General features: G+C 36.8%; 5 protein-coding genes across 10 annotated transcripts in view; 3 read left to right on the forward strand and 2 right to left on the reverse strand.

Moving 5' to 3' along the window:
• LOC143909282 (uncharacterized) overlaps positions 1-1,010 on the forward strand; it is a 464,755-nt gene extending 463,745 nt beyond the window's left edge. For both annotated transcript variants that reach the window (XM_077427196.1, XM_077427195.1), the window contains exon 12: positions 652-1,010. In XM_077427196.1, coding sequence (XP_077283322.1) covers positions 652-727 — 76 coding nt within the window. In that variant the 3' untranslated portion in view covers positions 728-1,010. The remainder of the gene's footprint in view (positions 1-651) is intronic.
• A 4,326-nt stretch (positions 1,011-5,336) lies between these two features.
• On the reverse strand, positions 5,337-16,969 carry LOC143909278 (uncharacterized). Of its 4 annotated transcripts, XM_077427187.1 has the most exons (27): positions 16,820-16,969; positions 16,617-16,736; positions 13,587-13,745; positions 13,248-13,505; positions 13,017-13,172; positions 12,786-12,941; positions 12,555-12,710; positions 12,324-12,479; positions 12,093-12,248; positions 11,862-12,017; positions 11,631-11,786; positions 11,396-11,551; positions 11,161-11,316; positions 10,931-11,083; positions 10,606-10,755; positions 10,328-10,477; positions 10,052-10,201; positions 9,780-9,929; positions 9,508-9,657; positions 9,232-9,381; positions 8,960-9,109; positions 8,688-8,837; positions 8,416-8,565; positions 8,140-8,289; positions 7,932-8,063; positions 7,711-7,845; positions 5,337-6,021 (listed from the first exon to the last, which is right to left on the reverse strand). In XM_077427187.1, exons 2-27 carry the CDS (start codon positions 16,696-16,698, stop codon positions 5,882-5,884), a joined length of 3,963 nt encoding a protein of 1,320 aa, XP_077283313.1. In that variant the 5' UTR covers positions 16,699-16,736; positions 16,820-16,969; the 3' UTR covers positions 5,337-5,881. The 4 variants fall into 4 exon arrangements, with proteins under 4 accessions (XP_077283313.1, XP_077283315.1, XP_077283314.1 ...); XM_077427189.1 differs by lacking the exon at positions 12,093-12,248 and having other exon boundaries at positions 5,467-6,021; positions 16,820-16,868; XM_077427188.1 differs by lacking the exon at positions 9,508-9,657 and having other exon boundaries at positions 5,467-6,021; positions 16,820-16,867.
• Positions 16,970-32,772: 15,803 nt separating this feature from the next.
• On the forward strand, positions 32,773-46,084 carry LOC143909283 (KH domain-containing, RNA-binding, signal transduction-associated protein 2-like). Its single transcript, XM_077427198.1, has 9 exons — positions 32,773-33,043; positions 38,156-38,280; positions 38,368-38,477; positions 39,551-39,683; positions 39,825-39,979; positions 40,080-40,205; positions 41,950-42,176; positions 42,256-42,411; positions 43,611-46,084. The coding sequence occupies exons 1-8, from the start codon at positions 32,773-32,775 to the stop codon at positions 42,402-42,404; spliced, it is 1,296 nt and encodes a 431-aa protein (XP_077283324.1). The 3' UTR covers positions 42,405-42,411; positions 43,611-46,084.
• A 2,867-nt stretch (positions 46,085-48,951) lies between these two features.
• robl (dynein light chain roadblock) lies at positions 48,952-50,685 on the reverse strand. The gene is made up of 4 exons (XM_077426867.1): positions 50,629-50,685; positions 50,483-50,561; positions 50,304-50,404; positions 48,952-50,217 (listed from the first exon to the last, which is right to left on the reverse strand). Exons 1-4 carry the CDS (start codon positions 50,629-50,631, stop codon positions 50,107-50,109), a joined length of 294 nt encoding a protein of 97 aa, XP_077282993.1. The 5' UTR covers positions 50,632-50,685; the 3' UTR covers positions 48,952-50,106.
• Positions 50,686-51,600: 915 nt separating this feature from the next.
• On the forward strand, positions 51,601-60,703 carry CtsK1 (C1 family peptidase 26-29-p). 2 transcript variants are annotated; one of them, XM_077427193.1, is made up of 15 exons: positions 51,622-51,657; positions 53,391-53,472; positions 53,939-54,145; positions 55,043-55,142; positions 55,504-55,733; positions 55,804-55,942; positions 56,017-56,132; positions 57,361-57,475; positions 57,570-57,650; positions 57,723-57,943; positions 58,021-58,147; positions 58,718-58,826; positions 59,953-60,042; positions 60,130-60,227; positions 60,298-60,703. In XM_077427193.1, the coding sequence occupies exons 3-15, from the start codon at positions 54,091-54,093 to the stop codon at positions 60,482-60,484; spliced, it is 1,668 nt and encodes a 555-aa protein (XP_077283319.1). In that variant the 5' UTR covers positions 51,622-51,657; positions 53,391-53,472; positions 53,939-54,090; the 3' UTR covers positions 60,485-60,703. The 2 variants fall into 2 exon arrangements, with proteins under 2 accessions (XP_077283318.1, XP_077283319.1); XM_077427192.1 differs by lacking the exon at positions 53,391-53,472 and having other exon boundaries at positions 51,601-51,657.
• The last annotated feature ends 245 nt before the right edge of the window (positions 60,704-60,948 follow it).

Here is a 60,948-nt window from a genome sequence, read left to right on the forward strand (position 1 = left end):
TACGCTACAGTATGATGGACTTTTCGGTTGCCAGATGTTCCGTTATAGAGATTTTAATGACTTTGTGACTAGTGCTTTGTGACCAGTAATCACCACATCTATTTTACAAACTAATAAATATCCATTGAATAATATATAGATTTATATCGATGCGGTGCAAACGATCGACAAGCGCCAGACAGACTGAAGCACAGATTAACGACACGTGTACCTTATACGTGCGCACTGCTCGCACTTACACTAAGCGAAATCTACCCGAAGTCCCAACATACACCTACCCTATATACGTTCTGTGCTTCTGATACTTTAGTTCCGAATTTTGCCTTATTAAACTCGCCAGAAAGATCCAACTCAATTTTAATAATCACCATTTTAATAATTGCATCTGTGCACATCGAAAGGTTACTCGTCATCTGATGTGCAATCTATCATTCGTGAAGTCGAGAATTGCGTTTAAAGCAGCCATCCAGTTAATCTGTGGTTCAGTCTGTCTGGCGCTTGTCGATCGTTTGCACCAAACCCATTTATGTATATGTATGTATGTTTATTTGATGCAAAATAAATAAGAAAAAATTATTTATACTAGGAATAATATTATTTAAAATTATATTGTAAACAGTATTAAATGTGATTTTATTAATATTTTTTCAGACAAGCAACGACGCTCGTACCGCTGCTGCGAGAAGACTACGTGACCGGTGTCGGTGTCAATATAAATTTAGCATAAATTTATACGGAGAGAAGATTATCGAGACAGTGTGATTGATATTCAATGCCAAGAAATTTATTTATATTCGACATTACTTTCATCTACGTGTTTATATAAGTCATTTTAAGTTGAGTTTTCAATAGTGATCGCTTTGTATGTTAGCAAAAACAAGAAAAAAGATCTAATGCATGTTCTTAAGCGGTTCGTTTCAAGTTTCGTCTTTTGTCTTTTGTGTACGTATAGATGAAAATTAAAAAATAAATAAATAATAACGTCAATGACTTTGTGACAACATCCATGCAAAAATCTCTTATATTTTCACATGAGTACAAATATTTTTTATACGGTCACTCTTAACTATGGTAAGAATCGGATCTGTTTCAAATCTATTGAGTGTGGTGAAAATTTTTAGATTTATTCCCATGCCAAGAGTATTTCCGTTCCTGCTCAACTACCAACATTCTACCATTAATATATTATTATATTAATTATTTCATGTGTAGATCCTGATTGAATAGAAGCCGTTCATTTTCCTTTGCCTCTCAACCATAGTCACTATATCTCAATATACTATACTTACAGACAGTAAACTGCACTAATGTATTGCTATTTGTATATCACATCCAATTCTTGCAATACATCGACGTATACACCCAGTATTTCAAGCAGGTGTATCTGTTTTTAAAAATCAATAGATAAATATGAACTTTGTTAGTGCATTATAGATACTTTATACATCTAAGATGATCTCATCTGATGTAAGATACTGCTTGTTTGGAATTTCTGTGTATACTCGGTGCCGTCTACGATTAAAGTATGCGTGTGGATGAGTGTAGTAAAATTTGTGATTGTTGAAAGTAAAACTCCTTTAAATGGTAAGCTCTATATTATAGGAATATGTCAATTCAATTTTTAATAATAAATAAATTAATCACTAGTTGGCTAAGTCATCAAAAGATATTATGTGAATGAAATAATATTAAAATTAAAAAAATAAACAGAATCTCACTGTACTAAATATAAAATTTTAATATTGAAATTATAATAATAATAATCCGTTTTTAATTTAAATATTTTTATCGATATAATCTAAAAATAAATAATAAAAAATTGCGTTTACACTATGCATCCGGTGTATATTTCGGTTTTTCATTCCAAATTGACCCTTTTTCATTTCAAATTAAGCCTTTTTTCATTTCAAATTGACCCCTTTTCAATGTCAAGGGTCAATTTTAATTGAAAAAGGGTCAATTTGGAATGAAAAACCTGTATATTCCTCTCATCAATTTGTATATAGTACACTATGTAGCTCCGTGTAAACGCAAATAAAATTTCAAACATTGCCTCTATCTAGGTATGTTTCCCTGTTGATGGCATAATTAAACAGATCTTTGTGTTATACATGTACATAGAATTGGTGGAAACAATCAAATGTTTGGTATCTTGGAAATTAATACTTAAACTGAAAAATAAATATTCAAAAGCAAACATCACAAAGTCATTTTTTCAAAAAGATAATCCAATTATACTACATCTTTTTGGAATCATACCATTCCATAAGATCAAAATATCCTTTCGAATATTCCTAAACAATCTAGATTATACAAGATTATGCTAAGAAGGTGGTCCACAATGTAATTAATCTTTAAAAAATGACTCTGTGGTACAACTCTCTATCATATGTAGTTTGCTTAAATTTAGTTAATTCATATTAACTATCCAGTTCAAGTGTTAAACTTTCAAATTATTGTTTTCACCTCTGCCTGTTTGTGCAAATGTCTCCGGTGGAAAGAAACATCTAGCAATGTAAATTAAGCTTTCAATTTTCAATTTGAAAATGTCTCTAATGCTCACTTCCTATAAACTGATTGAATAATAACGTTGCATTGACATTTTTCTTATATTATATTACATTCATAGCACCATCGACGTTGTTGTCGTCCTACGAGCAAATTGTTTCAATCCTGTAGAAGCAATGCTCTCAAGATACTATGCTATATTTATATTAAATGACGTGAAGATTTGATTTATATTATTATGTTGCTTTTTAGACACACCCAGTGTTGGTCCGTCAGTCGCGACTTAAATTTTATAGCCGTCGTTGAAATGATTCTATATAACATGTGTAAATACAGAGTCTATTATTATTAATATTATATACATATTATATATATGACGTATGTATGTGTATAAAAATATCTGTTTTTTGGGAATTATTTATATTTTTTTAAAAGCGTTGAAACCGATCGCCAAAAACATGGCGGGACCAAATACATCATGTTTTTGAATGATACCACCATCTCGTTTGAATTTGTGTAGTAGATATTATATAAATGGATATATATATATATATATATATATATATATATATATATATATATATATATATATATATATATATATATATATATATATATATATATATATATATATATCAATAATAAATATTCTACATAATTTATTAATGATTGTATGCCGACATTTTTAATTCCATTTTCATTCATTTCTAACCATCGGTGCTTCATATTGTATAGCGAATTAATGTCAAATGTGAACCCCATTTAAAAACATTAGCATTTCCATTGATCAAACGTCTTTGAGTGTGTTTTCAATGGCTTTTTGAATACATTTCAATTTCAAAATCGATGTCGATGACACCCTCTTACGAACGGCGATGTTAAAATAAATAGCTTAATACAATTTATGAATGTGAAGCATGTTGAAGCCCCTTTCAGTTACATATTATCATGTGTGTTTATGAGAAATTTGAATCTCAAGCTATGCAAAATGTTTTAGTCGAATAATAATACTTAAATGAAATGTTAAACCCTCGTGCCAAACAAAAACCCTAAAGGCTAGCAGCGTAAGCTAATAGAACATCATAGTGTATAAATTTTGTCTAGATAGATAATATAAATTAGATTTGATTTGTATACTTATAATATGTGCACACTAATACTATATATAAATGTTTAAATTATTTTCGACCGGCTTCTGACGCTCTTAGAGTATTCCGATATCTCCCACTTGCTCCTAAAAATGCAATTATAATTTGTTTCCCGTTTTAAAAGGTTGTATCCACTATTTTAGTAAATGTCGTAAAATAACAATAGATGAATTAAATGTGTAATGAAAGCATGTTATCATTTCCTCGTAGATTCTGCTTCTTATAGTCGTCAGCGCCATTGTTTATATAAGTTTTGTAATAATCCCAATGTAAATTTACGCATATTAATAAATTCGCACTAAATAGCATTGGATGGTTTTTAAAATAAACAACATATTTGTAATCCAACATTGGACAATTAATTACCATTAAATATCAATAGAATTGTCACTATTTTTATCATTTCAATATCGAACTCTCATCATTCAAATCCAGAGATGAGATTTGAACTCCAAATATGTTTTCCTAAGAATGAAATATAGTCTTGACATAATTACATATGTACATATAAAACCAAATGTCACTTAATTGGTTCACATGACTACATATTATATTATAAAAATTAATAATACATAATATGATAAATCTTTTGAATTAATTCGATGAACCAATATTGTGTAAAATTTATTCAAAACTATCATTTAATAAATAAAAATTATATGTATATATATATATATATATATATATATATATATATATATATATATATATATATATATATATATATATATATATATATATATATATATATTGTAAATTGATTTAAAGTCAATTGTGTTACTTATTCATATTTTATAAACTTTGTTTAATTTGTTATTATATTTATATAATATAATATGTTATACACATTAAATAATATTAATATTTTAATAATAATAGTAATATTCCAATTACATACATATATGATGTATACAACTTATTTTTTTGGGACTTTGCACAAAACATTTAATAAAGATTTCATAAAATTTTATTTGCAAAACATAAGATCATAAAATACGGGTTTGGTGCATCCGCTCTAAAATCGCCAGACAAACGAACGACAGATTAACAGAACGGCAGCTTTAAACGTAATTCTCGTTTTCTCGAATGATTGATTGCACATCAGATGACGAGTAACCTTTCGATGTGCACAGATGGAATTATTAAAATTTAGTTGGATCTTTCTGGCGAGTTTAATAAGGCAAGGTTCGGAACTTATCGAATCTTGCCTTATTAAACTCGTCTGAAAGATCCAACTCAATTTTAATAATCACCAGTTTAATAATTGCATCTGTGCACATCGAAAGGTAACCCGTCATCTGATGTGCAATCTATCATTCGAGAAGACGAGAATTGCATTTAAAGAAGCCGTCCGTTAATCTGTCGTTCAATTCGTCTGGCGATTTGAGAGCGGATGCATCGCATCCATAAAATACATACACAATTCAATTCCGATTGTAAACATTTTTAAATACATCTCAAAGGAGTATATGTATGTATTTGAAAAATTATAGTTTTCAAATCTTTAATTTACATATGTTTTTATTAATTTCATTGATTAAACTGTTTTTATCAATCGTTAAATATGTGCGTGTCGAATATTTTAATAGATAAAAAATTATTACTTGCACTTATTTATGTAACATTTTTTATATATATAAAACTGAAATTTATTGAGAGGATTTATATAAAGATTTTTATGAAAAATTTAAATATTTAATTAAAAAAAAAATTTGTATCACAGTTCCATAGTTGAATTATTAAAAGAAATGATTATATTGAACATTTTACATAATTGAAAAAAGTTTGATTTAATTAAAGAATTGTTTTTAAAATATGCATACATTATGTACGCCACTTTATTACATGCACAAATTGTAAGATGCACTCTCTACAGGTTGAATAAAATATATATGTATATTATATTTATGTATGATAACGAATGTGTAAACAAAAAAAACAATTAACGAATATGCATGTTTTCCTTGGTGTGACTAAAACGCAATTTCTATTTATACAATACATAAACGTATGTATATATACATATAAATTTATTTGAAATAACTTTTTGGTGTTTTATTTTTTATTTAAGTTTAAAATTTAAGACAAAGCATTTCATTACAGCCATCAAAAAGTGAACAAGAATGGCATCAGAATTCTAACTACACAATACATCAACATATATAATGTATTTTAAATAAATTTTTGATACATATTACATTTTACATACACACAGTATGATTAATTTAAGATTTTTCGCATGATTTCTCGTCGGATTCGTCTCGGCAGTCTATTTTTCCATCACATTTATTATCTTGAGGAATACACCTAGTTTTGTCACACTGGAACTCTTGACTGGAGCACGAGCGCTCACCTGTCGCCCAACCTTAAAAGTTATAAGAAATGTTGGCTTTATTTCATTTCATTGTTACACATGTATATATGTATATATTATTTAGGCGTGAGATCACAGTGTTATAATTGATAAAATTAATACATAGTACAATTGTATAATAAAACTAACAATTGAACTTTATATTATTACTAGTGTTGTGCCCGATGAAATATCATCGCATGGGCTATGGTTAAAGACACGTATTTTGGGCATCTATTTTTGTCAATTTTAGCATTTTCATTTTGCATTTTAGCGTTTTAGGGCATTAAAAATTTTAGAATCTATTTTTATGAAAAGTTTAATTTTAAATAATAAAAAATTTCGATTAATTTTAATAAAATTTATATACATATATACAATTTAAAGGCAACACAACAATTAAAAAATAATGGAAAAATTCAAAAATGTTTTGGAATTAAAATTACAATGAAATAAAACATGAATATAAAAATACAAAGACAAAAAATATGAATATAAAAATATAATACCAATTAAAATTTATTAAAACTCAACATGGAGCATATTTCTACAGATTCTTTTTTGAGATTTGTGCGACGATCGGTAACAATTATATTGTATTTACTAAAATACCTTTCAGCATCCACAGTTTTGTCTACTTTTTTTAGTAATAGACAAAAGCAGTTGCTTGGTTTCGACAGGAAAAATACCGTCTATGGTAAACTGCAAGTTCTGTTTTATCCCCTCAATTTCTTCACATAATAAATGGCCAAACGGATAGGAAAACCCTTCTAAATTGTCTATTGATTTTATAAATTTTATGCAAATTTTGTACGTTTTGTTGGCATTGTTTTAGCTGTGACGTACATATGTATGTTGAATCGAAACGATTAATATAGTACATTGAGTGTTATCTTACACAGACACACATAATAGTGATATTATGTATGTATATATATGATATTCAAGTAATAATGAACTAAAGTACCATTATGGGCACACAAGGCCACCAATCGTGCTTTTGTTTGGATTTTTCAGCCAAAGTGAATAACTATTAGGTTTCTATATTTCTGTGGTTCTTTTTAGCTTTGACTTTTATAAGTTTAATAGCCCAAAATTATTTCAGTTATTCAGGCAGATGAATGTTGGGATAAAAACAAAACATTGACCTCAGACTACTACCTCTTCAAAAAACTTTATAAGGGCGAAAACACATTGAGATGAACGGAACGGCACGTGGTCTTGGATGCGATCAAGAAAGGTCGTTCCCAGTTAATTGTTAATTCGTACGATCTTATTATTTGCCGTTATCAATCACTGTCAAGCTTCTATTATCAATACAAGGACAAAATACCACCGAAAACACTCCAGGGGGTGATTTCGGGACGGTGTGTCTTGAATATGTGCTAGGCGTGCCGCATTTTTTTCGCATGTTTAAAACTATCTAAAAAAACACGTGCCGTGTTCTTGTCTGTGTGATTTCGCCCTTAATTATAGTCATTTTTTATAAATATCGCAGAATATCATACATCATAGTATTTGAATATCATACAGAATTAGATTTAAAATTAAGAACTTATTACGACAGTGACATCGGAACCAATATAGAATTTATAAGAAAAATATTTATCATAGATTTGTGTTTGATATTTAAAAAGGCATGAGATGTTTCAGATTTTAATATCTAAAAGTGTGCTCATTAATATTTGTCATTAATTTCACCTGAAATAGGACAGCCGGTCTCATCAGACATATCCAAACAGTCGACAAAGTTATCGCAGAGCCATGTTTTTGCAATGCATATTGTACTGTTGTCGCAAGAGTGTTGATCTTCAGTACAATTCACCTGAACGGAACCTTGAATTTAATAAAATAGTATTACAAACAATCAAGAATTATCAATAACTGTTGACAGAAATAATTCTACTGAGGTTAGAACTGACCAGGGCAGTTGACTTCGTCTGACATGTCCAAACAATCGGCAAAAGTATCACATTTCCACCATAGAGGTATACAACGCGAGCCATCTAGGCAGGCAAATTGTTGACTGGTACATCTTAGTGGGGCAACAGTTGCTGCAACGTAAAGATTTATGTATAATAATCAAATGCTCGATCGCAAAATATTGTATTTGTTTCCAGAGATACTTACAAGTCGAAAGTAAATCGCAATTTGTTTCGTCAGATGAATCTTGACAATCGTCGTGGCTGTCGCATACCCATGTTAAGGAGATGCATCGAGAATTGTCACGACATCTAAACTGATCTGATGAACAATTTAGCAGAGGTCGAGATGTAGTTGCTAAAAATGAAATTGTTTAGTTTAAATTTAAAAAAAATATATGCAACCAAAATGTACTGCATCATCATATGTACGGATGCAGTACATTTTTCATCATCATATGTATGTATGTATGTAGATAGTTACTTGATGTGGTGGTAGTACAGTTAGCTTCATCAGATGAATCTTGACAATCATTGTCTCCGTCACATATCCAACTCTGAGGGATACAACGAGAATTGTCCAAACATTTAAACTCACCAACTGTACAATTTAGCAGAGGTCGAGTTGTAGTTGCTAAAAATTAAATTGTTTAGTTTAAATCTTAAAATAATATATGCAACCAAAATGTACTACATCATTATATGTATGGATGCAGTACATTTTGCATCATCATATGTATGTATGTAGATAGTTACTTGATGTGGTTGTAGTACAGTTAGCTTCATCAGATGAATCTTGACAATCATTGTCCCTATCACAGACCCATCTCAATGGGATGCAACGAGAATTATCAAGACATCTAAATTCGTCTGCTGTACAATTAAGTAGAGGCCGAGGTGTGGTTGCTAAAAATTAAATTGTTTAAATTTAAATTTAAAATACTATGTGCAACAAAAATGTATTGCATCATCATATGTACGGATGCAGTACATTTTGCATCATCATATGTATGTATTTATATAATTACTTGATGTAGTGATAGTGCAGTTAGCTTCATCAGATGAATCTTGACAATCATTGTCCCTATCACAGACCCAACTCAATGGGATACAACGAGAATTATCTAGACATCTAAATTGATCTGCTGTACAATTCAGCAGAGGTCGAGGTGTAGTTGCTAAAAATTAAAGTGTTTAGTTTAAATTTTAAAATAATATATGCAACCAAAATGTACTACATCATCATATGTATGGATGGAGTACATTTTGCATCATCATATGTATCTATGTAGATAGTTACTTGATGTGGTGGTAGTGCAATTAGCTTCATCAGATGAATCTTGACAATCATTGTCTCCGTCACATATCCAACTCTGAGGGATACAACGAGAATTGTCCAAACATCTAAACTCACCAACTGTACAATTTAGCAGAGGTCGAGTTGTAGTTGCTAAAAATTAAATTGTTTAGTTTAAATTTTAAAATAATATATGCAACCAAAATGTACTACATCATCATATGTATGGATGCAGTACATTTTGCATCATCATATGTAGGTATGTATGTAGATAGTTACTTGATGTGGTTGTAGTGCAGTTAGCTTCATCAGATGAATCTTGACAATCATTGTCCCTATCACAGACCCAACTCAATGGGATACAACGAGAATTATCTAGACATCTAAATTGATCTGCTGTACAATTCAGCAGAGGTCGAGGTGTAGTTGCTAAAAATTGAAGTGTTTAGTTTAAATTTTAAAATAATATATGCAACAAAAATGTATTGCATCATCATATGTACGGATGCAGTACATTTTGCATCATCATATGTATGTATTTATATAGTTACTTGATGTAGTGATAGTGCAGTTAGCTTCATCAGATGAATCTTGACAATCATTGTCTCCGTCACATATCCAACTCTGAGGGATACAACGAGAATTGTCCAAACATCTAAACTCACCAACTGTACAATTTAGCAGAGGTCGAGTTGTAGTTGCTAAAAATTAAATTGTTTAGTTTAAATTTTAAAATAATATATGCAACCAAAATGTACTACATCATCATATGTACGGATGCAGTACATTTTGCATCATCATATGTATGTATTTATATAGTTACTTGATGTAGTGATAGTGCAGTTAGCTTCATCAGATGAATCTTGACAATCATTGTCCCTATCACAGACCCAACTCAATGGGATGCAACGAGAATTATCAAGACATCTAAATTCATCTGCTGTACAATTCAGTAGAGGCCGAGGTGTAGTTGCTAAAAATTAAATTGTTTAGTTTAAAATTTAAAATACTATGTGCAACAAAAATGTACTGCATCATCATATATATGTACGGATGCAGTACATTTTGCATCATCATATGTATGTATGTAGATAGTTACTTGATGTGGTGGTAGTGCAATTAGCTTCATCAGATGAATCTTGACAGTCATTGCCTCCGTCACATATCCAACTCTGTGGGATACAACGAGAATTGTCCAAACATCTAAATTCATCTGCTGTACAATTCAGAAGAGGCCGGGGTGTAGTTGCTAAAAATTAAATTGTTTAGTTTAAATTTTAAAATACTATGTGCAACAAAAATGTACTGCATCATCATATATATATGGATACAGTACATTTTGCATCATCATATGTATGTATGTATGTAGATAGTTACTTGATGTAGTGATAGTGCAGTTAGCTTCATCAGATGAATCTTGACAATCATTATCCCTATCACAGACCCATCTCAATGGGATGCAACGAGAATTATCAAGACATCTAAATTCGTTTGCTGTACAATTCAGAAGAGGCCTAGGTGTAGTTGCTAAAATGAAATTGTTAAGTTTAAAATTTAAAATACTATATGCCACAAAAAAGTCTTCTGAATTGTAATAGAATGTGAAACGTAAAGGAGGTTTGTAAAAATGCACTGCATCATCATATGTACGGATGCAGTACATTTTGCACCATCATATGAATGTATGTATGTATATAGTTACTTGATGTAATGATAGTGCAGTTAGATTCATCAGATGAATCTTGACAATCATTATCTCTATCACAGACCCACCTCAATGGGATACAACGAGAATTGTCTAGACATCTAAATTGATCTGCTGTACAATTTAGCATAGGTCGAGGTGTAGTGGTAGCTAAAATAATGCTTATGATTTTTTAACAGACAACAAATGTTTGACCGATGGATTAATTCATGAAATGTTCTACTTACTAGTGGTTGTAGTATAAGTACAATTTACTTCATCAGATAAATCACTACAGTCATTATCCCTATCACAGACCCATCTAATCGGGATGCAACGAGAATTATCAAGGCATCTGAATTGATCAGATGTACAATTCAATAATGGTGCTGGTGTAGTAGTAGCTAAAATAATGATAAGGCTTGATCAGTTTTAAAATTAAAGTCATTATGTAGATTGTAACTCTTGAAATATTGTACTTACTAGTCGTTGTTGTATACGTGCAATTTACTTCATCAGAAGAATCTCTACAGTCATTATCCCTATCACAGACCCATCTAATCGGGATGCAACGAGAATTATCAAGGCATCTGAATTGATCCTCTGTACAATTCAATCGTGGTGCTGGGGTAGTGGTAGCTAAAGTAATGATTAGGCTTGGTCAGTTTTGAAATCCTAGTCATTATCAAGATTGTAACTCTTGAAATGTTGTACTTACTAGTCGTTGTTGTATATGTGCAATTTACTTCATCAGAAGAATCTCTACAGTCATTATCCCTATCACAGACCCATCGAATCGGGATGCAACGAGAATTATCAAGGCATCTAAATTGATCAGATGTACAATTCAATATTGGTGCTGGTGTAGTAGTAGCTAAAATAATGATAAGGCTCAGTCAGTTTTTAAATTCTAGTCATTAGATTGGAACTCTTGAAATTTCGTACTTACTAGTTGTTGTTGTATATGTGCAATTAACTTCATCGGAAGAATCTGGACAGTCATTATCCCTATCACAGACCCATCTAATCGGGATGCAACGAGAATTATCAAGGCATCTGAATTGATCCTCTGTACAATTCAATAGTGGTGCTGGGGTAGTGGTAGCTAAAGTAATTATTAGGCTTGGTCAGTTTTAAAATCCTATTCATTAGATTGGAACTCTTAAAATGTTGTACTTACTAGTCGTTGTTGTATACGTGCAATTAACTTCATCAGAAGAATCTCGACAGTCATTATCCCTATCACAGACCCATCTAATCGGGATGCAACGAGAATTATCAAGGCATCTGAATTGATCCTCTGTACAATTCAATAGTGGTGCTGGGGTAGTGGTAGCTAAAGTAATGATTAGGCTTGGTCAGTTTTGAAATCCTATTCATTAGATTGGAACTCTTGAAATGTTGTACTTACTAGTTGTTGTTGTATATGTGCAATTTACTTCATCAGAAGAATCTCGACAGTCATTATCCCTATCACAGACCCATCTAATCGGGATGCAACGAGAATTATCAAGGCATCTGAATTGATCCTCTGTACAATTCAATAGTGGTGCTGGGGTAGTGGTAGCTAAAGTATTGATTAGGCTTGGTCAGTTTTGAAATCCTAGTCATTAGATTGGAACTCTTGAAATGTTGTACTTACTAGTCGTTGTTGTATACGTGCAATTAACTTCATCAGAAGAATCTCGACAGTCATTATCCCTATCACAGACCCATCTAATCGGGATGCAACGAGAATTATCAAGGCATCTGAATTGATCCTCTGTACAATTCAATAGTGGTGCTGGGGTAGTGGTAGCTAAAGTAATGATTAGGCTTGGTCAGTTTTGAAATCCTATTCATTAGATTGGAACTCTTGAAATGTTGTACTTACTAGTCGTTGTTGTATATGTGCAATTTACTTCATCAGAAGAATCTCGACAGTCATTATCCCTATCACAGACCCATCTAATCGGGATGCAACGAGAATTATCAAGGCATCTGAATTGATCCTCTGTACAATTCAATAGTGGTGCTGGGGTAGTGGTAGCTAAAGTATTGATTAGGCTTGGTCAGTTTTGAAATCCTAGTCATTAGATTGGAACTCTTGAAATGTTGTACTTACTAGTCGTTGTTGTATACGTGCAATTAACTTCATCAGAAGAATCTCGACAGTCATTATCCCTATCACAGACCCATCTAATCGGGATGCAACGAGAATTATCAAGGCATCTGAATTGATCCTCTGTACAATTCAATAGTGGTGCTGGGGTAGTGGTAGCTAAAGTAATGATTAGGCTTGGTCAGTTTTAAAATCCTATTCATTAGATTGGAACTTTTGAAATGTTGTACTTACTAGTGATTGTGCAATTAGCTTCATCAGATGAATCTAGACAATCATTGTCTCTATCACACACCCATCCAATCGGGATGCAACCGGAATTGTCGAGACATTGAAATTGGCCTTCTGTACAATTACAATTGACTTCGTCAGACCCGTCAGCACAATCATTTTGTCCGTTGCAAACCCAAGTCTTTAGAATACATTGAGAGTTGTTGAGACATCCGAAATGATCTGCTGAACAGTTCAACGGTGGTCCTGTCGTAGATGTTGCTGAAATTGAAATCTCAGATGTAAATCTAAATGGTTCTCGTTCAATTTTATTCAAATGATCAAGATGTTAAAGTCAGTTACGTGTTGGTGGCTCTGAGCAGTCATCTTCATCAGAGTGGTCATCGCAATCAGTATACCCATCACAAACCCACACAAGTGAAATGCAATATGAATTGTCCGAGCATTTGAACTCGTGCACTGAACAATTCAACGGAGTGGCAAATACTTGTACTATTCCGCCTGTGTATCAAATGTTAATTAAGCTCATTAAATAGCAGACTCTTTTCAGAAGATGCTTACAAATTATTTTTGAATTCCCTTATAGACTCAGTAGGAACTTCTCATAAAAAACATGTCAATATAATACTTACTTACTTTTGATTTACCTAAAAAATTATTTTAAGAAAAAAATTAAGATTTATGAACATCGATTGAACTTTAACTTCAATAAGGACTCTCTTCAACTTCGTCTTTGATACCATTCGAGTACTTACTTGGAAAATGCTAGTTGAGTAGGTTTTAATTGTTATTAAATGCACACTTGATAATCGAAAAACAATATTCAAGTGTTTAATTCCGAAAACCACTTCACTCGATTAATAGGGAACACATTTTTCTTCAAACTATACATTGTGTTGATGTCAACCAAATGGTATCAAGTCGATTTCGATCTTAGAAAATAGATCTTATTATTTGTGTTGATATGTAAGTACATTTTTTACTACAACGAACAATTTATGTATTTTTAAGGTACTTCTATTTCAAATATATAAAAAAATAGCCTTGTAAAAAAAAGTTTTTTAAAAATAAACCTGTTTTTTAGTTTTGTATATATAATAGTAAGATATACAAATTATTATTTTGAATAAAAATACCAATAATTTTATTTTACTACCGCCATCTATGTATAAAACTAAAGACTACATAATCGTCACCCAGATTTCAAATTTCCAAACTTCAAACCCGTCTTAAACGATATTTTATCTCTATCGTAATGGCGGAGGATCCATTTACTTATATTGATGACTAAAATGAGCAATATGGCAAAGTATGAAAATGATCGGATAAGAGGAAATTTTTTTCCTGAATTGTAATCGTAAGTGAAACGTAAAGGAGGTTTGTAATAATACTGATCTTTTAATTCTGATTTTTACTACCTCTTTTCAGCTTGCTTTAGATTTTTTCTTCTGACAATATTTGGGTTCTTATCATTATACTTATTCTTATTATCCTTACTATACTTATCCTTATTATACAAATCTTCGTTTAAAAAATCAATATTTCTCTTAAATATAATTGACGTAGCGTGGGTCTTAAAAACAAGCTCTAAAATGCTTATTCATATGTCGTGATGTGTTAAATAAAATGTTAAGCTAATATTATTTAACTGGAAAACACATATTAAAAGACCGACAATGCAAGCCGTGAGAGCAAAAGTCAAAAGATAAGAGCAATTTTGTCCAAAAATGAATAATCATCTTTAGTATTCGTTTTATAGGCTCCGGGGGGGGCCTAGCACTTTTGAAAAAAAAAAAACACTTTTATTGAATTATTATAGTTTTTCTACACTAATCCAAATACTAAAAGTTGAGTCTTTCTGGAGATAAAAAAGCGTTTGTTATTTACCAAATGCATCACATTTCTGCAATTATTATCACATTGCTCCATATTTGCAACTATTTGAAAGAACCTATTTATAGCTGAAATTTCAGCAGCTGGCCTTGAAATGACTTATGCAATGTTTGTGCAATTCTTATTTTATAAATGACGTGTGCAATTCTTATTTTATGAAATAGACTATTATTATTTTAACTTACTATTATTATTAAAAAAAACAGACAATAATTAAAATCAATAGAGTAGTTTATGCGCGCACGTACGTTTTTCCGAAAATGCATTTCCCATGGGTTTCATCTTCACTCAGTAACCGACAGAAAGTTTTTGATAAACAGTTGAAAATCGTTGATATAAATCAGTCAAATTTATACAAAATACTATTATAATAATATTATTTCTGTAAATTGAGTCAATCATAGGGTAAGATTTAACAGCGCTTTGAAAAAAACAACTTTGCTACTAAGAACAAATCATTTTCACATATTTTATGTGTAATGAAGGGAGGGAGTTGGTTTGAAACCAGGCTCAGTATATTTGTATATACATATTAAACCCCTAGCAGAATTAGTAAATAATTATTTATATTTAGGTCAAATAAAGACATGTCCGGTAGTAAAGAAGAAGAAATAAAGAAACGCATGAAATTAGGGTGGGGTCATTGATGTATAATACACTAGATCCGCCCTCACGTGTTATACTGGTCTCCCTTTTGGCGCATGCACAGTTTCTCTTGGTAGGTAGGTAGGTACCGCTGCGTCGTAGGGAAAAAAACCCAACTTCCCCGCTATTTAAACCCCCCGCACCCCTCAGTTAGTAAAGACAAGATCTCCGACCAAAATCACACGTCAGGGCCCATCTATGTGTATTATACATCAATGGGTGGGATGCATTTCGACGAATGAATGCGGTTTTTGTTTTTAAATCAAAAATGTCACTGCCTGAAGAAAAAGATTTTCGATCAATGTATTTTGCCAGAGATAACGTATAGATGTGAAACTTAGACAGTGGACGCCAAGTTGCTACACAAAGTCCAATGCACTCTAAAAAGTATGGAACGTTGTATGCTTAACATAACGAGGAAAGACAGAAAATGGAATACGTGTTTGAGAAGTATGACAAGAGTAGTGGATATAGTGAGGAGATTGAAATGGCAATGGGTGGATCACGTGGCCAGAAGAATGGAAAGTTGGATAAAAGAAATACTAGAACGGTACCCGAGAGAATACAAAGGGGAAAAAGGAAGACCGCAGGGTAGATGGGTAGATGAAATAAGGAAAATGTATGGGGTAAGATGGATGAGAGTTGCGCAAAACGGACAACTGGAAGCGTGTTGGAGAGACCTTCATCCAGCAGTGGATGGTGAAAGGCTGGAGATGATGATGATGATGATTATACCCCTAACTTCGGAAAAGCTCAATTGTCGCGAAGAAATTTCGAACGAGTAATTTTTACATTAATATAAAAAATATATGTTTTAAAATAAAATAAGCTCACCATTGAGTTTCGCACCATCAGCGAACTGCTCTCGTATTGAAATTACGCAAAACACCACTAAAAGGATTTTCACAAAAGTCATTTTTAAAATTAGCACATTCCAAGCACATCCAAGAATATCTACAAAAACAATTTAGAAAATATACATTTAATCCGTTTACAAATTAATTAAAACAACAGCTTATGATCTTATCCTTTTGTACCTGTATGTACCTTCTTGTCCCAGTGCTAATTTGGTTATGAACTATCCGTGTTTTATCATTTAAAGAAATAATCATTAGTAATGTCTTCATTTAATTTATTATCATCAAACTCTCGAGATAACTAAAGTGTATCATAAATTTTTCAAAATGAGCGTATGCTTTGTGTATTGTTTGCAACGAATTTTCGTGGAAGAATAAATATGAGCCGCATAAAACTATGAAATATTCAAAAGTGTGAATAATAACTTCAAGTGCTTCTCAAATTGCAACTAGCACTTTGACAAGATAAAAGTTTGTTTGATTGTTTGACTACAATACGAATCGATCAGTACTTTTATAAATATATTATATTAATTCATGATATGAGCCGTTATATGTATTTTTCAGTTTCAGTAAAACTATTTCTGTTTGACTTACATAATTCACATATTGCTATCACTTATTTTAATGCGATACGTCCAGAATCTCGGAAAAGCAGAATGAGGACGAAAACACACTGAGTGGGACGTGGGACGTGTTTTTATTAAATACTTTTAAACATGTGAAAATTATGCAGCACCTCTAGCCCTTATATATGGTACACAGTCCCGAAAATCACCCCCTGGAGTGTTTTGGGTGATATTTTATACTTGTATTTATCCTTGCTTGACAGTGATTCTCATATTTGAAGAAACTTGTCGGTTGACTTGCCAAACATATGCATTCTGCACGTGCATGTAACCAGTAGAATAGACTAGTAGTTAGCATATGATCCTTTGAACAATGTGGTCTCGGGTTCAAATCCCACTAGTTTCTGCTGACCAGACCTTGGATTTGTGACTACAGGTCGATCTTTTCCATATCAGAGTTTGCCAATTTATCTTATTTTCATTGAAACAGTTCCAACAAATTGGCGACCTTACCCATTTTCTCGCAAACCTAGAGTTTTCAGCAATCTCGAATTTCGCTGAATTATTTAAAAAATGCTGCAAATTTACAAATTTGACCTTAGATGTATCTGTGGATGTTAATTGATTTGTATATACTTGTATCAAATGTACAATTTTCTGACCAGAAAGGCGCATTGGAGCTACCTGTTAGGCCTTCTTGGTATAAATTAAAATAAATAAATAAAATACCCGAATTCGGATTGGGGAACACCCATTGCTTACGGCCACAGCGGAATGCTGAAGCAAAAAAAAAGAAGGACGTGACGTCCCATACTACTCAGTGTGTTTTTGGCCTAAACGTATTACAGGCCATTAGTATTTTTAAATATACATATTTTTTTGTAATTTTTTGCGAGATATTTATTGAAATTAAAAAAAAAGTGGACTTATTCTACTTTTAATTATAACGGCTCATATGGTGAATGAGCATTTAAAAAAATGCTAATTTTGAGAGACTGTGTATTTTGCGCAAGTAGCTACATAAATCAGATGTCTCAGCAACGAAGCAAATATTTACACATTACGATAATATATACTAGATATATATTTGCGAGCGAATGCGATTCCGTTTCATTTAAACATTCAAATGTAATAAAAGTACTCATCAACAAGAAATTATCAACTCAAAGTGCAATCATTTCTGGGAAGTATGAACAAAAGTGGCAGACGATCTATCTTGCGAAATGTATGTTCTGTAAATACTTATTTATTCATTTTAATCTTTAATCATTTGTCATTTTCAGTGTGAAATTCAAATGGCACAAAAACTTGATTTAGTTTTGCATAACAGAACCAGCTTATAAAGTTGAATTTTTGATGCCATCGGATGTTACCAATCTATGACTTTATGTATGAATATTTGAGGAATATTAGAAGTATCAAAGACAAAGTTCGATAATGACGTACAAATACACGGGTGCGCCCCGTTCTACCAACTCGCGGTATCTCAAGACTCGTTTTCTCAACTTTACGTCTGCTTAAGCAGGAGTTTATATATTGTATACACAAATGTTTTTTGTATACATGTATGTAATATTTTTAATATACGAGACATATTGCGATCATTCATACATTTTAAGCTATTAAGCACCTTTAAAATATAAAAAAATATATATTTAAAAGTAAATTCTTACTGTATTTTATTAATAGTTAATGTTTATATCGTAAAATAAGTACATTACTATGTGAAATATTTTCGTATACGTGTTTTGAATATATAACAACTCAACGACGAAAAAGTTTGGAAAACGAGTCTTGATATATTGCAAGGTATTGGTGGAACAAGGTAGACCCCAAATACACACACACATGAAAAGGTTCTTGATAAAGATTTGAGTGCTAATGTATGGAAACTCAAACATTTTGAACTTTTAGTGAGACAAAAGCGCAATTTTTGGCTGTCAGATTTTGTTCATATTTTTTCTATTAATTAATATTGCTATAAAGTTTATAACTACAGAATATTAAGAAGATCCAAAAAACTTTAAGTGCCAAAATAAAATAATTAAATATGGTTATTAAAAAAAAAACTACTTCCGGTTTAGATATTCTAACTAAAACCTTATCAACTTTAAGCTAGTACATAAAGAATACAAATATAAATTTTCAGCGTGTTGCTTTAAGTAGTGTGAATATCTTGGTATGGCCTAAGTACCTGCTTATAAAAGACAGGTCGCTCACTGCATCTTCCTCGACGCGTTTGTTTACCTATTGTTATAGTCAAGTACTAGATATGCAGTCCCACGGTCTCAGCATGCAGTCCCACGCTTTCGCGCTGTCAGTTCTGAGAACTCTAGCAAGAAGTGGCTGGATGCCGTTACCGACCACTAAGTTCAATCGGGGGTCTCCATTATTAGCCGACAGCACTTAAGCCTGGAGATAGTCCTCGAAAACCAATTATATCGGCGGCTCCTTTAAGCAGATGCTACACATAGACACATACTAACAGGCATATATTTTCTAAACGTGATCAGTGATCGATTCTGAGTTCAAATCAGTCAAAATCTCGAGGTTGAATTTTTGCATGATACATATGTATGTACTTCGTACATACATATGTAGGTATTTACATATACATACATATGAGGTTTGTATATAATTTTACTAAAGAGACAATACTTTAATAATATCGTATAAATTATATAATATTGTAACGTACGCCCCCGCAGCCGAAGGAGTGGGGGGAAACTACCCCCGCCCTCGGATGCTGGGGAGTGGGAGAAAGTACCGCTACTTTCTCAGCTATAAAAGAAGCGCCCTTTCCTTCGGAAGTCGAGTCGGACCACAGCTTTCTCTGAGAACTGTCGTTTCCTTTAGACTCCCATCTCTGCTGGTCTTTCCCTGTTCAGTCAAAGCCACCCACTTCACCCCACGTTACACTGGTGTCAGAAGTGTTTGACCTGAGCCGCAAAAGGAATACACCACGCAAAGATGCCCCCAAAAAGGAGACAGGCATCTCCTCACCAGTTGGACGATCCATCACGTGTGGAACGTCTGGAGGAGCAGATGGCGCGACTCGTCGCGCTTCTCGAGAGGGACACCACAACACGCACGCCAGCGATTCCGGCAAGCCCTTCAACGAGGGTCCCAGCGGTTCCGGCGAGCACACTGAGTCCCTCGTCATCAGTATGCAGAAACGACGCTACTCCACGACCTGTCACCGACCCCATGCTAGGAAGCACCATCCACAAGCAACCGACCGAGCTTCCTGTTTTCGACGGAACGGGCGACGTAGAACGATTCATCCGCGAATTTGAAATCGTGTCACGAGCCCTACGCTGCGAACCGACGGCAAACTCACTCATTCTCGCTCTACGAGGTCAAGCGAGAATATTCCTCATCGACGAAGTACCGAAAGAAGCGTACGAAGCGTACGAGGAGCTGAGGGAGAGGCTGGTGAAGCGCTTCAAATCTTCGCCACACCCGTACGACGCATTCCGTGACCTAATTTCCCCGTCGATCCGCAACAACGACGACATAGAAGCTCGGTTCGCGGACATCCGTCGAAAAAGGATGGAGGCCTTTCCAGAGCCTATCCCGTTGGACGTCCTGGACAAGATACTCCTCATATTGTCGTTTCACGACGAGGATATCCGCGCTGCCGTCTTCACCGCAGATCCGAAGACCCCACTGCAGGAGCTGTTACGGCTCGCAAAACACGCGAGGGATGCGAAACGGCTGAGGAGTCAAGGGAGGGGGGCGGCCAACAGACCAGCCCAAGACCACCAGCCTCACTTCAATACCGCAGCTCGAAACGCCAGCAGACCTCCCTGGCAAGCGGAGGGCCGTAACGGCAACAGACCGCCCTGGCAAGGGCAAAGGAACTGCCGAAACTGCGGAAGCCCACAATGTCGCGGGCGGAACTGTCCGAAGGTACGGGCAGTCGAGAACGCCTCCGACGAGGAAGAGGTGCGATCCCAGTCGGGAAAAGAATAATGGTCAGTTCCACACGGGCAGGACTGATCATCGAAAATGAAGAAAAGCCCGTCCCAGTGTTAGGGAGCGTCGGCGACTCACCTTTCGTATTGGACACCGAAGGCGAGATCGGAGGAGTACCATGTAGGGTACTGTTGGATACCGGGGCAAGCGTCTCCGTTATCTCCAGCAAACTGTTCGCCAAAATTCCCCGCGAACATAGAAAAAGGGTGAACGACAAAAGGGAAAGAATACGAGTCGCAGACGGTCGACACGTAGCGATCTACGTATGGGCCGAGACTACGTTGGCAATTAAAGGCACACAAGCGAGATGGAAATTTGCCGTCACTGATTTCTCCTCAGAGGTCATCATGGGGATGGATCTCCTGCGCCACCTCAATACGATCGTCGAACTGGGAGGAACCACGACAAGGGTCACTTTCCGGAACGAAATTGCGCCCCATCGACCAGTAAGTTCAGTCCATTCGTGTCAGGAAATAAAAAGACACGAACTGAACGGAAAGCGACAAGACGACCTGCCCCGCCAACTGGACGCTGCTATCATCGACCTACCACCTGGAAAACGGTCGACGATCGTCAACTCCCTCCTCCAGCATCGACAAGCCTTCGCCCAAAGCGAACGGGACTTAAGCCAAGTCCATAAAGGGAGCCATCGAATAAATAGCGGCGACGCCGCCCCCATCAAACAGGCCCATCGCAGAATACCGCTGCACAAGAAGACAGAGGTACGGTCCCTCATCAACGACTTGCTGACAAGACAAATCATCGAACCAGCAGCCGGTCCCTGGGCCTCCCCCATCGTATTGGTCACGAAAAAGACCGGCGAGTTGCGCCTCTGCGTTGACTATCGTCGGTTAAACGCCGTGACAACGAAAGATTCGTTCCCGATGCCACGAATGGACGACGTTCTGGACAGACTCGCGGGTGCCAAATTTTTCTCGACGTTGGACCTGCAGAGTGGTTTTTGGCAAGTCCCAGTCGAAGAGAAAGACCGACCAAAAACCGCCTTTACCACTGAATTTGGTCTGTTCCAATTCCGTGTCATGCCTTTCGGCCTCTGCAACGCGCCTGCCACATTCTCCCGGCTAATGGAAGACATTCTCGGCGACCTGACCGGATCAACCTTGGTATATCTCGACGACATCATCATATATAGTCCGACCCCAGAGGCCCACTTGGAACACATCCAGACGGTCCTCAAACGCCTACTTGCGGTCGGACTCAAAATAAATACGCGGAAGTGCCAGCTGTTTAGGAATGAGGTCTGCTTCCTTGGCCATAAAATCAGCTCCCACGGCGTCTGCACGGATCCAGAGAAGACAAAAGCCGTGAGAGAGTGGCCCACCCCCAAATCGAAGGCACAACTCCGCAGCTTCTTAGGCCTCTGCACCTATTACCGGAGGTTTGTGCAAGGGTTTGCGCAAACGGCGAAACCACTGCATCGTCTCACGGAGGAGAAAACAGTCTTCACGTGGGACCAAGACTGTGAGCATGCCTTCAATGCCCTCAAAAACGCTCTGACAAATGCGGAAACAATGGCATTCCCCCGACCCGAGGGAATCTATATTCTGGACGCGGATGCCAGTCAACATGCCATCGGAGCCGTGCTCTCCCAAGTTCAAGACGGCGAGGAGAAGGTGATCGGGTACTATAGTCGCACCTTGAAGGCACCGGAACGGAACTACTGCGTCACCCGGAAAGAGCTGCTCGCCATCGTCGACGCAGTAGAGCACTTCCACCACTACCTGTACGGAAGCCCCTTCACACTCCGAACCGATCACGCCGCACTGACGTGGCTCCGCAGCTTCAGAAAACCTGAAGGTCAATGGGCCCGCTGGTTGCAACGACTGGGACAGTACCACATGGACGTACAGCATCGAGCAGGGAAGAAACACGGCAACGCCGACGCCCTCTCTAGACGTCCATGTGACCCAGACTGCCCGAAATGCGCGAAAATAGAGAGTGAGCAAATAGCACCCGAAGCCAAACTCGTCACTCTAGGGAACCCACAAAGTCCCCAGGCCACCGACTCCACAATCTCACGCTTCATCGCATGGAAAGAGTCCGGGAGACGACCACTGTGGGAAGAAGTTTCGGCAGAAGAACCCGAAGTTCGGATTCTATGGGCCCAGTGGGACGCACTAACTGTCGACCAGGGTCAGCTCTTCCGGCGATGGGAAAGCCCAAACGGCGAGCGTCAGATCCTGCAATTGGTCATTCCCGAGAGCCACACAAATGAAATCCTATGGGAGATGCACAGTTCCCCGACTGGCGGACACTTCGGCGTCAATAAAACGCTAAAGAATGTCCGCCGCCGATACTACTGGCCAACATGCCGCCCCGACGTTATAAAATGGTGCGAAAAATGCCCCAGGTGTGCAGCGCAAAACGGACCACATACGAGGAACAGGGCGGCCATGCGGCAATACGTGTCAGGGGCACCGATGGACCGAATGGCGATCGACATATTGGGACCGCTACCGGTTACCAATAGGGGGAACCGTTACGTGCTAGTGGCCGCTGATTACTTCACAAAGTGGCCAGAAGCCATTCCCTTACCGGACCAAGAGGCGGAAACGGTAGCGGAAGCCCTAGTAACCCATGTCTTCGCCAAACTGGGCACACCTCGAGAACTGCACTCCGATCAAGGCCGTAATTTTGAAGCCCGAGTCTTTGCCGAAACGCTAGATAAATTGGGCATCTGCAAAACTCGGACGACCCCTTACCACCCTCAGTCGGACGGGATGATCGAGAGGTTAAACCGCACTCTACTGGGATACCTCCGGAAATTCCTGTCCTACTACGACGAGGAGGCAGAACGAGACTGGGACACGATGCTGTCCCCGTTCCTCATGGCTTACCGCTCAACCCCACACGACGCGACAGGAGAGTCGCCAGCCCTGATGATGTTCGGCAGGGAAATGCGCCTTCCGCCCCAACTTATCTACGGCGGACCCCCGGACAGTATACCCGAGCAATCAGCCCACAAATACGTCCAAAATCTCATAGAAGGGATGGCGGAAACGCACAAATTCGCTCGGAAACACCTCCAGAAGACGCATAAAAGAATGAAAGCGGCTTACGACGGGAGGATCTGGGAACCACGATACGAAGAGGGCGATCGCGTTTGGTTGCACAACCCAGCCAAGAAGCCCGGTCGCACCCTTAAACTCCAATCCCCTTGGGAAGGTCCGTTCCGGATTATTAAGAGGATCAGCGACGTTGTCTATCGGATCCGCCGGGAAACAGGGAACTCCCGGTATCTGGTGGTACACGTCAACAGATTAGCGCGATACCTCGCAACACCGGATCCGATCTAAAATTAAAACCCCGTATTGTATTTCCTTGTATTTGTTTATTTATTGTATTTCCTTGTATTTGTTTGTATATGCTTTTGTACATTAATAAATCGCTCGAGACGACCGATCCTGAAGGAGAGGGCAGTGTAACGTACGCCCCCGCAGCCGAAGGAGTGGGGGGAAACTACCCCCGCCCTCGGATGCTGGGGAGTGGGAGAAAGTACCGCTACTTTCTCAGCTATAAAAGAAGCGCCCTTTCCTTCGGAAGTCGAGTCGGACCACAGCTTTCTCTGAGAACTGTCGTTTCCTTTAGACTCCCATCTCTGCTGGTCTTTCCCTGTTCAGTCAAAGCCACCCACTTCACCCCACGTTACAATATAAATAAATATATAAATTTTGAACCATTATGAATTCTTTATGTGTTCATGAAACGATATAAATAGATTGTTTACAATTATACATATATTATACATATATGAAACGTATATGCATATGTACACGTTGAAACAACACGAGTAATTATTTATAGCGCATATTCGCAGTTTCTTAACACATAGGATACCACGGGCTATTGCTAAAGAAACAGGCGTGCGGCGGGGAGAATTTGCGCTAATCTTTGCATAAAACTGTAACTGTTTAAAATGTCATATCTCTTTTACCAGTAAACGTATAAAAGTGAAATTTGAAATGCAGTTTCGTATGGACTATCTTAAAATTTCGTAATTGTAAAATCAGTAAAAGTCAAACTGTGAGTCGCGTACTAATAAAATAAATAATTAAAATGTGTATAAATATGGCAAATATACATATTTTATAAATAAACAAAAAAAATCTAGCAGCAGTGAACCTTTGTGTAACAAAAACAACAAATGTCGTTATTTGAAACCTATAAATACAATGCAGTCAGATGCAATTCCATATGCGCTTTGGAATTGCCGACATCCAACAAGGTTAATCCTCTTTCGTCATAAATAACAATATCAGTGAGAGAATTTTAGGACATCGGCAAAATCTAAGAGGAACATAAAACAGATGTGAGAAAAAAAAAAGGTCCCCCCAAAATGTGTTTATTACCTAGTGCAGTGGTTAGTAACCAGGAGTCAAGTGTAGGCAATAAATTACCGAAGAAATATAAAAGGGCACATAGTAAACAATGGTGATATTTTCTTCAGAACATGAATATAAAAAAAATCAAACATATTTATTCAACTAAAAACACAAAAAAAGCACTCACCCAGCAAACTGCACCCCTTATGTAGATATTCACATTTGATTGATTGGTAGATATTTACACAATATTTATTTAAAAGTTTCCTTTATATTATAATATATTATCGATAAACTCACTTTATGTATATTTTAATTATTTACACACACACACGTTATTTAAACACAATATGAAATTCGTACACTAATGAAATTTTATATCTAATATTTTTTTTTTGTATGGTAGTCTTGATAACACTTTCCAACATGTAGTGGAATTTTACATTGTTTACACATAAAAGCACTCAGTTTACGAATTTTTAGTTTTGCACACACTCGACAATTACGTCTCACTAATTTATTCGTTTTTTCATTAGTTATTTTCACTAATTCATGATCTTTTATGAAACCACGTAGTCTTTCGTTCGGATCAATGCTGGGAGTCCTCGTCATGACAGAAGTTGAAGGTATATTGGAATGTGTGTCTGATGTACCTGGTGTATTGGAAATGTTACTCTGAAGCCATGCCTCTGCGACTTTCAGCATAAACTCTTGGAATTTCCAATTCGTCCCATTCAACTTTTTGTGGATATGATAAGCGTTCAAAATTCCGCAATGCATCAGATACATTGCGGCTTTCTTCGTCCACTTGATGGTTTTCCGTGAAACGGGGTTGTACGATAGGTACTGATCCGCGAGATCGACTCCACCCATAAATTTATTATAGTCCATGATGCTGATTGGCTTCTTGATGGGTTGATTTGTTTTCCTGTCGATTTTGCCAGTTTCTACAATTTGCGCCTGATGGATGGTTGAAATAATTCTGACGTCTCGTTTTTTGTTTGTCTTCCAAATTTGAATCAATATATCCCCCTTTCTTCGATGTATTGATTCATGAATTTGTAAGCGGGCGTTTTTCAAAATTTGCGGTAAGCCACGATTTTTTCTAATAGTTCCGCATATTCTTGTTTTAGCTCCCAATAAATTGGTAGCTAAATTAACGCTATTGTAATAATTATCAGCGTAGACATTGTACCATTTATTTAAGTACGGAGATAACAAATCGGTGATAGTGTTATTCAAAGAAGTACCTACACCCGAATACAATTTGAAATTACAAATATAGCCACTTTTTGCTTCACATATCATCCTATTTAGAATCCCGTACTTAACGATCTTCATAGGGTTATACACCTTGCATTTGAGGCGCCCCCTCCACGGTATCATGCCTTCGTCCAAAGACAGGTTTTGCGTCGGTGTGTACGTCTCTTGAAACTTTTTCGTGAAGTAGTCTATTATGTTTTGAATTTTAATTAGGCGATTTGGACTGCCGGTCGGAATCTTCTCATTGTCAGAAAAGTGGAGATACCTTAAAATCTGCTGAAATCTATTTCTGCTCATCGTCTTTCGAAAATATGGAGTTTCGATAAGAGGATTGGTGCTCCAATAGTCGCTGATGGAATTTTTTCTGACAATAGCCATTATCAGAACTAATCCGAACCATTTTTTTAGCTCGGGAACGAGAACATCTCTCCATTTTCGCGAGTGTGTGGAAGTTGGATATTTGATATTATTTTTGGCATAATATCGGTTTGTCTCCTCGGCTATAATACCAAATAAATCATCTCCAATGAAGAGTGAAGTCACGTCTCCCACGTTAGATGGATTATCAGGAAAAATGTTCAATCCTGGTAGTCCTTCAAAGCTGTTGAGATTTCTAGGAGGATCAAATTCGGACCAATCCAATGTCACATCAGGGATACCTTCTTCTGAAGAATTTTCAGATTCTGACTGGTTGACACGTGGTTCTGAAGTTTCTGACTCAGAATCTCCACTTTCTTGGACATAAGCCTCATCGATGTCTTCTTCACCTTCGCTAGGAGGTTGAGAAAGTTGGTCTTCGAAAGTCTCGTCAAAAAATGAATCTTCTCTCTCAGCCATTTTATAACGATAACACAAAACAGAAAACACGAAATTTCACAATAAAATCAGAGTTTTATAAAATAGTCACAAAAACACAAAATCCATTTATAACAATAACACAACAGAAAACACGAAATTTCACAATATAATCCAAAAGAGTTTCACAAAAACACAAAATCCAAAAAATAGAATCCAAAAAGCATCGAAAATCAAAATAGTCAAAGATATCAAATAGAACACGAAATCTAAAAAATAACGCGTATATTTATCGATAAACGTTTCCTCGTCACGGTCAGAAAAGGACTGAAATGATCTCGACCTTTCTGAAAATATAGCACCCTTATTTTTTTCTACCTATATCTTTTCTACGAATTAGTAAATATGTCAATAGAAAAAAAATCTGTTATGCATATGTGAACATATGTGAGCTTTCGCTGGTTTCGAACCTCTGAAAAGGTCGATGACGATCTGTTCTATTATTTTTACAAGCCTCCTATACGCTTTAGTTAAATAAAATAAAATTTGAGACATCTTCGGCATAACCAAAGAAATATTTTGTAAATTTAAAGAAATATTTGGTACATTTGCTATAGTCCAGTTTCTAACCTTCTGGATTTTTCAGTATCGACTATTTTTAAATTATTTTAGTTAAATATCACCAACGACATCTTTTACTAAGTTTTTGAATATCTCAAAATTTTCTTTATTCTATCACATCTTCTGTCATTCGGTTAAATTGGGAAATAATTCATACCCTTTTAAGCCCGCTTTTAAGGCCAACAAAGTTGATTCATAAAGCCCTCAGCGTGAGACTACTACCCATCCAAAAACAAAAATGAATATTTCCATATCACGAATGGTGGATATTGAGGAGGAGACATGATCTTAATTTGGGGCAGATCTTAAAATTAAAATTTTAAAAAATCGTAGCTACTAAAAAGATGCAAATGGCCTCTGCGAACAACGTGATTGTCACAAAATAAAATACATCATATGAACCCATGCGCTTTTGATGCAGCTTAATTGCGCTTCAGTACGTAACGAATAGTGTAATTAATTTCTTGGGATGATGACTTATCAAATCGAGATGAATTCTATGAAATAGTCCTTTTAGACGCCTCTCACTAATAAGGGGATGTTGCCGATATTGTTGTTTACGTTTATCTTTTGATTTTAAGCGCAACAACAAAGCCAAAAACGCGGCAAAAAGCGCGTTGTATGTACGCTGCCGTCGGGCGCTTCTCGGCGCTCAACGCCGCGTGTGTACTAGCTGTTAGGGTGAACACCACTGTATGTACATATGTTTAATTTGTACACATTTGTACCGATGCGGTGCAAACGATCGACAAGCGCCAGACAGGCTGAACCACAGATTAACGACACGTGTACCTTATGCGTGCGCACTGCTCGCACTTACACTAAGCGAAATCTACCCGAAGTCCCGACATACCTACCCTGTATACGTTATGTGCTTCTGATACTTTGGTTCCGAATTTTGCCTTATTAAACTCGCCAGAAAGATCCAACTCAATTTTAATAATTACCATTTTAATAATTGCACCTGTGCGCCCGCAGCGCACCCAGCGCCCCCAATGCCTTCGGCACCCCGGGGCCTTCGCCCCCCAGCACCGCCGACGCCTTTGGCGCCCCCAGCGCCCCCGATGCCTTCGGCACCCCGGGGCCTGAAAAAACTGGGAAACTGAAAAAATGAAAAAAATTAAAAAAAATTAAAAAACTGAAAAAATTAAAAAAAAGGAAAAAAATGAAAAAAATGAAAAAATTAAAAAAAAAAAAGAAAAATGAAAAATATGAAAAAAAAAAATTTGTTCCCCATACTGGTTGACGGTTGATCGTCCGTCACATATATGTATTTTTTTTTTATTTTACATATATACCAGGAAGGCCTTACAGGTAAATCCCAATGCGCCTTCCTGGCCAATTACAAATACAAATGCAGCATTTTTTTTATTATAAGTCGTTGAATTGCGAGACACTGAAAAAACTCGCAAATTAACGAGACATCTATGAATTGTACATAAATTTTTATTGTACATCCATCAAATTTCAAATAGTGGTGACATAGTAGGTAGGAAGGATTTTTAGCCAATTTTTTTTTTCCGGGAACCGTTTTAACAATGAAATCAGAGAAAATTGGTAAACTCTGATAGGAAACGATCAACCTGGAGTTACAAATCCAGGTCTGACCAACAGCATACTCTGAAAAATTAATTTTCATTCAGGGATAGAACCCGGCACCTTCTTGACGGTAAGCAGAAGCTTAACGTCCGAGCTATGCTGCTGGCTATACAAATATATATACAAATATACAAATATATTTAGCGACAGTCCGTTTTTATATATATAATAATATATAATTGTGGCGGCTCGCTTATACGACATGGTCGAGTTTGGTTGCCTTCCTGCGAGTGGGGACCAACCCGGCTGGGTTCGGACAGCTGCTACTCACTCTGTCTTCAGCTGTCATATAATAAACACGTGCATTAACATGCCAGTCGTCTCATTCGTTCATCCTCCATACTGGTGACCCCCGACATCGAGCCACGCAGCCTCGATCAATTTCAACATGCCGCTCATCCCTGCCTCGCCGAGTCAGGCGGGAGAAGCTACCCGCCGCGCCCCCATCGCCATCAACAGAGCGCGTCGCGGCCCGCGGGTGACAATAAACGAGCAGACACGCCTACCTACCTACCTACCTACCTACCGACGTCCAGCCACAACGTCGACGACAGGTGCTTTTAAAAAATGGGGGAGCGAATGAGACGACGATCGTGACAGCTGGATGTGGAGTCATGCGCGATCCACTACACATAGAACGGTCATCCAGCACCACAAGACATACACCACCTCAGCACCATCATCATCATCATCATCATCAAGGCCCCGTCCGTCTCCACGAGCGTCGTCACGCCGAGACGGGCGGTAGCGCTACAACACCTCCACGAGCCACAACGACTCACAGTCCAGCTCGGAGTATCATCAACCACATCGATGCCCCTGCCGCCCCCGCCGCCCCACCAACCGACATCAGCCTCGGAAGAGCGGCGCCGCCGCAGCATCGCATCGCGCGACCATCGGACCACCCACCGTCCTGCTCGCGACGTCACCGCCCTCGAATCTACCGACCATTCAGGGCGGTACACCTATGTACACAGCGGATGACCCACGTCAACATAATTTTTTTCTCCCCACTCAATAATTTTTTTCCTTTTTTGTGTAACAATAACTTTTTTTCTTTTGTAAAATTTGTTTCTTTGTAATTTTGGTATCGCTGATGCTGGGGGGGGAGTGATGTGGCGGCTCGCTTATACGACATGGTCGAGTTTGGTTGCCTTCCTGCGAGTGGGGACCAACCCGGCTGGGTTCGGACAGCTGCTACTCACTCTGTCTTCAGCTGTCATATAATAAACACGTGCATTAACATGCCAGTCGTCTCATTCGTTCATCCTCCATATAATATATAATATATAACACTAGTGTTGGACCCGTTGATTTCAACGGGTGGTTTCGAAAAGGAATTGAAACTCGAATAAAAATAAAGTTAAAGATATTGAATCGACTGGTTTCGGAAAGAAATTGATGCACGAATTACGAAGTGATTACGAATTACGAACTACGTTTTGTGCATCGCCGACCTCCTGACGCCTTTGCCCCCGATGCCTCCGTCGCTCCGGGGCCTTCGGCCCCAGCGCCGCCGACGCCTCCGGCGCCCCCGACGCCTTTGGCACCCCGGGGGCTTCGCCCCCAGCGCCGCCGACGCCTCCGGCGCCCCCAGCACCCCCGATGCCTTCGGCACCCCGGGGGCTTCGCCCCCAGCGCCGCCGACGCCTCCGGCGCCCCCAGCCCCCCCGATGCCTTCGGCACCCCGGGGGCTTCGCCCCCAGCGTCCCCGATGCCTTCGGCATCCCGTGGGCTTCGCCCCCAGCGCCGCCGACGCCTCCGGCGCCCCCAGCGCCCCGATGCCTTTGGCACCCCGGGGGCTTCGCCCCCAGCGCCGCCAGCGCCCCCGGCAATGAAAAAACTGAAAAAATGAAAAAAATGAAAAAAATGAAAAACTGAAAAAATGAAAAAAATGAAAAAACTGAAAAAATGAAAAAAATGAAAAAACTGAAAAAATGAAAAAAATGAAAAAAATGAAAAAACTGAAAAAATGAAAAAAATGAAAAAACTGAAAAAATGAAAAAAATGAAAAAACTGAAAAAATGAAAAAAATTAAAAAACTGAAAAATATGAAAAAAAAAAAAAATTTGTTCCCCATACTGGTTGATGGTTGATCGTCCGTCACATACAAATATACAAATATACAAATATATTTAGCGACAGTCCGTTTTTATATATAGTATAATAATAATAATATATATATATATATATATATATATATATATATATATATATATATATATATATATATATATATATATATATATATATATATATATATATATATATATATATATATATATATATATATATATATATATTTGTACATATATTTGTGACGGACGATCAACTATTAACCAGTATGGGGAACCATCTTTCTTTCCGAAACCAGTCGGTTCAATATCTTTAACTTTATTTTTATTCGAGTTTCAATTCCTTTTCGAAACCACCCGTTGAAATCAACGGGCCCAACACTAGTCATAAATAAAGCACGTGCATCAACATGCCAGTCGTCTCATTCGTTCATCCCCCATACGTCCATCCAGTTAACCTGTGGTTCAGTCTGTCTGGCGCTTGTCGATCGTTTGCACCAAACCCCATTTATACATATGGTAGGCGCGGCCCCAAGCTCGAGACGAAACAACTTCTCCCCATTCAAGACGCCCTCTCCCTATTCCCATGTAACTAAAAGCAAATGCAAACGAAGGTCTGCAAGTGAAAGCTTCCAGACTTTTTTATAAAATAGCCGAGCGTTTCATAACGATGACGACGTCTTTCTGAAGTGCATACGCCCAAAAAAATACATATTGCAAGGAGTGCGCGGCGAGTGAGTGAGTGAGTGAGTGAGTGAGTGAGTGCGTGGTTGGCGCCCCTGACGTCTCGGCGTCCCAGCCGGCGCTTCGCTCGTCAGTGCGGTCGAGATCTTCGGCCGGCGTTGACGCGTACTAGTGGGGCTCCGTTTCGCACCGGATCCGTCGAAACGATGGCGGACAAGTACGACAAGAACGGCTACGGCTCGGGAGACTTCAAGCGGGACCCGGCGGGCGGAGCGGCCGACGACGCGCTCGACGGGGACGCGGAGGAGGGGGGCGCGGGTGGGGGCGCGGGTGGGGGGGGCGCAGGCGGCGGCGCGGGGCGCGAGGGCGGAGCGGCGCTGGCGGAGCGCGCGGGCGACTACATGCGCGACCTCCTCCAGGAGAAGCTGACGCTCGACCACGCCAAGTTCCCCATCTGCGTGCGCCTCATCGACCAAGGTAACCACTCACACTCTCACACCTCCAATCTTCTTGCTCACCCAAACCCACACCTTCCTCGCGCACATAACCTCACACGCCGGCTCGCTCCCGGCCGCACGCCATTATAGCCCTTATGCAGTACGCCGCAAGGTCTAATATGGCGTGCGCGCTCCGGCCACCTTTGTTCAACCGATTCTTCCTCTAGTAAACAATTGTCTCTCTCTTTCTCTCTCTGATTGACGTTTCAATGCTTTACCTGTCATCGTATGTGAATGATTCTCCGGTCTGATTATAATCATGTCTAGCCCTTTGGCTGCTACGAGGTTTTTCAATGTCCAAGCGAAAAATGCTAACATTTGTAATTATTTTGAAAAAAAATAAATATAATATTTTTTTTACATACTTACTTCGCCGAACGCTCGTAATTTTTATAATACTTTATATACATTTTTAAGAAGCAGTTGTGGACTCGTGCTCTTTCTTTCTGTCTTGATTTTACATGCGTGCTTGCGAAAGAGATACCTACATATATACACTAAATAAGTTTTGACGATTGTTTTCCGACGCTCTATTTTTTTCAACAATCTATTTTTAGATATCGATGTATTCTTACAACATGCGATATATTCGAAACAGGTAGCGGTCTTTCTCTCTTTCTTTCTTGGTTTTAATTGTGTACGTGTGAGCGAGACACACAAGGATGCGAAGTTTCTAATAATCAAATAATTTTTCAACATGTATCATAAACATTTTGTATGCATTTCAGTTGCATTTGATTGATTGCACGAATTCGTGACGTCTCGTGACCTATATAATTGAAAGCGGATTTCTAATGTTTTTTGCCTTTTATTTTAACTCTGCAAAATGATATCGGACAGTGAAAGTGATGAAAGCGAAATAATAGCTCCTCGCCGAGGAACTCGACAAATCAGCAGCTCTACTGATTCTGAAAATGAATTTATCGACAATAATCAATTCCCAAGTAATAACTCCTTATATGACATTGACAACGAACCCGAAATTTACTTTGATGATGAACCCGAAATTGAAGAGCTTTTATTTAAAAAATTGATAAATATTTATAAAGCATGATTGAAAAATAAATATAAATACGTATATAAAAAAAATGTTTCGTGCCACTGATGCGCTGGCGACTCAAAGAAAGTATTGAAATACGACAATTAATGACGACAACAACGATCGTCGTAGCAATCTTCGCCTATTTCAAAACAACGACTTATCGTTGTTGTAGCAGTCAAAGGGTTAAAAAGGACGATATACTATCGATGCCATTTTCAATTCATTCATACGCGTGTTTCGTATGAATGAATTGAAATAACATTGTCTCATTCAGTACGAAACGTCAATTTATTTAACAAAAGCTATTTCTAATGTGCAACCCGAAAATAGTTCGTCACACGTACATAATTTGTATGCCACTAATTTTTCATTTTCAGATTCATAGACTACTACATACTTGTTTATTTATGTTGTTAGGAAAATGACAAAAAATAATTAGTAGAAGATGAACCATTAAAAAAAAATTCACATATAGGTGAAAATAAAAGAAAAATTTAAACATTAAAAATAACAATAAAATAGTGGTAAGATAATGTTGCGTGGGGGTGGGTGGAGGATCCAAGTAAAAGGCCAAAATCGTTTCACAGCATTTATTGGTGATTAAGGAGATACACACACTGGCAGTGCTCCGTCCAGAATGTCTTAATATCGCCTAAGTACCGCCTTATAATAAATAGGTCGCTCAGGGCATGTACCCGGGGATATGTATTCCCACGACACTCAGTCCCACGCTATCGGTCACTTCTGAGAAGGGGCCAATTCGGTGGCCATTGTTTAGCCTACTTGCACTTAGTCTGGAGATAATCCTTGTAACCAGTTATTTATTTTTATTCTAAACAGACCATTGTGGCATAACAGGAATTCCTAAAGCGCCACAATGGTCAAAAAATATAACACAAAATAACAATTAAACATAAATTAATACATACCGAAAATAATATACTCATCAATTATACATAAAAAAAATACATTTGAACATAAACATAAATACATCCATACATAAACATAAAAAATAGCATTTAATAATAACAGATAGAGTAAAAATATCAAATAAAAAAATATAGCTAAGGAATGCCTTGCACCTACAGCCAGTTTCAATAAATATGTAAGAAACAACTACAAATACAAAACATCCCTGTAAGGCCCAAATGGAAGAGAGTTAATCCAAATTTCACTCATAAATCACAATCAATCATGAAAACAATGATGAGCGCAGACTACCAGATAAATGGGTTAGAGTAATTTCCGACAATTTACGCTCACTAAGGTGGAAAATATCACATTCAGTCTCGGCAGCAACGATTTCATTGAGTCGAATAGCTCTTGGAATAGGAGCCATTCGAAAAAGGACTGTGCGGGCAGGAGGGACAGCCATCAAATGATGATGTCTACCACGCACATAGTGATTTGGGACATAAAGTCCCAACTGCTCCAGCAACAACGGGCTTGATGTATTACCACGTAGAGCAGGAGAACGAAACGAATTAATGAGAAGTTTCTCCGAAGTTCAAGGGAATTATACCCAAGCATGCCCAAAAGGAAAGGAGTGGGGTAGAGATATGGGTAATGCCCATATTCTTTCCTATATAGGAAACAAAGAAATGCTTTTTGCACTTTCTCAATCATCAGAGAGTAATTTGCTTCATGCAGATTCCACACAATCGCATTATACTCTAGTTATAACGGTCACGTAGTCTCTGGGATGCTACTCGGCCTAATCCGATTGCACTTACTCGGCGGTGTACGTAACAATGATAACCCTCCCTCATCAAATTGGGGTGTATGCATGTGCCCATTTTCCGTAATAACTATGTGGTTTTCAAAGCTATACACCCTATATTTCTCGTATTCCTAGAATGAACTACAAGAAGTTTATTTTAATATATTTTGTATGATTTAGAAAAGGGTTACGTCGTAAAAATACAATTAAACATTTCTACGTTCCAAAGTATGATTTAAAGACAGTAGCGATAAGTCATGTTTTTGACTGTTCGCTTGCATATTCTTGTTGATCGATGAATCTATGCGAGAGAAAGAGACGGCTATATTTTCGCAAGCTATTGTTTTCGTCGCTTTTGGCGCGTGGCTATTGAGTCATGCGGTCACCTGTTGGCCTTACCTATGTGCGTTTGCTAGTATTGATGGTTGTCGTTATTTTTTAATACAAAAATAGTCAAAAACATTCTATAGGACTAAGACTTTTTTATGTTCATGTATAAAATGATCAATAAGCTATATATTGAACCGATTTGTATTGAGAAAAACTGTATTTTGATTAAAAAAAATACTGGGTTCTTACTTGACCCCGGTTAGGAACACTCGTTCGATCTCGACGCTCCGTCTTAAAAGGATAATTTTAATAATAACAAAAATAATAACCTAGATTATAGTTATAACAACAAAAAACTAATGATAATAATTAGATTCAAATTAAGCATATCTAATATACATATAATTTCGAAAGAGACTTTGTATGTTTGTAAGTATTTTTAATTGGAAACATCGAAAACAAAACAAAGTTTCTATGACGACGATTCGATATTGTTTTTTTTTTTTCGATTCAAATAAATTAAATAAAAAAAAAAAATCGCCGTGTTTAAGCTGTTTATATTACAAATACTGAGCGAAGCCGGGTAAAACAACTAATGAGTAATAAATTAAGTAAGATAATTAGAAAAAAACACAAAAATAATAATATAATACAAAATTCACAATCCCAATGATCAATTATCAACAAACAAATTCCCGCAATCACTCTAGTTTTATTAACGCGATATTTGTACCAACGATTCCATGGGCCTGAAAAACGCCAATAGGCGTTGTATTTTGAGTATGTACAAAGTAAACAAGAATACTACCCACTGAGCCTTTCCAAGTAGCATTGAAAATAAATGCATTAAACATGGGTCGTTCAACATACAAAGTTCAGACTACAATACCTCACAGATTAATTATAAATCTGTAAAAAAAAAAAAGTTTAAAAATCATTGCCTAAAATTTCACGGGAAGACTTCATTAAAATAATCCAAAGAACCAGCAGGAAAACTGAAAAACTTAATCAGACTACAGCCATAGTACCCTAAAGATATTCAAATTAAACGTTTGTTGTATTGAATCCTAATTAAACTTAACCCTTTGAATGCTAACCAACGCCAATCGACGTTTTTCTAACGAGTCCAAGGGCCTGAAAAACGTCAATAGGCGTTGTATTTTGAGCATGTACAAAGTAAACAAGAATACTACCCACTAATCTTTTCCAGGTAGCATTGAAAAAAAATGCATTGAACATGGGTCGTGTAATCCGTGTCATTCATTTGTCAACGTTTATAAAGATTCGTTTACACAATAGCAGAATTACCCGATGGAAATCGCTAACTGCCGAGTATTTTAGATTGTGGCTTGGCATTTAAATTGTGAGCAACAATGAAGAAGATGAAACTAGTTTTGGAAGAATACATTCATTAGTATACTCTTTTTGATTATTTTATATTGTTGCAAGATATAGTAGAGTCTAAAAACACACCTTTATCCGCGGCGGTAGTGATCTAGGATTTGTTTGGATTAGCCACATTTTTTATACCTGCTTTCTATTGGAAATGTTGGCGAAATTTTCAGCGCGGCCGGCTTTCGACAGAAAAGACGTCAGCACTCAAAAGGTTTAACGGAAATGCTAAGTAAAATGAATTGGAAGCCAAACGTTACGCTTTGTAGTTTTGTATAAATAAATATTGCATACTTTGACTTCTTAGATGTTATGTGTGGCTTACGCTGTTTTACCCACTATAAATACCGAGCGGCGAAAGTTCAAGAACCCGGTTTCTATTTAGAATAAAAATCTCGTTAAGTAATAGACGCTTTTGCATTATTTATTAGACGGCAGGAAATGCCGAACGGACCCCGGCCAAAAATAACTGCCACTGATCGAGCGCAAAAAGCACTCAAAGACGTCTGACGTTAAAAGCTCGTTCGACAACTTGGCAAATGCTCGTTAGGTTAATTTGGCAAAAGTGTCGTAAACGGAAGCGACTCACGTCTCCGATTGTGTTTCAGAAGTGTCTCGGGTGCAGACGCTGGGACGAGTGCCGACGCGGGACATGCGATACGTGGACATCTACCGAGAGAAGCCCATCAAAGTGTCGGTGAAGGTGCGAGTCCCCGTCCGAGAGCATCCCAAGGTATATTTGTATACAACTTTTATCATATATATATATATATTATATATCCTACTTCTGATTTTCACTTGGATTTCAATCGGATTTCAGTTCAACTTTGTTGGAAAGCTCCTCGGCCCGAAGGGTATATCCATGAAAAGGTTGCAGGAAGAGACCATGTGCAAAATGGCCGTGTTGGGACGAGGCTCCATGAAGGATAGGTGTGTATTTAGCTTTTTTGTTTATTATTGTTGCGTAGGGGTGGGTGGAGAATCCAAGTAAAAGGCCAAAGTCGTGTCACAGCATTTATTGGTGATTAAGGAGATGCTCCGTCCAGAATGTCTTGATATCGCCGTTAAGTACCGCCTTATAACGGATCGGTCGCTCCTGGGCATATTCGACGTCCGGTTACTTCCCTATTGTTTAGGCATGTACCCGGATATGTATTCCCGCGACACTCAGTCCCACGGTATCGGTCACTTCTGAGAAAGGGCCAATTCGGTGGCCATTGTTTAGTCTACGTGCACTTAGTCTGGAGATAATCCTTGAAACCAATTATAACTAGACTAACCAATCTTTACTAAGTTTGACCCACTGAATTCATCTCAATATATATATATTTTTTTTTTTATCTAAACGTAGAAAGACTTTCGTTTAGTTTCCGTGAGCGTATACCAGAAGCGTTGGTGCAAGCGAGATGGCAAGTCCGCCATCTCGTAAAGATTGGTTAGTCTCTGCTCTGGTAACTCTAAAACGTGATGTTTTGTTGCTCAGTGTTATTATTTCATTCGGTCAGTACGAAACGCACATGACGCCACCTTGCGGTTGTTTTTGTAAAGCTCAACAGGTTCAGCTTACAGCATATCAGAATATGCTTAAGTGTATCCGAATTGAACGACAGATTAACGGACGGCTGCTTTAAATGCAATTCTCATCTTCTCGAATGATGATGATTGCACATCAGATGATGGGTAACCTTTCGATGGGCACAGATGCAATTATTAAAATTGAGTTGGATCTTTCAGGCGAGTTTAATATAAGGCAAGGTTCGATAAGTTCATTATTAAACTCGCCAGAAAGATGCAACTCAATTTAATAATTGCATCTGTGCACATCGAAAGGTTACTCGTCATCTGATGTGCAATCTATCATTCGAGTAAACGAGAATTACGTTTAAAGCTGCCGTTCTGTTAATCTGGCGATTTTAGAGCGGATGCACCAAACCCAACACACTGTCATGGCTGCCATTCGACTTTTGAAGAATTGTTTTGTAATAAATCAATTTTTTTTTCAGACAAAAAGAAGAAGAATTGCGACAAGCATTAGATCCAAAATATGCTCACTTATCTGACGACCTTCACGTGGAGATAAGCGCTTTGGGACCGCCTGCCGAAGCCCACGCTCGCATCGCCTTCGCCCTCGCCGAGGTAACTACACACCGTATTCTTCAAAATTTAACATCGAATTGTATAAGCAAGCCAACTCTTGTCCAATTCACGAATTAACTCGTCGCACTGTTACATTTCGCGTTATGTTTTGCTTATTTCACACGTGATTGATTTGCGTAGGTGCGCAAGTATCTGATACCGGACAACAACGACCTGATCAGCCAGGAGCAGATACGCGAGATGATGGACATGTGCGGGCCGCAGTCTTCGCCGCCGGTGGAGCCCACGGCGACCAGAGGACGCGGCCGCGGTATATTCCGACCTCCCGTCTCACGGTTCGTCCCCTTGGCTATATGAACTCTCCACGTTTACCGTCAACACGTTTATGTTTACTTATTGTCATTATTGGTTTGATTGTTGCCTTATTGCATGTAGAGGTGGAGTGGTCCGCGGTGTGCCCCCGACTAGAAGTCCGCTTCCCACACCGCGTGTCATGCCTGCTAAGACAAAGATTATGAGTATACTCGATCGTGCTCGTGCGGCCATGGAAGAGACATACGGGTAAAAAAAAAAAATATGAGATGTTCAACGATGTTATAATTTAATAGCCGTTGAATGGACGATAGGGATGATTGAAGAACGACTATTTTTGGAAATTTAAATTTTTTTTGTAAGAAATAGTTGTGCTTTCGATCAGCAATGCGGTAATATATTTGAGATCGGTTCATTCATTAAATAAGGTTTGTAAAAATCTTTTTTCTTTTTATTATATATGTGTTTATGCGGGTGTGCAAGTTGTTTTCTAAGCATTGTATGTAAATGATGATGGATGGATATTTTTAATATATACATATCTCATATTTATATTCTACGCAAATTTACCCTTTCAGGTAGGGCAGGGCGCACACACACACCAACTATGCATTTGTCCCGATAGATTTCATGCGTCTGTATTTTTATTACTAGCTTGGTGGTTGCATTAATGCTAACCGAGAGGTTGACCTCGATTGAAAACAATTTGTTCAGAGTATTATCTGTAGTGCTGCTGGTCAGACTTGGATGTTTGTGACTGCAGGTCGATCGTTTCCTATCGGAGTTTGCCAATTTATCTGATTTCTTTGTTGGAAACGGTTCCTCGTAAAATTGGCAAAACCGTCTCCCACCCACCACTATTTGAACGCGATTTCGGAATTTATATATGTACAAGTTTAATACCATAAATGTCACTTGGGGGGGGGGGGGGGGGTAACCTGATAACGGCACCTTGGAAAAATATAAAATTGGTTCCATCTCAGCTATGCTGCCTTTCCCAAGTATAATAAATAAAGGGTACCATTTATCGGACCGGAAAAATAGCCCTATTAGGTGTTTATCACGACATTATGTGCGAATGTCCATCTCTAAAACATATCGCCCGGCAAATAAAAAGAGTGCCCCTCTCTAAAATAGCTTGCACGAAAGATTCGGTGTTCGCTCGGCAAATCAAACGTCAAATGGGTTTCCAGTCACAAAAATAAATACCGACCCTAACTTAAATGAATAGGGCCAACCCTAACTTTACTTAACCTAACCTAACCCTTAAAAAAATAAGTGTTGGCTGCTAAGATATTGCGATTAAATACTATGAAAATGTAACTGTTTATGATTTCGTCTTGACAACCCATTTGACGTTTGATTTGCCAGACGAACGCCGATTCTGTCGTGCGAGTTATTTTAGAGATGTTAATTTGACATTTGTCGTGTAATTTATTTTACAGCCGTAATTTGATTACATTCCTAGTTCATTATTGTAAATTGGACTCGAGCCATATACATTTAATGGTCATAAATTGGCATATAATAAACATATCAGAATCAGCTTACGCTTTGAGTCCAATTTACTGCATGTTTTCACTAAAGATTGAGCATGATCAAACCAAGCCATCTTCTGTGATGTTAAAAACATACGATAAATCAAAGTCAAACTGCCAGTTGATGCCAACCCTAAGTTGAAATATATATGTAATAACTCAAACCAGCTGGAGACTACATCATCAGCAATCAGCTGTAGAATTTGTCGGGTTTTATTTTAATATATATATATATATATATATATATATATATATATATATATATATATATATATATATATATATATATATATATATTGTACTCATCCAATAAACCGTGTCAAACTCGAAGGGGTGAAGAAAGTGTTGCTGATCTCCAAAAATCGTCTACAACGTTCGATCATCCCTACCGTGTTCTATATGATACATTTGACAATAGCTTCGGTGCGATTACTATCCGTCGCTTCTGTCCGCAGGTACGAAGAGGACTACAAGCCGGTGTCGGGCGTGCGCCGAGGAGTCGAAGAGGAGCCGTTCCACCACTCGCACTACTCCGTCGCCTACGAAGAGTCCCCGTCGTCGCTCCACCACCACCACGACCCCTACTACGACGGACCCCCGTCCGGCTCCAGCACCGTCACCGACTCCTACCACTACGTACCCTCGTCTCGGCACCACGCACCTCCAGAACACGAATATGGTGGTGCGCACTCTATGCATGAACACCCGTGGCCGACCCGCGTGCGAATTTCGATTGTAACGTTCGGCCTTTGAATTTGCAGGCAGCACCACGTCCTCGCATCATCATCACCGATCTTATAAGGGGATATCGGCGACTCGTAGCGATTCGCATTCGGGTATTCGCCGAGCTACGTCGGCGTCTAGAGAAGCTCGCTACCGCTCTAGTCCGTATCCTCGTCCCACTAAGTAGTAGTCAGGTATTGTTTTTTCACTGTTTATATATATATATATAGATGTATATGTTTTTTTATAGGGCAAACATCCTGGTGAACATTTAACAGTTGTGTTCTTGTTCGTTAGTATGATTGCTCATTTGCATACGTACATACATGGGTGCTACTTTAGTATGTGGTCTACCTAACAACCTAATCTAAATGAATAGGGCCAACCCTTTTTTTTTCTGTGATAGGGGAAAACCTTGCATAGCCCCCCGACCCAAATCCCAAAGGGAGTGTGAGATTCTTGCTCTCTTTCAAATGCTGCCGGACCTGCATTTAGGCATTACCAGACAGCAACTGGCCTTGAGCAATGCGCTCGCACAGGAGACAGCAGAGACCCATCTCAGGTCTCGGTGCTCTTATCGAGTCCTACGACTCGGAAGTGGGCCCCTGGCGTCTCCTTTCTCTTTCGGACTGCAACTTCTCCCCGATCACGGAGACAGCAAAGGCCTCCCAAGCCGACCAGCTCCCTCTGTCGCGGAGCATCGAACCCATCACCATCCCTGTCCACAGCGTTTCCTCCCCGATCGCGGCTTTGAGGGTCTCTCTCGGGGCGTCCCACGCAGGACAGTGAAGCAATGTGTGCTCCGCGTCATCGTCAGCTGCCTCACAGTGGTGGCAACTTGGTGTTGCTTCTTTCCCTATCTTGTGCAGATGGGTTCCGAAGCAACCGTGTCCTGTCAACAACTGGGTGAGGTGGTAGTTTAGGTCGCCGTGTTTCCTTCCGCACCATTGCTTCAGGTCACCGATGAGCCTTTGTGTCCACCTTCCCCCAGTAGCCGGGCCAACCCTAACTTAACCTAACCTAACCTGACCCTTAAATAAATAAGTGTTGGCTGTTAAATAAACACCTATTTATTTAAGGGTCAGGTTAAGTTAAGTTAGGGTTGGCCCTATTCATTTAAGATTAGGTTGTTAAGATCGGTATTCTCTCCGCTGCTGACGATATTTTGATAGAAATGCTTCGACAACATTACGGGGCGGCAGGAAAAAACAAAAATTATAACAAACTGGTCATTGCTACGATACAAATAAAAAAAAATAGTCGACTGCGATTCAAAGGTAGACCGCATACTAAAGTAGCATCCATACATGATACTTGACTTCAAGGCACGTGTGGTGATTTTTTTTTCTAGCGTGCTCTTTTTAATTTATCGATGATGTGTTTTATTTGCCAGATGTAAGCACGAGTGTAGGAATGATGTATCGGCGAGACCGACAACGGTGGAACGATCGAGTGAACACATTTTATTTTTTTGCTCGTCGATTTATATACATATGTTTATTATTTTTTACTTACTTATATACACACTGAAGAGTTGCGTTTGATTTGTGATGCGGATCGATTTTGAATTTCTGACGTCAATGTATTATACGTACATATATATACAGTAGAGCCTCGATTGTCCGGACTGATTGGGGATGAAGGTAGTCTGGATGATCGAAAAAATCATAATTGACAGGGAATAATTTCAAACGTATTCGCGTCGCCACCTGCGTTGTTAGGGTAAAGTAAACAAACAATTTCAAATGTGTTTTCCGACAAATTATCATTACTGTCATTTAGTTGGATTATTAACCATTCAATTATGGCTTTTGGTTAAAGTTAACTGTTATTTTTGAAGCTGCCGCCAAATCGCGATTACTTTTCATATACTAATTGACCAGATATTGGCTGTCCAGACGATCGTCTTTGAATGAACCACATAGAAATACACTCTTCGACTTTATTTTCTGATTTTTTCATAACCATCCATCCTCTGACATTAAAGAATCAGTAAACTTCGTACTTTTTTCAATTTGATTTTTAAAACGGAGATCGTTGACGTTCCAACACCTTATTTATTTGACAACATCCTAAGACACTGCTATTTAACACTATGATGGCCGCTGACTCATATTTGTATCATGTTGGTTTGCACACCGCTTACTGGCCGCTGATACATATATGATTCACTACTGCGCTGATATATTTTTGTATCGCGTTTTCGTCAATCGTTTATGGCCGATGATACAAAAATATATTCTGCGCGGCCAGTAAGCGTTGTGCAACCAACGTGATACAAATATGAGTCAGCAGCCACCATAGTGTTAAAGCATTGATTATATTTAATTTGTCTTGATAACAAGTTTTCTTTCCCATATCGGTAATATTAAAAATAAATTTTTGAAGCAACTAACGTTCTTTGAGTATTGAATTTTGAAGACAACTGACTCATTTCTCCGTCTTATTTTCGAATTTTTTGTGTTATGCATTTCAAAGCAGCAACATCGTTAAATTTGTGTTTGCTCTTAACAGTCTGTATAATCGAGGTTCTACTGTATTATATATATATATATATACTGGTGGTTTTAGCCGGCTTCGCTCGGTATTTGTAATATAAACCGCTTAAACATGACTAATCTTATAGTAAACATTTTATTAACTTTATTTTATATGAATGTATTTGAGTATTCATTCGTTTTTTTTTATATTAAATTGACTGTCACGAACAAACAAACATATATAAAGTCTCTTTCGAAATTATATGTATACCAGAACCCGGCGCCTGCGCCCTTGGACCCTTCGGTGCTTTATTTAAATTTATTTCAATCGAAAAGAAAATATATATCGTCATAGTAACTTGTCCGTTTACAAAGTTCCCAAACGACAGTTACAAATATATACATATATACAAAGTCTTTTTCTAAATTTTATATGAGATATGTAGATTTTGTGATTTTTCGGTGTTTGTTCCGTACGTTGCTGGACGTAGATCTCTCACGTAGTCTTTTGCTATTTATGTTTCCGACTCGGCGCCGGAACTGCCGCGACCGATCAATCCACAGGTTACTCTTGTTTGTTGGCTGAGCCACATTTTGCTATGACATATTTGACCGATGCATCACTATGACTGCGGATAGCTGATATGCAGTTCCTGTAGAAGCGTCTAGAAATGAATAAGTTATTAACAACTAGACCGATTCGAGCTCTAACCTAACCTCTTCTTCTTCTAATGCCGAATCCGTATTCGGACGTAGGCGACTACCATGGGCAGACATCGTTTATGGCCCGTGCGAATTCTTCCCTATCATGGGCAAGCCGAATTAACTTTTCGAGACCGAGTCCCATGACCTGATCAGTTCCGGAGCCAAGAGAGCTTCTTTCTCCCAAGCCACCGTTTGCCTTCTATGATTGTTTGTAGAAGGCGATATTTTGGGCTGCTAATAATATGGCCAAAGTATGGCGTTTCACCGTGTCAAGAAGCTCTCTCTTTTTATGAAAAAGTTGGAGGACTGTTTCGTTTCTTACATGCTCCTTCCACGAGATCATTAACATCCTCCGGTAACACCACATTTCAAAGGACTCTATCCTGTTCATGGATGCCATTAACAGCGTTCATGCTGCCGGAGCCATTTCTTCAGGAAAGGAAGTGACGTCCCTATTGATCATTGCTCCTAGGTATTTGTAATGTTCTAACCTAACCGTGTATAATTTTGACGTCAAGATACCCAATTCTATACGTATTCGGATCGCTGATCAACGCACGCTCTACGCAACCAATTACCCGGTACTTTTTTTTATATAAGATGGCCATTATATTTTGAATCGAATTCTCGAGTAGTTCGCCATTGTTCACGGGTGACACTGACGAGGAGAGGAATATCAAGGAACAAAAAAAAAAACAATGCTCGGTTCATCTTAAACGCTTTAATCACGCTCTCATTCATTCACTGGCACGTATCGACCGTTAACATCCCGAGTATGACTGGTGTGAAGGTGATCGCTTTTATATATATATAACATATATTTGTTTACATTCGTAATACATGACCCATCTCATTGCTTAAGAATAAATAAATATTTATTTATTAAAAAAAAATAATACATAATAAAATATACAAGGATCGATTTTCTTTGGAGGCATGGAAAAATTTTATCTATATTATTATATACATATTACATTTGTAACTGTGTATATATATATATATATATATATATTTTGGCTTTTAAAAATGAACTATGCTAAATTGTATTTATTAAAATAATAAAAAAAAAACAACCAAAAGACCGGTTTTCCTCTCCTGTTGATCATTCGCTCCTTTGGTGATTTAAATATATCAAATAATAGTCGGTAAATGTATGTTTCGAATGTTTTAACATTTTAATAGCATAATAAATTATAGTGATTGATTTAATAAAAAAAACCTTGGCATTATTTTAATAGGTGTAAAAAAAATAAAAAAAAATATATGTATTTTCGTTAGGAAAATTAACACATTGATAAGACGTAGTATAAATAAACATTCGCTTTGTTATTAAACTTATATATATATATTTATATACAATATGTGATTTTGATTGAAAATTAGTTTTGATTTTTTTTTTTTTTGCATTTTGCTCGATGTATCCAAGCATAATAAAATAAATAATTTTAAAATTAAAAAACAATTTGAAAAGCAAAAAAAAAACTTGGTTACGTATAAAGTGTGTGAAGTTATGTAGAGTTAAAATATTACATACGAGTTTATTCTTAAATAAATTCATTCTAGACATAAGTGTGATGTTTTCTGCAAATGTACGAATTTATAAAAATATATGATTAATAAAAGAATTGAAAGAAAAAACAATTGTACTCACGAAGACTTTGAACTATTTGAATAAATGAATTAAAACAAAAATAAATTTTTATACATAAACGAATCATTATTTTGTATAACTGACAATGCAATATAAATGTTTCTCTTTTTATTTATAATAACCAAAAAAAAAAAAAGTCTTCTATGATTTGTACTTTATACATATATTAAAATATTTATAATAATAAAACCTTTTCTTTTTTTTTTCATTAAACTTAAGAAAAAGATCTAAAAATCTAAAATACAAATATGTGTGTGTTTTGTGTAATCAAAATTTTCCCAAATAAACATAATTGTCGAAATATGACTTTCATTAAACTTTTTAACTATCTCTCATGTACCCCACCGTAAAATATCTCCACAAATAAATTGCGAAATTAATACCGATGCAGAAAACGCGTCGCAAAATATCCATTAAAAACGAAAAACTAGCACGAGAGATGCGTAATATTTTATAACACACGTAAGTAATATCCATACGTAAACGCAACGTGAGTATAAATAAAACTGGTATAAATAAACTTAAAAAAAAACCACCCCCCGCCCCTTTGTACATATAAATATGTGGTCATAACAACCGAAAATCATGCTCATGCGCTAATTCAAAACCTACGATCCCGTTTGTACTTTGCTTTGGCTTCACATTCAAACACATAATGTACTCTGGTGTAAACGGGCCATTACCTCAACATACGAATTCGTATGCACGGGACGAGAAACGACATATGTATATCACTTTAATAACCTAAAATCATTGTTATATGTATGTCGTCCCATTATAGGGAAACCGAGGCTGAAAGTTTCACCGCATTTATATTTTAGCTGTTTGTTTTTATCTTACGGTGTTATTCCTACCCTTTGAACGCAACTCACAGGTCTTCGAGAAGAAACAACGGCGCTGAAAATCACCCCTACTTAATTTCAATCTTAAATCCAGCATCGGTAAGTCGACTAATACATTGACTAACCCCATATGATGTAATGCAGATGATAAATAAATCGATTTTTCTAGTAAAAAGTGTGTTTTATTTCGAATATTATACCATTTTTAATATTATTTCATATAATAAATTAAATTAACAATATACAATAATATAATAATTAAACATAAACCTGCATATTGATACAATTGAGTCGGGCGGAAGCTGTCGTAATGACTCATGCAGTCGAACAGGACCGATTTGACGATGACAACTGAACAGGCCTGCTCTTAGAAGTTTCCATACAAAAAAAAAATGACAGATTGGACTCTAACAATTTGACAGAGAGGCCTAATCTTAAACCTCAAAGTTGTAGATGAATCAATCAGGTAATGACTTGTAAAATGGAACAAACATACTATCCATTATGGAAATATGATAAATCAGACCCGAGACAATGACTTACAATTGAATGGGTCTGATTTTACAGCAACAGGCCCACTCCTAGAATCCTCAATGAAGTATTGATAAATTAGACTCAAGCATTAAGCTTGTCAGGCCTGATCTTATGGCTACAGTCAAAATAGGCCGATTTAACGATGACAACTAAATAGGCCTGCGCTTAGAAGTTTCCATACAAAAAGTATGTCACAAATTGGACTCTTACAATTTATGGCCTACTGTTAAAACTGTCAAAAAATCACTCAAAACTGTAGATGAATCAGATAATGGCTTGTAAAATGGAACAAATATACTATCCATTATGGAAATATGATAAAATCAGACCCGAGACAATGACTTACAATTGAATGGGTCTGATTTTACAGCAACAGGCCCACTCCTAGAATCCTCAATTAAGTATTGATAAATTGGACTCAAGCATTTAGCTTGACAAGCCTGATCTTATGGCTACAGTCAAAACAGGCCTTCTCTTAGAACCGTATTATTCCTACCCTTTAAACGCAACTCACAGGTCTTCGAGAAGAGTCCAGGCGCTGAAAATCATCCCTACTTTATTTCAATCTTAAATCCAGCATCGGTAAGTCGACTAAAACATTGACTAACCCCATTTGATATAATGCAAATGGTAAATAAATCGATTTTTTAGTAAAAAGTGTTTTATTTCGAATATTATTTCAAATAATAAATAAATTTAACAATATACAATAATATAATAATTAAACATAAACCTGCATATTGATACAATTAATTCAGACGGAGGCTGTCGTAATGACTCATGCAACCAAACAGGTCCAATTTGACAATGACAACTAAACAGGACTGTTCTTAGAAGTTTCCAAACAAAAAGTATATCACAAATTAGACTCTTCCAATTTGACAGCAAGGCCTACTTTTAAAACTGTCAAAGAATCAGATAATAGATCAAGCATACTACCATTATGGAAATATGATAAATCAGACCCGAGATAATAACTTACAATTGAATGGGTCTGCTTTTACAGCAACAGGCCTACTCCTAGAATCCTCAATTAAGTATTGATAAATTGGACCCAAGCATTTAGCTTGACAGGCCTGCTCTTAGAAGTTTCCATACAAAAAGTATGTCACAAATTGGACTCTTACAATTTGACAGCAAGGCCTACTGTTAAAACTGTCAAAATAATGACATCATGAAAATATGATAAATCAGACCCAAGATAATGACTTTTACAATTTAATGGATCTGATTTTACAGCAACAAGCCCACTCTTAGAGAGCATTTAACTTAAAAGGCCTGATCTTATGGCTTAAGTCAAAAAAGGACCACTCCTAGAACCGTCCATTGAGAATGTATGATAAATTTTATTCATATCTAAATATTGTAGTTCATACAGTTGGATTTCATTCAACCTTGACTTAAACTTACAAATTTGGCTAATTGTAGATCATATGTTATCAGCTGGTAAGTAAAAGTCCGATTTACAGCTTGTTTTCGTCTGGGATTAGGCCTTAACGTAGATGAGTACGAATTCGTCATGCTTAGTAGTATGCATCATTACAACAGTATCAATCAGACATACTAATTAATTTAAAATTAGCAGCATTGAGATATAATTCAACATAAAAAAGCGAAAGTGTGTGCCATGTTTGGAATACATAATAATTATAAATATTAATAATCTAATGCGATAGATTAATCTGTTGGATTCTGTATGACCATCAATACGAATTCTCTATCGGGCGCCACGAGGATCTCATGTTTCTTACTTCTGACCCGAAGGAATGTGAGGTCATTGCTCGGATCCTGCAAAGCGAACAGTCCAATCAATAATAAAAAGACTTTGATGAAAGTATGTGTGCAATATTACGACGTAAAAGACGGGACTCTACCAGGTCTCTGACGACACTTCTGGCTTTGTCGGCCAGCTGGCTTATCAGACCGGCATACTGGACCGTTGTCGCATTGTCCAATGAGGTTTTTATCGGAATACCTATGACGAGATGTATAGATTATCGTATGCAACAATAAAAGTATGGGACTGTAGTCAAGGTAACCAGGTCAAACATACCTTCCGAATTGACTATGATGGTTCCCACGACTCCTTTGTGGGCGTGGATCCTCTTCAGGGTATCCTCGATCTCGGTAGCCTGAAAAAATCACCATATTAAAGAAATATCCTCGATAAAATCCAAGGAAAAGTCGTCACAAACTCACCATTTTGTCAGACGGGTGATTGACACTGCACTGACTCACCAACTGTCAAACTCGTTTGGTCCAAACGTTGCACATCCCTGCCATGTGACTAATGTCATTCTTTTACTTTAATTTTTTGGTAATTGGATTATTAGTCACATTGCGGTGGTCACAAAGACAATTTTTGCCATTAAAATCGCGAATACGCAATATTTGGCACTCAAGTTCTCGTTAGTATGATGGACTTTTCGGCTGCCAGATGTTCCGTTTAAAGGTCTGTTCATACTTAGCAGCACTGCACGACTCCATTTAAAATATGTCATTTTATTACATTTCTATTCATATCTACCTACACGTCGCGGTCACGTCACGCTTACATCGCTTTGGCCGAGTGCAAGGCAAAATCGGCTTACTTATACATTACAGGCCATGACGATATGGCGCAATATTGCTTACGTCGTATTGTCGAGTACTTACAATATGAATGCATACACGTGCATTCGTAGCTACGCGTCAGAATATAAGTCAGCAAAAATTTTTCGGCGTTTGTCGAACGAAAAATTATGTATAATCGCGTTGTTGTTGGAAGAAGAAGCTCAAGAAGGCAATAAAAAAGCACGGAGGCGTTTTGATGTGCATCCCATGTTAAAAAATAGAAAAACCGAAGGAGAGTTTTGGACACTATATAAGGAGCTTGTGGATGATGGACAAAAGTTGTTTTGAATCTTTCCGTAAAAAATTATTATTTTTTTAAATATTTGCACCAAAACCATGTCGAAAGTGTGAACAGCTGTCAACTGTCACTATCGATAATTGGTCCAAAACAGCAAAGCGGCAGACTCATGGCACGTAATTCGCGTGTATATTTCCACGATGGCCAAAAAAACGGATACGATACGTTGACGGATGTTGCTGTAAGGTATGAACAGGAAATGTCGGGTACTGCTGTAAGCCTGCCGTGGCGTAAACGTGACGGTTGGTATGAATATACCCATACAAAATGTACCAAAGAATACTTTTCGTACGGCCGGATATGTACCTGCTGACTAGGTATGAACAGACCTATAGAGATTTTAGTGACTTTGTGACCAGTAATCACTGAACCAATTTTTCAATATCAGCTATAAATTCATGGGAATATTTATTTTGAGTATAAATTGAAGTTTATAGTTGAATTTTTGAAGTTTTAAAAAAATTACTTTGGCAGAAATATGGATCGATAATAATTTGCGATTAAAGTTTGACCTTTTGATAAAACTGTTGACGGTCAGAGTTGGCCAAATTGAACTTGAATATTTTTTACGCATTCATTACATACATATATTAGATAATTATTTAAAATAAGAATTTTTTGAAAAGAGGACACAATCAATCTCTACCTCTCTTTAATGATTTGAAATATTTTGTAAGTATGGTTATTGGCCACTAAAATTAAAACAATGCACTTATGTCAATTAATAATAAAATAATGTAGTATATTAATAAATGATAATTGAATTATTTTATACATTGCGATCGCCCAAAGGACAATTTTTGCCATGAAAATCGCGAATACGGAATATTTAGCACTCGAGTTCACGATAGTGCGATAGTTATCGTTAGTATGATGAACTTTTCAGCTGCCAAAAGTTCCGTTATAGAGATTTTAGTGACTTTTAGGCGAGCGCTTTGTGGGCAATAATCACTGAACCATTAATAAATAGTTAACTGTAGCATTATCAAAACTAAAAAAGGTTCTGAGTATTGAATAGGTTTTTTTTATATATTTTACTTAAAAATCTATTGATTAACATGTAAGTATAAACTGAGCAACGATTGAATAATTTTCTTTGTGTGGCTCTTACAAACGTTAAAAGAATTTAGAGAATGGTTTGAAAGAATTAGAAGAGAAAAAATTGTTTTGTAAAAGAACTATTTTGATTTTATATATAAAAATAGCACTTTAAAACTCCGTACGCACAATAACGCTCTTGCGTTCACTAATAATCGTTAGCAGTAATCACTAAAAATAATCCATGTAGCCAACTACAATAAATTAAGCTAATTATTGTGGTTTTTATTACATATTACATACCTCCTTTACGTTTCACTTACGATTACAATTCAGGAAAAAGTTTGCCTCTTATCCGATCGTTTTCATACTTTGCCATATTGCTCATTTTGGTCATCAATATAAGTAAATGGATCCTCCGCCATTACGATGGTCCAAAAATATCGTCTAAGACGCGTTTGATATCTGCCCGGCGAGATAGCCGTTGACGTTTATCCATCGTTTGTTTATTAGTTTTAAACATAGATGGCGGTAGTAAAATAAAATTATTGTTTTTATTCAAAATAATAATTTTATATACAAATTATAGAAAAGGTATGTTTTTAAAAAACTTTTTTTTATTAATAACCATAGAAGTAGAATGCATGGAATCGCTCTCAGCCTCCAAAAATGTTGCTACAAAATCTCTGCACGGCAGACTTTGTTCATTGTTTGCTAAACTTAGTCTCTCTTCTGACTTTCCGTCTCTCTCTTCGATGGCTCGCTTTTAGACGATACTTTTGTTAACAATGACCATTCTATGCATTCTACTTCTATGTTAATAACCGGTCTCCGTCACGGGCCCGAAAGTAAAACGCCCGAAAACGCAAATATCGGAAGGCAAAGATCGAAAATCGAAAGATCTTAAGTCGAAAGATCAAAAAAAAAAGGGTGCATGGTAAACAGTACTATGTATATATAATATATATGAGTGGCATGCGGTGAAATTATCTCTCTTTTTTTTGTAACACAGCCTTGTTTAATGTGCACGCGCAGAATACGGGAGGAAAAGCCTGTTCCTCTTGTTCCTGTTGTATCCTGGTCGCGCAAATTAAGTGAGTATAAACGACGGGGGGAGAGACCCTTTTTTTTGTCTTTCGACTTAAGATCTTTCGATTTTCGATCTTTGCCTTCCGATATTTGCGTTTTCGGGCGTTTCACTTTCGGGCCCGTGAGGTAGACCCATTAATAATAAACGGACTACTAGTCATATGTGAACCAGTCACGAGACAACTGGTTGACCGATTTTAGGGTGTGACCAGTTTTCGGGTGTGACCAGTTTTAGTGTGACGGGTGATCACGTGTGACCGATCTAGAGCGACCGGTTGTCCTGTGACCGGTTCACATTTGACTAGTTATCACCGAACCGTTAATAACACATAATTCCCTTAATTAATAAGCTATGTTGGCTGAATTTAAGCAATTAAAATGTTTCTTTATCTACGAAACACATAGATTACTTGTTCCTTTTTGTGATACAGCTTCAATAAAGTGTTCCATTGATAGAGTTTGCATTTACAGAATGAACAAATCGGCTCGCGAACCGTTGGTTTGTCGCATGTGTATAAATACAAAGGCACTTGGTCACCCTCTGCTATTTGCGGTTGGGCTCCGTTTTGCTGTCGGCGTGTTTCTTTTAATTAAATTACGCTGATACTACGTCGAATTCAACAATGCTGATCTTCAAGATCCTACCAGTGCTCCTGCTGGTTGGATTTACATATTCAGGTAAGCCTATGTCCTCAGAACCCTATTCATATATTCCCTATTGTTAAAGACTATTGTTATTATTATTACCTTGAAAAAATCTCAACAATAAGAACATTCACAGTGTACAAAATATTCTGATGGAAATTTTACCATACAGTGACAAACACTTAGCATTAAGAAAATATTAAAATAAATAGTTTATTATTATTGCAATGAATGAGGATGTTAAGAATGTGCTGACTCCTGTTGAAATAGTATTTATGAAGGTCAATAAATCAACTGAGGGTTCAGCTATAGTTATGGAGATATATATATATATATTATTTTATTTATTTATTTTTTTAAATGCTTTTTATTATTACGAAATTATGTTCACAATACATCTTATATCTATTTCAATAGCTACTGATCTACTTATCATTTTCTATTTTACAATTTAATTTAATTTAGTTAGTAATCATAGTATTGTATTATTCTAATGTTAATCTACAGCATAATAGGAAAAAGAGCTCAAAAACCTTTTTACAATCCTTAATATATATTATTTAGAAATAATTTCATGTATATAAATCTCATCTATCTTGAATGAAATCATCAGATTTATTATAAACCATCTTCGGATTGACCAAAATGAGCTTAGACAGTGCGACGATACCATAAGCAAATATCATTGAATAAATAATTGGTACACAAAGAAAATCATCATGCAACAATAACAATTTATAAATACATTTAAAGTCAATTGTTGTAAATATTTCATATTTTCAATTTTATCGTGCAAAATAACCTTTAGACTCGTCGAGATTATACGCACCCAAAGCTTCTTAACCCGCCATTAAAAGAACCAACGCATTTGTATATTCAACTTCAACAGTACTGTAATTGAATTCACATGCAAATTTCATCTCATTTCAGACGAAAGCATCAAAGCTGCACCAGTATGGAACAATGTATATACAGTAAAAGGAGTACTTTCAATTCCGTATGCCGAATTAATGGAGCCTTTCTACGCTTGGTAATTTAATCATTTCATATTATTCAGACGTGTATTATTATACTAATATATGTATTGTATTTTGAACTTATTGACCTACGGTACGATAAGATAACTATTTTCTTATAAACCCGCGTTGATAAATAAGTTATTATGAGACAGCTTTGTATCAAATTGACTTGTATTTTATTTATATATATATATATATATATATATATATATATATATATATATATATATATATATATATATATATATATATATATATATATATATATATATATATATATATATATATATATATATATATATATATATATATATATATATATATATATATATATAAATAACATGAAAAATCCTTTGCCAAATATATACATAGGTACGATAGTTCAAGCGGCCGTTCTCGCGTAGACTACTATGGCGGTATGGTTAAGACGTATCAGCTGTCTAAGGAAGCCATCGGCGATGCTGGCACCAGCATCAAAGTGGCTCCAGTTACGACTGAGCAGCAGCTCAACATCCCCATGTGCCTGCAAGTCAACGGCACGAGTGACTTTTCCATTCAAATACAATCAGTATTACCCGACTTGACCGGATTCAAATTTATAGGTAACAATTTTACACACAACTAGACGTGTTCTCGATTGTATATAATTAATTCACTGCGCTTACTATGTAGGAACTGAATCGATCAATGGTGAAAATACTCAGAAATGGCGCATGGAGCAAACCATCGGTGAAAAGAACAACAAGTACACAATATGGATTAAATATAAAAAGCCGTCTTCCGAGATGAGCTCCATTCCTATTCCAGTCAGGTATAAATTTTCACCCAAGTGGTTGGATTTGTTGATTGTAATGCGAGTTCTATATTGATTGTGTTTTGTTTTAGATATGAAATGAAAGGATTCAACTCGTTGCTCGGCTCCCATTACGACCACTACTATTTAGATTATGACGAATACAACATCAATGATATTTCACCAGAAGTTTTCGCTGTTGAAAATAGTAACTTTGCTTTTATACAAACTAATTAACCGTTCGCCCGCGGCCGTCTTCTATGGAAGCTTTGGGCGACAAATCTGTAGCGCGGTTGCCTTCCATAGAATTTGTGAACTTTGCACGGGATTTTGAGCCTTATATGCGCCTATTTCAACTGTTTTAAGGTTCAAAATTGGTTGAATATATTACTGAGAGTTGAATTCCATCTATTCTATTTGCTTAAAATGAATATATACCAGTCAAAATTAGTTTTTTGTGGAACCTCGTTTATGTGACGTAACGTCTGTTGAACAATGGCGACGATACGTCTCAATTGTATGAAGAATGATTATTTGACAACTAAGCCAAAACTATGAGATATATTATGTATTTTATTGTTTAAAATAATACTTTATGTGTTAATTAACATATCTGGTTACTTGAGTAAATATTAAAATCTGTATTTAAGGTCGAATACTCGATTGCCAAATTCGCGAAAAAGGTGCCAGGCGTACAGGGCTTGTTCGCTATATTTATTACCGCGGGCAAAGGGTTAATGATACTATACAAACTATATTCTTTCAATGGTTTGATCAACTATATATCAAGAGATCGGCGGTCGATTTGCCGCCATAAAATAACAATAGACCTCTCTATTGTCCGAGAAAGCAGGATAGTAAAAAAAATGGTTGACAATAGAAATTGACAATAGTGAACCATTTTTTTAGCCATCGAGCATCTTGTCCACCAGTCTCTGTATATATCGATGGCTTGGAGCCAGTGGCAGCTCGTCTATGTGGGCTGCGGGGCGACAGCCCTCCCTGTATAGTACAAATGCATGCTATTTTTGCCGTCCATATGGGCTGCAGACCTCCCTGTATAGTACATATGCATGCCATTTTTGTCTGCATTTGATCACCGGTACTCAAGCCCAATCAACCCCCTATTAATTCTCACGAGCCGCCACTGGAGCACAAATATTGTATGTCCATTTTTGAATTTGTATCAAATTTTAAGTTTGGAAATGCTGGCTTTTCCTTTCAAGGCAATTTATGTATACCACATTAAATACAAAATTCGATACAAATTCAAAATTGGATATAGAGTATCTGTGCACCAAGCCATCGATATGTAGATACATTTTTCTTACAATATGTATATTATTTTGCTATCAATTAGCATTAGTTCATCGTTTCAGTTTAAGTAGTCAATAAATATACCCTAGTCGTTATTAAAATACTCCTTTTTTTTGTAGATATGACATGCGTTGGATTCCCTGGTCCCGGAGCCCAGCATATCTACACCTTCAATCCGATGATGGAATTCGTACATCCCGTCAACAATGAACACGTCGAACATGAATTCAACCGGTATCTTATTGAATATTAAAAATTTACATATAAAGTAAGCAATTAATTAAGCTAAAATAATTTCAACATACATACATACATTTGGCTTTCTTAGGTTTATGAAGAAACATAAAAAGACTTACGGCAATACCGTTGAACATTCAAAAAGGAAGAATCTTTTCAGACAAAACATGAGGTTTAAATATATCAATCATATGACGTATACAATTGTAGAAAATTTGTTTAAAAGTGTTTCTCCGCATTTCAGATACATTCATTCAAAGAACCGTGAACATTTGGGCTATTCGTTAACTGTGAATCACTTAACCGATCGTTCCGAGTTGGAAATGAAGGCTTTGCGAGGCCGTCGGTACACAGTCAAAGACAATGGAGGTTTGCCGTTCCCGTATGAGAACCACCAATTGACCAAAAGCAGTACTCCTAAAGAGTTCGACTGGAGGCTATACGGTGCCGTCACCCCTGTTAAAGGTATACACTTTAAATTTGAACTACAGATTACGACGAATGCAAAACTAACCTAACCCAAATGAATTTTACGCTTTCAGATCAATCGGTGTGTGGCTCGTGCTGGTCGTTCGGCACAGTCGGAGCTATAGAAGGTGCCCTATTCTTACACAACGGTGGATCTTTGACTCGGTTGAGTCAACAGGCTCTCGTCGATTGCTCTTGGGGGTATAATACTATAATATTCTTAACCCTTTGCCCGCGGTAATAAATATAGCGAACAAGCCCTGTACGCGGCGGCACCTTTTTCGCGAATTTGGCAATCGAATTTTCGACCTTAAATACAGATTTTAATATTTACTCAAGTAACCAGATATGTTAATTAACACATAAAGTATTATTTTAAACAATAAAATACATAATATATCTCGTAGTTTTGGCCTAATTGTCAAATAATCATTCTTCATAATTGTATGAAGACGTGACGTCACATATACGAGGCTTCAGTATGGTTCCACAAAAAACTAATTTTTGACTGGTGTATATTCATTTTAAGCAAATTGAATAGATGGCGTTCAACTCTCAGTAATATATTCAACCAATTTTGAACCTTAAAACAGTTGAAATAGGCGCATATAAGGCTCAAAATCCCGTGCAAAGTTCAGAAATTCTATGGAAGACAGCCGCACTATAGACTTGTCGCCCAAAGCTTCCATAGAAGACGGCCGCGGGCAAACGGTTAACCTAACCCAATCCAATAAAGATAAAATTGGGTTTATTTAAATTAATTTTGTTTAGATTTGGAAACAATGGTTGTGATGGCGGTGAAGACTTCAGAGCGTACCAATGGATGATGAAGCACGGAGGTATTCCGACTGAAGACGAGTACGGCGGCTATCTCGGACAGGTAAAATTCATCACAAACATATATTATACATAGAGACACGTATTTTGGGCACATTGCTATTAATGCTAAAATTCGGAATAGATGCTAAATTCATAAAATATGCGAATAGATGCTAAAATAACAAACAAAAGTGAAATTTTCATAAAATTAATAGACAATTTAGAAGGGTCTTCCTATCCCTTTGCCCATTTATTATGTGAAGAAATTGAGGGGATAAAACAGAGCTTGCAGTTTACCATAGACGGTGTTTTTCCTGTCGAAACCAAGCAACTGCTTTTGTCTACTACTGTAAATAAAAGAAGACAATTGAAGCTGTGTATCCAAAAGGCTGCTCAAATAAGACTAGACTAGCACTCAAGACTAAATGAGACAAATCTATTCCTCCGAACATTGAGTAAACTACTCAATCCAACTGTGCCAGGTTCAAAATCTAATATTAATGTTAAAGAAACAGTTTTGTTTTTTTCGAAACCTGCCATTGTTTAATGTATTAACAGAGGCTCAATGTTTGGAAGGATATCAGCACTTTTTTAAACAATTAATAGAGAATATAAAAAGTGAATCCACGCCGGATATATTGCTATTGTTGATGGCAACAAAAATTAAATATGAAGAGTTTGGTTGTGCCGCTCTAAAATCTATTTGGTGTCCCGTCAATAGTGTGGATGCTGAAAGGTATTTCAGTAAATACAATATAATTGTTACCGATCGTCGCACAAATCTCAAAAAAGAATCTGTAGAAATATGCTCCATGTTAAGTTTTAATCAATTTTAATCGGTATTATATTTTTATATTCATATTTTTTGTCTTTGTATTTTTATATTCATGTTTTTTTCATTGTAATTTTAATTTCAAAACATTTTTCAATTTTTCTAATATTTTTTAATGGTTGTGTCGTCCTTAAATTGTGTATATGTGTATATGCATATTTATTGAAATTTTTTATTATTTAAAATTAAACTCTTCATAAAAATAGATGCTATGTAAACTGAACATTTTTAATGCCCTGAAACGCTAAAATGCAAAATGAAAATTCTAAAATTGACAAAAATTGATGCCCAAAATACGAGTCTCTAATTATACATATTGAAACAACATGTTTTAATATAATTTTCTATTTATTAGGATGGATATTGCCATGCCGACAATGTCACTCTTGTAGCACCAATCAAAGGCTACGTTAATGTCACATCAAACAATGAAAACGCTCTCAGGGTAAGCTCCGCTTCTGATGATGATTATATCAATTTATTTTTAAATAAGTATATTATTATAAATATATATTATTATATAACATTCCAGTTGGCTATATTCAAACACGGTCCGATATCTGTAGCAATCGACGCCTCACACAAAACTTTCAGCTTTTATTCTCATGGAGTGTACTACGAGCCTAAATGGTATACTTTCTTATTAAACGTATTAAATTATTTTATGAAATATAGGTTTTAATTGTTTTTTCTGTTTCAGCGGTAACAAATTGGAGGAACTGGATCATGCAGTTTTGGCCGTCGGGTACGGTACGATGAACGGTGAAGATTTCTGGTTGGTAAAGAATTCCTGGTCCAACTATTGGGGCAATGATGGCTACGTCCTCATGTCTGCTAAAAATAACAATTGCGGCGTACAAACTACGCCGACTTATGTCGTAATGTAAAGCTCTATCGACTTTGCATTTATTCTTAAATCTCATGTTATTATGAAATCTTTTATTATTTCGAACAAACAATATTTTTTTTCTGTTATTTTTACAATTATAAATTTCATCTATAACATATAACCACATTCCTATATCATTTTAAGCAATTCCTTGTATTATGTATTATTCTTATTTTAATCTGAATAAAAATAGTTAATTTTGTAACAAATCGAATTTATTTTTTATTTTTAGTTTGAGGTTACGTTCATTTTTTTTTTAAATGACATTCATTCAAATCGCGGATTCAATAGAGCGCGCGTATTGTGCGTTGTGCAATTTTAAACCTAATGGCCATATGCGCAAAGATCAAAATTGAATAAACTGATTCCATCAGAAATATATTCAAGTTTAGTTGTATGCAAATATACACCGTAATTACAATACGTAAGGGATATTATTGCATGCAATCAATTTTGAGGAGT

This window comes from Arctopsyche grandis, chromosome 3 (genome assembly GCF_051622035.1).
Source record: "Arctopsyche grandis isolate Sample6627 chromosome 3, ASM5162203v2, whole genome shotgun sequence".
Classification (NCBI taxonomy): Eukaryota; Metazoa; Arthropoda; class Insecta; order Trichoptera; family Hydropsychidae; genus Arctopsyche; species Arctopsyche grandis.

What these genes read in the sequence shown, in the direction of transcription:
- robl (XM_077426867.1), bottom strand. An exon ending in CATCATAGTCAATTCGGAAG is followed by an intron (nt 50,405 to 50,482) that starts GTATGTTTGACC and finishes ATCTCGTCATAG; the next exon opens with GTATTCCGATAAAAACCTCA. An exon ending in GAAGTGTCGTCAGAGACCTG is followed by an intron (nt 50,218 to 50,303) that starts GTAGAGTCCCGT and finishes TTCGCTTTGCAG; the next exon opens with GATCCGAGCAATGACCTCAC.
- CtsK1 (XM_077427192.1), top strand. Translation starts at nt 54,091, where the DNA reads ATGCTGATCTTCAAGATCCTACCAGTGCTCCTGCTGGTTGGATTTACA. An exon ending in AGTTTTCGCTGTTGAAAATA is followed by an intron (nt 56,133 to 57,360) that starts GTAACTTTGCTT and finishes TTTTTTTTGTAG; the next exon opens with ATATGACATGCGTTGGATTC. An exon ending in ACAATGAAAACGCTCTCAGG is followed by an intron (nt 60,043 to 60,129) that starts GTAAGCTCCGCT and finishes ATAACATTCCAG; the next exon opens with TTGGCTATATTCAAACACGG.
- LOC143909283 (XM_077427198.1), top strand. Translation starts at nt 32,773, where the DNA reads ATGGCGGACAAGTACGACAAGAACGGCTACGGCTCGGGAGACTTCAAG. An exon ending in CGAGGCTCCATGAAGGATAG is followed by an intron (nt 38,478 to 39,550) that starts GTGTGTATTTAG and finishes TTTTTTTTTCAG; the next exon opens with ACAAAAAGAAGAAGAATTGC. An exon ending in TTCCGACCTCCCGTCTCACG is followed by an intron (nt 39,980 to 40,079) that starts GTTCGTCCCCTT and finishes TATTGCATGTAG; the next exon opens with AGGTGGAGTGGTCCGCGGTG.
- LOC143909278 (XM_077427187.1), bottom strand. Translation starts at nt 16,698, where the DNA reads ATGACTTTTGTGAAAATCCTTTTAGTGGTGTTTTGCGTAATTTCAATA. An exon ending in TACTTATACTACAACCACTA is followed by an intron (nt 11,084 to 11,160) that starts GTAAGTAGAACA and finishes GCATTATTTTAG; the next exon opens with CTACCACTACACCTCGACCT. An exon ending in CTGTACTACAACCACATCAA is followed by an intron (nt 8,566 to 8,687) that starts GTAACTATCTAC and finishes TTTAATTTTTAG; the next exon opens with CAACTACAACTCGACCTCTG.